This window comes from Neoarius graeffei, chromosome 16 (assembly GCF_027579695.1).
Source record: "Neoarius graeffei isolate fNeoGra1 chromosome 16, fNeoGra1.pri, whole genome shotgun sequence".
Classification (NCBI taxonomy): Eukaryota; Metazoa; Chordata; class Actinopteri; order Siluriformes; family Ariidae; genus Neoarius; species Neoarius graeffei.
This window is the reverse complement of record NC_083584.1, coordinates 43,917,702-43,975,006: the sequence shown is the minus strand read 5'-3', so window position 1 is coordinate 43,975,006 and position 57,305 is coordinate 43,917,702. Positions and strand designations below refer to the sequence as shown.

General features: G+C 41.0%; 2 protein-coding genes across 2 annotated transcripts; both read left to right on the top strand.

The window, feature by feature from the left end:
* The first annotated feature begins 4,529 nt into the window (after positions 1 to 4,529).
* On the top strand, positions 4,530 to 5,732 carry LOC132900236 (uncharacterized). Its single transcript, XM_060942253.1, has one exon. It carries the CDS (start codon positions 4,530 to 4,532, stop codon positions 5,730 to 5,732), a length of 1,203 nt encoding a protein of 400 aa, XP_060798236.1.
* Positions 5,733 to 6,149: 417 nt separating this feature from the next.
* On the top strand, positions 6,150 to 54,732 carry myo15aa (myosin XVAa). Its single transcript, XM_060943022.1, has 64 exons — positions 6,150 to 6,232; positions 6,524 to 6,587; positions 6,758 to 6,867; positions 6,955 to 7,029; positions 7,489 to 7,579; positions 10,728 to 10,831; positions 11,075 to 11,138; positions 11,251 to 11,364; positions 12,653 to 12,814; positions 12,944 to 13,057; positions 15,065 to 15,123; positions 15,203 to 15,326; positions 15,428 to 15,523; positions 15,612 to 15,743; positions 15,824 to 15,949; positions 16,026 to 16,103; positions 16,181 to 16,335; positions 16,424 to 16,469; positions 16,544 to 16,668; positions 20,382 to 20,499; positions 20,607 to 20,782; positions 20,872 to 20,956; positions 21,053 to 21,106; positions 21,183 to 21,264; positions 23,298 to 23,428; positions 23,563 to 23,658; positions 23,755 to 23,990; positions 24,076 to 24,254; positions 24,842 to 24,914; positions 27,695 to 27,886; positions 30,178 to 30,281; positions 31,001 to 31,089; positions 31,863 to 31,995; positions 32,486 to 32,737; positions 32,876 to 32,934; positions 33,060 to 33,188; positions 35,065 to 35,143; positions 36,946 to 37,084; positions 37,249 to 37,339; positions 38,617 to 38,755; positions 44,477 to 44,592; positions 44,694 to 44,753; positions 44,859 to 44,934; positions 45,027 to 45,142; positions 45,239 to 45,357; positions 45,450 to 45,591; positions 45,675 to 45,786; positions 46,209 to 46,283; positions 46,906 to 47,111; positions 47,449 to 47,591; positions 47,713 to 47,779; positions 48,759 to 48,831; positions 49,153 to 49,226; positions 49,319 to 49,401; positions 49,499 to 49,629; positions 49,715 to 49,809; positions 49,897 to 49,974; positions 50,052 to 50,148; positions 50,259 to 50,419; positions 50,521 to 50,654; positions 53,647 to 53,780; positions 53,931 to 54,064; positions 54,269 to 54,409; positions 54,547 to 54,732. The coding sequence occupies exons 1-64, from the start codon at positions 6,150 to 6,152 to the stop codon at positions 54,646 to 54,648; spliced, it is 7,227 nt and encodes a 2,408-aa protein (XP_060799005.1). The 3' UTR covers positions 54,649 to 54,732.
* Positions 54,733 to 57,305: the final 2,573 nt, after the last annotated feature.

Sequence of the window (57,305 nt, the reverse complement as noted above, 5' to 3'; positions counted from 1 at the left end):
GCACCCTTGAGGAAAACATGCTTCTGATTTGCAGCATTGAAGAAAACCTGCTTCTGATTTTGGACTGTAATAAATAAAACTAGATTACATTAGATAAGAAACAGACTTTTGTCATTTGGAGGTGATTTTTTTTTCCGTCTTTGCCATTGAGAGTGATTTTTCTTGTGATGGATTTGTGCTCCAAATGCACCAGTTTTGTTAATATTTAAGTTTTCTGTCATTATTTTTGACATAGTGACATAAAGTAGCATAAGATGCCTCCAAAGAAAGGTGATAAAACAGCAGCTGCACAAGGAGCAAAAAATGGACAAAGAGCGGCTAAGGCAGGACCTCCTGGAAAAGGCAAAGTAAAAGAAGATCCTAAGAAGGCAAAAGGAAAAGGAAAGCAAGCTGTTACCAGTGAATCTGAAGAAGGCTCAGATGCAGAGTTATTAAAGGCAGGAGCAAAGGCCCAAACACCAGCACCAAAGCCTAAAAGAGGTCTTAAAACTACATCGAGGCTTTTTATGCGACTATCGAAGAAAAAAAAAGATACCACTTTTAAGGCTTTCCAAAATCCAACAAAGTTGCTTGCAGGACTTGGCAAGTCTAAACCTGAAGATCTAAAGAATGCATCTAAATTCATGTCAGGTTTTCTAAGTGGTGGAAAAAATAAAACTGAGAAGAAAGAAGGTGAAAAATCTCTTTTATTGATCAATATTGGTGGAAATGCAAAAAAGACTGCAGCTGCGACTTCTGGGCTAGGGGGCAAATTGAAAGGGTTTATGGGCAAAAAGACTACTCCACCTGCAAGATTCAAGAGTAAAGGATGGGCTTTGGGAAAGATGTCAGGAGCTACCAATTGGCTCATTAGTAAATTCATAGCATCTAAAACTTCTCGGGGAAGAAAAGCTCGTTCGACTCGTCGCCGCAGGTCAAGCATGGATAGATATGATTATGAGAATGGAGGATATGAGTATGATGAGGCAGAATTTAGCTATGGGGAAGATGAGTATGACTTCAGAAGCTATGGAAGAAACAGCCTCCGGGGGAGATATTTGGACCAAAATGAATATGGTCATGGACGATTCAGAAGACCATATCTCTATGACTGTCTTGATGAAGAGTATTATTCTTATCCTGAAGATGAATTTGGTTTCTATGGTGAAGAGAGTGATTACTATGATCCTCTTTATGCAGATGAATATGGCTATTATGTTGACGACTACCTTGACCAGTGCCAGGAAAGACCATATGACTATTATGATACTGGAATAGATTACTATGATCCTAGACAGCAAAGAATGGATGAATATGGTTATTTTGATAGTGGCATTGAGTATTATAATGAAGCTGGGTATCCAGTTGAAGATACATATGACTACTATGGAAATGATGTGGAATACTACAATTATGGTGGTTACCCAGAGCAGTTTGATTATTATGGTGATCAGCAAAATTTTTATGGGAGCCAAGACTGGCTTCCAGATGCTTACACGATGTACACAAGTTACCCAAATCCATACCCAAATCCATACAACCAAAATCCATACAGCTATAGTGGAGAACCTACACCAATTTATCTAGAGCCTCTTTTAGGGGTTAATCAGCCATACACTTACCTATTGGGAGATATAATAGAACAAACTGAGCCATCTGAACTTGGTAATGAAAATGTACATCTAGCAATGGAAAATGCAATGATTGAAGATCAGTTTCGGCTCCCAAGACCACAAATCAAACTGTTTGGAAAAGAGAAACTTGATATTGTAAATCCACTATCTCCTCATATTGCTCTCAATGATTTAGAAGTGATGCCTGATATGCAACATGAAAACCTTCAAATATTTCCTCAACAGTCTTCCACAGCATCTATTATGCTAAACCAGCAAACACCAACAGCATTTCTTGCAGCAACAGGTGGCAGTCCTATTTTGGTCCAGCAAACACCAACAGCATTTCCTGCAGCAACAGTTGGCAGTCCTGTTTTGGTCCAGCAAACACCAACAGCATTTCCTGCAGCAACAGCTGGCAGTCCTGTTTTGGTCCAGCAAACACCAACAGCATTTCCTGCAGCAACAGCTGGCAGTCCTGTTTTGGTCCAGCAAACACCAACAGCATTTCCTGCAGCAAGAGCTGGCAGTCCTGTTTTGGTCCAGCAAACACCAACAGCATTTCCTGCAGCCACAGCTGGCAGCCCTGTTTTGGTCCAGCAAACACCAACAGCATTTCCTGCAGCAACAGTAGGCAGTCCTGTTTTGGTCCAGCAAACACCAACAGCATTTCCTTCATTACCTGGTGGGAGTCCTATTTTGGTCCAGTCATCGCAACTGCCATCCTCCCCAGTACTTCAAGCAAGGCCTCCTTTTCCTCCTCCTATGCCAGTATCACCCAGTCCAAGTAGACACTCTTTTGGACTTGTGGGGCACATGCCACTCTCAACACCAACGTCACCTGTTTTATCTGCAGGGAGGTTTGACCCAAGCTTTGTTGATAAAGGAAACCTCCCTTTCATCTATCCAGATCACATGTTTCAGAGACCTGAATTTCCATTTGAGACTATGCAACAAACACCACTAAGACGAAGAAGTCCCCATCTCTCACCTCAGCTTTCTATCAGGCGGGGTAGGATTTTACCAGGTAGAAGTAGCCCTCTGTCCCACCAAAGGTTTGATATCCAACCACAGGGAATAAGTCCAGGATTTTCACCAAGACAACAAAGAGCATTTGGTCAAGCATCGTGGAATACCAATATACAAAGACCACTATCACCTCTTCAAAAAAGAAGCTTTACACCCCCATCTTCCCCACAATTTTCAAGACGAGGACCATCTCCGACATTCACTTTGAAGGGAAAGTCTCCAGTCCCCCAGAGAAGACCTTTCTCTTCTAGAGGACACTCACCTAATGTTGTAGAAAGAAGGAGTCCACTAACTTCATTGCAAGGCTCATTAAGAAGGAAAAGCCCTCCTTTATCTCCAAGAGCAAATCTACGGCAAAGTCTCCATTCAGGCCCCCCTCCTAGTCCTTTCAGGCCAATTGGTGGAAAAAGGCATGACTCATTTATATCATCAAGATCAATTGCTTGTTCATCACAACCATCTTTAAGAAGAATGAGCCCTCCTTTATCTCCAAAAATTGATCACCAAACTGAATATTATCCACCAGGCTCACCTCCTACACAAAGAACAGGATCACCTAGACCAATATCCCCTTCTCCCACTGGATCTCAACGACCTCTCTCCCCTACACCATCAAGATTTTCTGCTAGACTCCAGCACGATACACAAAGTCTGTCTACGCATCCGTCCACACGCAGATTTAGAGGATTTGGTCGAAATAAAGTACCAATGGGTACTGTTAAACCATCCCCGGTCAATCCAGTTTTGCAACGAAGAAGCCACCAGGAACGTCCTCTAACACAAAATGTATCTCCATTCAGATCTTCCATTCATAATGGAGCAATAGGTTCAGGACCTATACATCAAAGTATAACCTCATCACCTGTTATGTCAACAAGACAAAGTTCTAGACCTACAGCAAAAAGATTTTTCCCACCAGGAACTCCAAATCCCCAGAGAAGTTTTCATAGGCCTGTTGGGAGAGGCCGTCCTGTTGTAAGAGTCCCAATAAATCCTGTTCCACTAAGGCAGCCAGTAAGGGGGACAAGCCAACCTATTTTAATGAATGGTGAAGCACATTTTCCTCAGCAAGTTTCAATGAATGGGCCAGGATTATCATTACCACAACTGCCCCTGAGGCATATACCAAATCAGGTATCAATGAGACCAGGTTCACCTCACCTAACAGCCAGACCTGGATCACCTCAGTTTCCAATGAGACCAGGCTCACCTTATTCCCCATTGAGACCTGGCTCACCTCATGTCCCAGTAATACCTGCCTCACTTCATATTCCACTACAGCCAGCCTCACCTCATCCTCTAGTGAGTCCTGGGACACCAGTGCTTGTGCACTCCCCACCACTTGGGAATCTTTCTTCTCCTGTAATAACAAATCCTTTGCATAATCAAGCCATCAACCTTACTTCCCTCACAGGTACACCTGGTAGTCAGCCTCAAGAGATAATATCAGTTGACCAGACAGTTGAGCAAGGCCCTTCTCTTCTTGTAACAAATGGTTTACAGAATCCAAATCTCTCTACTGCTTCATATAATTCACCACTTAAAAGCTTCAATCCTGCACAGTCTGCACTAATGGCACACATAAATCAGAGCGCAATTCAGTCTTCTTATAATTCAATAATACAGCAAGCTGCATCGCCTCATTCAATAGTGATACCTCCAAATGTTCAAGCTACTTATCAAGGGTCGCCAATGCTGAGTAATGCACTCCAAAATCCGTATCTTCATAATTCTTCATTCAGCTCCTCTTTACAAAGAGTTGCATCCTCACATCCGATGCTCACACAGCAAGTCTCACTGCATACTTCCCCAGGTCTAGCAAATGCATTGCAAAATTCTCATAAAAAAATTTCATCATCTTCACTGTCCAGTGCCCTACAGAACACTAATTTGCGCAATGCTTCATACATGTCTCCACTACAAAGAAGCCCTACACCCACCCCTCAGGTGCAAGGACATTCTTTTCTTTTATCAAGTGCATTAAAGAATCCAAACCTTCAGGGTGCTTCTTTTCAATTACCTAATGGAGCAATATTATTGAGAAATGTAGAGAACCAAAAAGAGGACACAACACCATCAGTATTGGCAAATGCTTTACAAAACCCAAGTCTCCGTAAAGCAACTTACAGGTTGCCAGATGGAACAATCATATCAAGAAATGAGGTAGAACAACCAACTTCACAACCTTCCCTCTTAACAAAAGCCTTTCAGAATGCCAATGTCAAAAACGCTTCTTACAGATTTCCTGAATCTCTTTTGATTCGGGGCTCTGATCAAGAAACTGAAACAAAACAATTTTCACCATACCTAGGAAATGCTCTACAGAATTCCAATCTTCGTGCAGCTTCTTATAAATTGCCAGGTGGAACTCTTCTTTCTCGGGACCAGAAGACTGAACAGTCCACCTCCCCTGTTCTTTCAAATGCACTTCAGAATGCTAACCTTCGTATGGCTTCCTACAGGCTCCCCGATGGAACACTTTTAAACAAGAGCTCAGGACAGGATTCAAAACAAAATATTTCTTCCCATCTGTCAAGTGCTTTGCAAAACACAAATATTCGTAATGTTAGACTCCCAAGTACCTCTGGCCTATTCAGAAATCCCAAAAAAGAACAAACTTCAGTGCTGTCCAGCGCACTTCAGAACCAAAATCTCCGTAAAGCTTCCTACAGACTGCCTGATGGAACAATTACTACCAGGCATAAAACAGCTGAAAGTGCTCAACCTACATCACCCTTTCTGGGAAATGCCCTGAAGAATGTGAATTTACACAAAGCCTCCTATAGGTTGCCCACAACTTTGAGGAGATCTCCAGAGGATCCAAGGTATGCAGTGGTGACACCTCAGGTTGAGGGTCAACCTGGTGAACATTGGGCTCAAGCCCACACAATAGATGGTCATGAGCCAGATGATGTTTGGGCCTCAGAAAGAGTCCTTCCACACCATACTGTACAGAACCTCATAAAATGGTCCATGTATAGGGATGAAGAACTGGTGGATTTTGCCATCCCAGTGTATCCTGGGCAAGATGCTGATGTTTCTGAGCCTGAGTGGTTACCAGACAGGGAAGGTGAACCTCAAGGGCAGTGGTATGATAAGGTACAAAGCTAAAAGTTTGGACATATATCAGTAAATTTTTTCTAGCTGGTAATTAGTCATTTTTAGACTTTTTAATGTACGAGTGTCTTGTAGATTCATGATCTTTTCCTATTTTGGGGCTTGTGTGAGTACAGTAGATACACAGTACACAGTCGTAGATTCAGTCTGTGCCATAAGTTTTCACATAACACTATTAAGTCAGTCACATTCATAGGATGTGATATAATGTCATACAATTTCTGGAGTAATATTCTTTTTCATGTCCTGAAGGGCCACAGCACTGGATAGTTTGGTGTTTCTCTGCAGTTTTGCATTTGCCCAGGACAAGAAATGAGCAGTGTATCATAGCTATTACATCTTTTACTACATTTAGCTGCAGTTCTTATTTCTCTGATTTATTTGAGGATGTGTATTTGCTTTGGCATGTAGATGTACTCTATCCGAAGTCTGCCCACAATGTTGTACCGAGAGCAAGCTGAAGAAGACGGGATTGAGGACATGATACAACTTGAGTACAAACTTTTTGAACTTATTTACCAGATCAGATAAGAATTACTTTATTAATCCCCAGAGGGAAATTCAAATTTGCTACAAAGCTCCTGAATCAGAGAAGAGGCAAACATGTCTGAAAATAGAAGATGAAATCGTCTGAGAAAATAAAATAAAATATATTTAAATAAGTTTAAATAAGGCAAAAAATATGTTTATATTTATGTTAAATAGTTTGGCGATTCACATCTACAACAAGTGGTTCTTACACAGGCAACCCCATAATGCATTGAAACTAAAACTCCTTTTTCCAGGGAACTTCATGAAGCTGCTGTTTTACTCAACCTTAAAAAAAGGTTTGAACGAGAACTGATTTACGTAAGTCTATTTTCAAACCTTTCCCAGGAATTTTCAACAATAGCATCCATTTAACAAACATTATTGAATATATTTTCATTTGTGATTATCATTTTGGTTTGTCATTTATGCATGGACAGTGCCTTGCTTGAATGATATGTGAGTTAGGCAAAAGTGTGTTTCCTCCCTAGACATACATTGGAAGTATTCTGGTAGCTGTGAATCCATACAAGATGTACAATATTTATGGGACGGACATGGTGCTTCAACACAAAGGACATGCCCTTGGTGAAAATCCTCCGTAAGCACTTAGTGTCTCCTTTCTTTTTTCTATCTAGTAGAAAGACTAGAGGAAGCTAGATTAACATCTCAAACATTTTCTTTTCAGGCATTTATTTGCTATAGCAAATGCTGCTTATGCAAAAATGATGGATGCCAAACAGAACCAATGCATTATTATCAGGTACTGTTGATTTACATAAAAGGAGATATTATAGAATCATCTATTATAGTAACTTTTTATACTTTTAATTTAGTATTAAACTACTTAAGCCTGTATTTTAATCAATTTATAAAGGAATCAGAGTCAATTGTGTTTGACACAACTGATCATCTGGAACATTTTAAACCTCCCTCAAAAGAAGATACTTGTAAGGAAAGACTGCTAGTGTCTGGGCTAGGACTGAAACTCCGGATCATGTCTCTGAAATGTACCCAGTGTCTTCTCAAGGAAGCTGGCATGACACATGCATTTTAGCATTTGATTTCACGTGTGTCTAACCAGACACCACACTCATTACTTAAATGCAAACTAAATGAAGTGGAAATCACTTCATTACATGCCAAGTGTCTGTGCCAGTTTACCTAACTGTGGTGTTAAATGGATAAGTAGGGATTTAGGAATGTGATTATTATCTTTCAGTGGGGAAAGTGGCTCTGGTAAGACTGAGGCCACAAAATTGGTCCTGCGCTATTTGGCTGCTATACAACACAAGCGCAACATTACACAGCAGGTATGACTAAACATGTGAGACTACTTTGCAGAAGATATATATATACGTACAGGGTGTTTCAAAAAATTTTTTATATCATTTTACAATCTAATAACTGCCAATTCCTGTTCAATTAACTTCAAATTTTAACATCATGTGTGGAAACAGGTCAAAATTTTATGTTTAATGTTTTTTTTTTATTTTTATCTTTTTAAGTATAGAAATGCCATTCACTGGAAGAGAAAACGTGTTTTGTGTGTTAGAGTACACTCAAACACAGTTGAACAAGACTGTGCAGCATGCATTTATGAGGGAATTCTCTAAAAATGCACCAAATACAATGCAGATTTGGACACGGCACAAAAGTTCAAAGAGGAAGGCTGGGTTAGGGTTAGGTGCGCATATTGAAAATTTGTGAAATCATTCATGGAATCCACGTACCTTTGAATTTCTCACTCAAATTTTGAGGAATAAATCTTATATTGCTCAACATTAAGCCTGTTCAGTTTCATTTGCCTAGACTATGTAGTTTCTGGGATATTTACATCTCAAATAATATTAAATTTTTTGAAACACCCTATATATATATATATATATATATATATATATATATATATATATATATATATATACACACACACACACACACACAGCATATTAGATCTAACAAATCTGCTTTATTTGTGTGTTTTCCTTCCACATGCTCTGAGACAGATTGAGGTATTGTTTGTATGTGTGCCTTGTTTGTATGTGTGCATCCTGAAAAAGAAAAAAATCTATTATGTGTGCAGTTATGTGCTTTATGGAGCATTATTTTAATTTATACCACAGCACTGCTCAAGTCTCCTTTCTATTGCCCAGTAGTTGGTGATAAATTTTCTATAACAGCAGCTTTAAAAGAAGAGCCAGCTACAAGATTTATATTAATGACTTTGTTCTAATGTGTTATCATTTCTGTAGTAACAAACTCTACAGGGACTTATATGGCAGATGCTCCACATGATGGATTTAACTGTGTGTGTAATTGTTGTTGGAGAGCTTTCTGTGAGGAGAATTTTATTTAGTATTTTTGGAGTTTCCAGTGTCAGTACTTTGTAACAGAGATAAAGTTTTCTGATGCTGGAAAAACTTTGCGCTTTTCATGTAAAATGATGAGCTGCATTTAAAAAAACCAACAACTTAAGGATGGAGTCCTGCAGTACTACAGTAAATGTGACAACAAATGAATAAAGAAGTATGTTTCTTTCTTTAATTAATAAAAATGTAAATGTTGCCAAATTGCGGTGGTGTAGTGGTTAGCACTGTCACCACACAGCAAGAAGGTTTTGGGTTTGAGCCCCATGGCCGGCAAGGGCCTTTCTGTGTGGAGTTTGCATGTTCTCCCCGTGTCTGCGTGGGTTTCCTCTGGGTGCTCCGGTTTCCCCCACAGTCCAAAGACATGCAGGTTAGGCTAATTGGTGGCGCTAAATTGACCGTAGGTGTGAATAGTTGTTTGTCTCTGTGAGGCTGTCCACACGGCAACAGATTCAGGTGAATCTGATAAAATTGTTTATTGTTTTGGCCTGGCGTCCACACGGCACCGGCGTTTTGGGTACCCTAAAACGATATTTTTTGAGAATGGGTTCCAGAGTGGAAAAATCTGGCAACGGCGCCGTTGCGAAGTCATCTGGATGAGTAGAACGGATTTGTTTACGATGACGTCACAACCACATGACTAGAACAAGCAGCACTCTCGCTGTTTTGTATGAACCACTGCATTGCATTCACTTTTGTATACAGCTTTTCTTTTAAATAAACAAGTAACTGAACCATTTCTTGAATTTCTTTTTTTATTGGATAAGACTGCTTTTCAAAATGTTCACACAATATAAAAAGTTATATAAATTATATAAAAATGCTTTTCAAAATGTTCACACACAATAAGAAAATTAAGTTATATAAAACTATGCACACTAATAAAACTAATTTGTACACACAGAAGGCACGATTTCCTCGTGTAGTCGCAGCCATCTTCTTCTTGTTGTTGTGTGTTTGTTTCTGAGTGCTTCACGTCGGGTAGAAGAAGGGGTTTATGCGCATGCGTCCTACTTCTTCTATTGTTCTGGTGTCTCCGATGGGACCGTCTTACAGCACACGTAGAGGTGTGGCATGTGTATTGCATCGTTTTCAGCAAGCGTTGCATTGCCATATGTACCTGATATTTTACTGATCCGTTGCCCATGTGGACGCGATATTTTTTTAAATAAAATCTCGTTGCCATTGTCGTGTGGATGTAGCCTGTGTCAGCCCTGCGATAACCTGGCGACTTGTCCAGGGTGTACCCCGCCTCTCGCCCATAGTCAGCTGGGATAGGCTCCAGCTTGCCTGCGACCCTGTAGAACAGGATAAGCGGCTACAGATAATGGATGGATGGATGTTGCCAAATTGCTGTGGTAGCAGAGGAATAAAACACTTCAGGATGTGTTGTTACTAGAAAATAGTCAATTCGGAAATGGAGCCATACCACCCCAGAAGGTCATGAATGATGATGGTTTAGAAACATTGTCTGTCACCTTTTTTGCTAATGGGCAGTAACAGAATTATATATGGATTTTCTTGTTGATGTGACCAACACTATATGACCAAAGGTTTGTGGACACCTGACCATCACACCCATATGTAGGCCATTCTCAAACTGTTGCCACAAAGCAAAGATTTTATAGAATGTCTTTGTATGCTGTAACATTACAGTTTCCCTTCACTGGAACTAAGAGGCCCAAACCTGTTCCAGCATTGCAGTGTCTCTGTGCACAAAGTGAGCGACACAAACACATGGTTTGGCAAGTTTGGACTGGAAGCACACAAGTATCCTGCACAGAGCCCTGACCTCAACCTCACTGAACACTTTTGGGATGAACTGGAATGCTGATTGTATCAAAAACTGCACCAGCAATGCTCCAGAATCTAGTGGAAAGTATTCCCAGGGGAGTGGAGGCAATTATAAAAGCGAAGGGGGAATAAATCTTGAGTGGGATGTCCAAAAACACATATAAAAGTGATAGGTGTCCACATACTTTTGACCATATAGTGTGTTTACAAAGGGTTACTGATGAAGAGATGTTTGACATAAATATTTAGTTAAACTGTTTTTTTTAATGGTCTACATAACTTTCTATGTTTAAATTTACAGATTCTTGAAGCTGCTCCACTCCTAGAGTCATTTGGAAATGCCAAAACTGTCAGGAATGATAACTCGAGTCGATTTGGGAAATACATCGAGATATTTTTGGAGGAGTGAGTGTGATATTTAAAAAGCATCCTTAAATGTCTGCAAGTTTGAACTGATACAAAGCCTCATATTATCCATCAGCTGATATTATTTTTATTAGGAATTCTCTCTTTATTGGAGTATTGTCTGTAATGATAATACTTTTATATTTTCTCTTTTTAATGAATGCAATAATTCAAAAATATTTAAAGTTTTTTTAACACAATATTTAAGACTAAACTATAATTCTCTCTTTTTTTTTTAATCAGGGGTGTGATTAGTGGTGCCATAACCTCACAGTATCTACTTGAAAAGTCAAGGATTGTGTTTCAGGTGATCTTCGCAGTTCTGTTATTCTAAATTTGCAGTTTTGGTTTAATTCTTTGTTTGCAAACTTAGCTGACATATTAGATTTTTTTTGTGCTATGTGTATTGTTCTTTCTAGGCCAAAGATGAAAGAAACTATCACATTTTTTACGAGATGCTTGCAGGCCTTCCTTCACAGCAAAAACACTCACTGTACCTCCAAGAGGCAGAGACCTATTATTACCTCAATCAGGTGAGTTTAGATGAAGACGATCATAAACAATGTGCAGTCTGAATCTGAACGTTTAATTTATAAAAACAAATATTATACTGGCTTACCTTTTGCTGGCTTTCATATAAATATGTGAATTTACATATAAACATAAATACTTGCCTTTAGTGCACAATAGTTTGCTTTGGATCATCACTGTTACATATTTATTTCTGTCTTTAATTGTCTTTCATGTGGTGTGATTTACTATTTTAATAATGTCATTAATAGTATATTTTCTTTTAATGAATTAATTCATCAGTCAGTCTTTCAGTGGGTGGCCTGGTGATTCAGTCGTTAGCACTGTTGCCTCACAGCAAGAAGTTTCTGGGTTTGAACCTTGTGGCCTACTGGGGCCTTTGTGTGTGTGGAGTTTGTATGTTCTCCTCGTCAAGTTTATTTCTATAGCTCTTTTAACAATAGACATTGTCGCAAAACAGCGTTACAGAATTTGTATGACTTTAAACATGAGCTAATTTTATCCCTAATCTATCCCCAATGAGCACGCCTGTGGCGCCGGTGGCAAGGAAAAACTCCCTCAGATGACATGAGGAAGAAACCTCAAGAGGAACCAGACTCAAAAGGGAACCCATCCTCATTTGGGTGGCTGCATGGGTTTCCTCCAAGTGCTCTGGTTTCTTCCCACAGTCCAAAAACATGCGGATTAGGTCAACTGGCTACTCTAAATTGCTCACAGGGTATGAGTGTGAATGGTTGTTCGTCTCTGGGTGAGGCATAGTGCCACCAAGTTTCGTTAAGGTACGCCAAAGGGCGGCCGAGATATGAGCACACTTCCTGTTTCGCGTCTGCGCAGCCAATTTTGATTGGCTGCCACGGCCAAACGGGCAAGTGTCCTGTGCAGCTCAGTCCAAAGAAGCCATATACCAAGTTTGGGAGAAATTGGTGGAAAATTGAGGGAGGAGAAGCATTATGATTGATTTTCACAAAACTCGAAATGGCGGGAAAACTTTCAGGGTTGAAAACGACGTCATAGGGTGCGCTGGATTTGTCATGGGCCAAGGATTCCAGGGATACCAAGTTTTTGAAAATCGGACCAACGATAGATTGGTAACCTGCCCAGGATGTACCCCGCCTCTCACCTGAAGTCAGCTGGGATTGACTCCAGGTTCCCCCTTAACCCTGATGAATAAGACTATAGATGATGGATGGATGGAAACTCTCTCAGATTGAAATCTAAGTTGTAAACAAATCTGACCTAATATTTACCTTAATCACACAAAAAGTTATCGTATCTTATTTTATTGGTCAGGGTGGGAATTGTGAGATCACTGGTAAGAATGATGGGGAGGACTTCCGCAGGCTTCTCAGTGCCATGGAAATCCTTCATTTCAACCCTGAAGATCAAAATGGCATCTTCAGGATTCTGTCATCTATTCTCCATCTGGGAAATGTCTTTTTTGAGAGATATGAGGTATGCAGACAGTACATCAATCCCTCATGTGTCACATGTTGACCTGCCATCACGAATTTCACACTTTTCTGTGCCAGTTATACAAATACTGTGACTTAATAGGAATGTTATATGTCCTTTGACATATAGACAGACTCTCGGGAGATGGTGTCAGTGGTGAGTGCTCAGGAGATCAGAGTGGTGGCAGAAATTTTACAAATTTCTCCTGAGGCCCTGCAGAAATCAATCACTTATAAAGTGACGGTAGGACATATGTGTGTAGAGAAAAATTCCAGGCATTAGTTTTGGATTTATTTATTTATTTGGTAATCAAAAAGTAGTATTGTTCATTATCATGGGGTTATTTTGTACACTTTATTATATGTTACACATCACGTTACAATTAAAATCCTTCTGCCGTAATCTGACTTTATTTTGCGCTGACCTCTTCCATTTCGCAGTCTTGGGCAGCACTGGATCATTACACACTCATCATCCAGTTTAATAGGAACACCTGTGCATCTGAACATTCATGCTGTTATCTAATCATTGAATCATGTGCGGGCGGCACGATTGTGTAGTGGTTAGCACTGTTGCCTCACAGCAAGAAGGTTCTGGGTTCAAGCCCAGTGGCTGACGAGGGCCTTTCTGTGCAGAGTTTGCATGTTCTCCCCGTGTCTGCGTGGGTTTCCTCCGGGTGCTCCAGTTTCCCCCACATGCAGGTTAGGTTAACTGGTGACTCTAAATTGAGCGTAGGTGTGAATGTGAGTGTGAATGGTTGTCTGTGTCTATGTGTCAGCCCTGTGATGACCTGGCGACTTGTCCAGGGTGTACCCCGCCTTTCGCCCGTAGTCAGCAGGGACAGGCTCCAGCTTGCCTGTGACCCTGTAGAACAGGATAAGCGGCTACAGATAATGGATGGATGGATGGATGGATGGATTAATCATGTGCAGCACAATGCATAAAATCATACAGATACAGGTTAAGAGCTTCGGGTAATGTTCACATCAAACATCAGAATGGGAAAAATTGTGATCTCTGTGACTTTCACTGTGGCATGGGTGTTGGTGCCAGATGGACTGGTTTGAGTATTTCAGAAACTGCTGATCTCCTGGGGTTTTCACACACAATAGTCTCTAGAGTTTACACAGAATGGTGCGAAAAACAGAAAACATCCTATGAGTGGAGGGTCTCCAGGCTGAAACACTTTGCTGATTTGGAGAAATCAGAGGAGAATGACCAGACTGATTTGAGCTGACAGGAAGTCTATGGTAACTCAAATAATCACTCTTTGTAACCGTGGTGAGCAGAAAAGCATCTCAGAATGCATAACACATGAAACCTTGAGGTGGATGAGCTACAACAGCAGAAGATGACATCACTGCATAAATCAGCAGGTGTACAGGTGTTCCTATTAAAGTGACCAGTGAGTGTATATAGTCGATGTAATAAAAGTTAAGCAAAGTACACAAAGTTTCTAGAGAAATAGGACGTTTTCAGACAATATTTCATCAGCTCTGTCAGCAAAAGTGCTTCTAAAAGTGTAGGTGGGACCAGAGTGGCACATTGGAGCAGCGGGTAGTGTTGCTGGCTCACAACTTCAGGGCCCCCAGTTTGATCCTGAGCTCGGGTTACTGTTTGCATGTTCTACCTGTGTCCATTTGGGTTTTCTCCCCCCAAAAATAAAAAATTGGCTATGCTAGTATGCTCCAGGTGTGAATTGATGTGTATGTACATGCATGCATGGTGCACTGCAATAGACTGGCATCCGATCTAGGGTGTATTCCCACCATATTATAACTGGTGTCATGTTTCTCGGTAGTCCTAGTCTACCTTGCTCAGAGCTCAGTTTAGTCAGTGATCACAGTGTCTGGACTATGTCTAAATGAAAAGATCCATTTGGATCACAATTTATCATTGCATAATGTTAGGCTTGTCCAGTTATAATTAAAATATAGCTTGCCGACGACAAACAAAGTGATTTAAAAAACTTAAGTTGTCACGATCTACGTATATCCTGCTATCACCGTGGATTATTTTTCTTAACAACTACAATATTATTGATAGAGTGTTTCCAGAATGTTTAGTTTGCTCTTTATGACCCCTTCTCTGAACTAATAACTGCTTGATTTTGAAAGAATTAGCTAACCCAAGTCAGTTTTCCATAATTCAGAAAATTAGCAGGGTAATGTGTGACATGTGCATGCAGAATTTGCATTTCTGCAGAATACCATTATTAGTTCTTAATACAGAAATTGTCTGTTACTATAGGAGACATTGAGGGAGAAGATCTTTACCCCTCTATCAGTGGAAAGTGCAGTTGATGCCAGGTAAGTCATAAAAATGGCTTTCTGGATCAGAAAAGAAGTTTACAATAATTAAAATGCAATTTCTGTCCTAAAAATCCAGAGATGCAGTTGCCAAGATCCTGTACTCCCTCCTTTTCAACTGGTTAACAGCAAGAATCAATACTTTGGTTTACCCAATGAACGACGCACTGTCTATCTCCATCCTTGATATCTATGGATTTGAGGTATTGTAATGAAGTTAGCTTGTTTTTTCTATATTTAAAGGTTCTCTACATGGTGCTTAAAAGACAACTGCTTGGTAAATCAAATCCTTTGTGCCTTACAGGACCTCTTTTTCAACAGCTTTGAACAGCTTTGCATAAACTATGCAAATGAGTACCTACAGTTCTTTTTCAACAGGGTCATTTTCAGGGAGGAGCAAGTAAGTCTTTTCAGTTCGTTCTAATCCTCAGAGCACAGTCTATACAGACTTCAAAATACATCTGAATAAATTACTTTCGTTATCTAAGGAGGAATACAGCAGAGAGGAAATTCCCTGGGAGGAAGTGTATTATAATGACAATCAGGCCTGCATTGACCTCATTTCAGCAAAGCCCCATGGAATACTTCGGATTTTGGATGACCAGAGTGGTTTTCCACAGGTGTGTTGGTCGTGATTTATCTTCCTCTAAGTTTCTGTGCTTGTGTTCTTCAGACTGTGATTGACCCGTTTTATCTTTAGGCTACAGATCACACCTTCCTTCAGAAATGTCACTATCATCATGGCCACAATCCATTGTATTTCAAGCCAAAAATGCCTCTTCCTGAATTTGCCATTAAACACTTTGCTGGAAAAGTCACCTATCAGGTACCGTTAATAGTTTATCCACATTTATTTGATCAGATACATATTTGAAAGACTGGACTGAGTATCTTTTTTACAGGTCCATAAATTTTTGGACAAAAATTATGATCAGGTTCGCCAGGAGGTGCTCGATCTTTTCATGCAAAGCAAAAACAAGGTAACACTGTCCAGGCATTACTGAGCACCCTCTTTGGATTTAACCTGAGGTTTAAGTTTATGTTTCTTTTGTTATAGATGGTTGCACATCTGTTCACAAACTATTCAGAAATTGTTAATCAACAGAAGAGTCATGTCAGAAAGAGCAGCACGGTTACACGCAGATACCAGCCATCTACAGTTGCTGCCAAGTTCCAGCTATCTCTTATGGAGCTTGTGGAAAAGATGGAGAGGTAGAGCATGTTTGGAATGTACTTTATTCCTAAAATAAAAATGCCTGTTCCTTTATCTAAACCTGTGATTTCTTTCATTTGATGCCAGATGCAACCCATTCTTTGTGCGCTGCATAAAGCCAAACAATAACAAGGTGAGGTACAAGGACATAGTAAAAGAAGCTCAAGTGTGTCAAGGTGTTGTGCTAAGAGGATGTAATACCTGTAGGAGCCTGGAGTGTTTGACATGGACCTGGTCAGCACTCAGCTTCGTTACTCTGGGATATTGGATACCATTCGTATCAGGAGACAGGGATATCCGATCAGAATACTCTTTGATGTCTTCCTTTTTAGGTAAAGCCCTGGGTGACTGTGGTTAAGCACTATCACACTGAACATATTTTCATCTCTCTCAGCAGTGACTTGTGACCATATATTTAGGTGGGGAAGGACAACATTAATAAAAAATGAAGTTAAGAGACTATCACATTCGACGTATGCTATATACACTACACTACAAAAAACTGAAAACTGAATTTGAGGAGAAAATTCCTTAATACTAGTGAAATTATCTTGCTGCATGGACAGATAATTTTACTTGCCAAGACATCTTGGAATAAATTGGTTACAATCTAGAACTAGTTTTAATAATCTCAGAGTTGGTGTCTTATATTCTTCTAATAGAAAACATCAGATTGTTTCAACTATATTCAAGATATTCTAACTTGTTAAGATATCATTTTTGCAGTGTAGAAGAATACAAGACACCAACTCTGAGATTATTAAAACTAGTTCTAGATTGTAACCAACTTATTCCAAGATGTCTTGTCAAGTAAAATTATCTGTACATGCAGCAAGATAATTTCACTAGTATTAAGGAATTTTCTCCTCAAATTCAGTTTTCGGGTTTTTTGCAGTGTACTATCTAGTGAATTAGATAAGATTAGATTAATAGAGTAATCTATTGAGGTATTTCACCTGACGTCACAGGGTCACGTGACGCCCCGGTGTCCGCCATTTTGAAGGTCAAGCTAGCTAATGTCAACAACATAGTAGCTAGTATGTTACTGTAGCAATGTTTACGTTCAGTCATTTAGATGACTGTTAAAACCTTTCAGTCTCAAGTTTTTCCTTTACTGTATTTACTAGTTTACTGTAATTATGATCCGGCAGCTATTTACACTGGATCCAGTGTAAATAGCTGCCGGAGCGCGCTCCGGCTTGCTCCCCCTCAAATTAAGCAGCACGCTCCGGCTTGCTCCCGGAGTGCTCCGGCCGAGGTTCCGGAGCGCGCTCCGGCTTGCTCCCCCTCAAATTAAGCAGCGCGCTCCGGCTTGCTCCCGGAGTGCTCCGGCCGAGGTTCAGGAGCGCGCTCCGGCTTGCTCCCCCTCAAATTAAGCAGCGCGCCCACCTGCTTAATTTGAGGGGGAGCAAGCCGGAGCGCGCTCCGGAACCTCGGCCGGAGCACTCCGGGAGCAAGCCGGAGCGCGCTGCTTAATTTGAGGGGGAGCAAGCCGGAGCGCGCTCCAGAACCTCGGCCGGAGCACTCCGGGAGCAGGCCGGAGCACGCTGCTTAATTTGAGGGGGAGCAAGCCAGAGCGCGCTCCGGAACCTCGGCCGGAGCACTCCGGGAGCAAGCCGGAGCGTGCTGCTTAATTTGAGGGGGAGCAAGCCGGAGCGCGCTCCGGCAGCTATTTACACTGGATCCGGTGTAAATAGCTGCCGGATCATAATTACAGTAAACTAGTAAATACAGTAAAGGAAAAACTTGAGACTGAAAGGTTTTAACAGTCATCCAAATGACTGAACGTAAACATTGCTACAGTAACATACTAGCTACTATGTTGTTGACATTAGCTAGTGCTAACAGCTAGCTGCTAGTACACTGCTACAACACAGACACCGACCCTAATAATACAGTTCTTGGTCATTGCCTGGTAACAGCAAATTTATAACGGGCCATGTCTCAACAGACTAAGAAGTTATTTCAATGACATTTAATAACATTTTGTTTATCCTGAGGACCAAAAGTAAATGAAAATGTGAACAAACCTTATCTGTAATAAGATGGCGACCACCGGCTCTAGGGACGACCCGCTGATGTGGGCATGTTACCCAGCCTGACACAAAATATTTGTAGGCATCCAAACTCTTATACGCTTTCAGATCAATACCTGTGTATGGCGATGGGTTTTTAACGACATAGGTATACAGATCATATGGGCCGAAGTCAGGTAAAGACAAGGGCTTCGTGTACTTCCGTACGTCAGTGAACAATCCTGGTGGAAGCAGGTAAACGTCGTTCTCTAAGCCTGCTAACCTCAATTTTTGCAAATACCTCTCCCTCTGCTCGCCCTGTAAATGCCCTACGTCGCTGGATAGTGAAGGTGTTTTCTGCATCTCGCTCCTTTTTCTTTTATGTTTTTCGTTTGTCGCCTTCCTCGCATTCAAACTGATTCGAGCCGTGACGTCCAAAATGGCAGCCTAATGATGCATCACATGACTTGGTCACGTGGGTGAAAAACCTCAATAGTAACCCATAATGGGCAGTTGAGAGTCAACAGCAGAAAGTCATGCATTGTACAGTCCAGCAGCTCATATTGGGTGGTTTTAGGCCTACCTTTGCTCTACAGCCTTTGAGGTGATATCATTAACCAGAGTTTCCAGCTTTCAGTAAAATTTCCATCCCAACTACATCTCAAAAAGTATACAATAGACCCAAAATTAGCCTCCCAAAAATATTGTAAAAGGGATGCATTGTTCTTCTTTTTTGTCAGCCTTTCTGTGAGGAAAAAAAATCTCTCATGTATTTCACACATATCTCTGATGTACGTACACTACCGTTCAAAAGTTTGGGGTCACCCAGACAATTTTGTGTTTCCCATGAAAAGTCACACTTTTATTTACCACCATAAGTTGTAAAATGAATAGAAAATATAGTCAAGACATTTTTCTGGCCATTTTGAGCATTTAATCGACCCCACAAATGTGATGCTCCAGAAACTCAATCTGCTCAAAGGAAGGTCAGTTTTATAGCTTCTCTAAAGAGCTCAACTGTTTTCAGCTGTGCTAACATGATTGTACAAGGGTTTTCTAATCATCCATTAGCCTTCTGAGGCAATGAGCAAACACATTGTACCATTAGAACACTGGAGTGAGAGTTGCTGGAAATGGGCCTCTATACACCTATGGAGATATTGCACCAAAAACCAGACATTTACAGCTAGAATAGTCATTCACCACATTAGCAATGTATAGAGTGGATTTCTGATTAGTTTAAAGTGATCTTCATTGAAAAGAACAGTGCTTTTCTTTCAAAAATAAGGACATTTCAAAGTGACCCCAAACTTTTGAACGGTAGTGTATGTCACTCAGTGTGGTTCCTTGAACAAGGAACAAATTGTTTCCCTTGAACCAATCCCTGTTTCCTTCTCCCAATCTTTGTAATATATCTTATAGTAAAATGGTATGTCACAAATACACCATGTAAACTTACACTTTGCCATTTTTGCAGAAATGCATTCATTTTACTTCCAATGATTTGCTCTAAAACAAGATCTTGGTGGCAGTGGAGTATCTTTAAAGCAACCTAATTTAACAACCCTTTCATTAATTGTTTTGTCTACTGCTCCTCCATTAAGCATGAAGAAGATTCTTGCTCCAATGGGCCTCTGCTTGTTAGTGCTTGTTGTAGTTCCCATTATTGACCACTAGGTGCAATAATAACCCCATGTCAGCTAAAATTGCACATCTTGAAAGGTGCACAAATCAATGGAACATCACCATATGTATATCAGTCAAATAGGGAAAAAAATGAAATCACTGGTCACTCAGAAGAAGTCATTAGTATTTATGAATACTACATACAGTACTATATTAGGACTTTATGAAGATTATCATTTGTTAAACATGCCCTAATGGACAAGTCATCACTGTATAAACGCTGCTAATTAATGCTATACCTTCAACTAAACTGAACATGAAACTTAACCACAGTAACCAAAATATAGCCTTTTGGCTCTTTCTTTCTTACTTTGAAATGTGTGTTTGTTACTCATCTCTTTCAGATACAAATCCTTGCTTGGCCTAAAGCAGGCTCCTCCTGCCACTGGGGAAAACTGTGTAATCATGCTTAGGAAGCTTTGCCCTGTAAGACCAGGAGCTTTTGAAGTGGGCCTCACCAAGGTGGGATTGTCTGGTCCAGATTTTTATTATCATCAATAACACAATACTCATGGCTTGAGTAAACTTGTTTGCCATGGTTAATTTCTCTTTATGTATATGTACATTAGCTATTCTTAAAAGAAGACATATATTACATGCTGGAGAGTAAGAGAGACAGAGTGAGGCATGTAGCTGCTCTGACCCTGCAACGCTACATTCGAATGTTCTTTGTGCGGAAACGCTATGTAGCCTTTCGCATGAAAATCATTCGATTGCAGGCGCACTGCCGAGGTTACATCATACGGTACAGATTCTCATTCCATTGTCATCAATCCATAGTCTTGTCTCTGGTTTAATTCTAATATGCATACATTCCTGTATGGGTTTTCACAGGAAACACTATGTAAAAATGCGAGCAAGTCTGGTCAGATTCCGCTCAGTGGTCCACATGTATGTAAATCAAAAGAGATACATTAAGGTACAGATGGTATGGCTTTTACTATGAATGTCAAGATGTTCATACTGTGTGTTAAATTCTGGTACCACATTGTGGCTATTATACATCTCTTTGCAGATGATATTAGATGCCAAGAGGAAGGCAGAAGAGGAGCGAATCCGAACAGAAATGGTTAGAATTAAAACTTAGCCTGTTTGGTCTGCCTAAAGTGTATCTTCATTTTAAAACATCTATCTTGAACTTGCAGGAGTTAGCAAAACGGGAAGTCGTCAATGTCACGCACTTGGTCATTCCAGCAGAACTTGGAGGGTTATTGCAAGCTGTTGCAGGTACAGCTATTGTAAACAGTTGCAGTTGCGGCTATTACCCTGAAACAACAACTGTAGAAAACATGGACAGCGTATCATCTCTAAAAAGTAAAGCTTTTCAAAGACAAAATGGCCTCCCCCCACCCCCAAGTCACTTTTCTCATCTAGTGTCTGATTCAAACAGTTATAGTTTCCCCTCTGCTGATATCTGTACTTTTTTGTTTTACCCCAGAAATTAGTTTTTTAAATGTCGTTCTAATATATCATAAGAAGGCATGGATATTTTGCAGGTAAAATTCGTTCTCAGGGTAAACCTGTGTTCAACCTAGGTTGAATTGGTGAACCACATTTTACCTAGGTTAAATATATAGACAGCATTCAATCTAGGTTAAATTTATAAATTTTGTATGTTTTGAGACAGTTAGCTTTTTGTTCAGGTTTGGGTTAGTTTTATTTTAGGGTTTGGGTTAGGGTTCAGGTCTGGTTTAGGGTCAAGGTTAACGATAGGGTTAGGTTTACCATTAGGTTTAGAGTTATGGTTAAGGTTATGATTAGGGTTAAGCTTAAGGTTCGGGTTAAGGTTAGGGTTAGGTTTAACGTTAGGGTTAGGCTTAGGGTTTAGGATAGGTTAAGGTTATGGTTAAGGTTAGGGTTTGCTTGCACAACACATGCGCAAAATAGTAACGGTAGAGTGGGGCCTGGTACCCTCTAAAGATATTGGTTGAGGTGAATCTGGGACCAAATGTTAGTAATAATACAAAGAAGTATGGGAGAATTTGCAACATTAACCTGTGTAGTGTAGTGGTAAACACTGTGGACTACCAATCTGGAGGGTGTAAGTTCAAATCCTGGTCAGTACAATAAAAATTCTTTATTTCATTGTGATTTGTTGAGTGTTTGTAGAGAAGTAGTTGAGAAGGTACGACATCAAGGGAAGGGAATCCAGGTGATGGGGACTAGAGAGGGGAAATTAGTGGGTAGAAAGAGGAGTGAGCGAAGATGACAATTTCCATTTTCTTCCTTTTTTTATTATTTCAACCCCCCCCCCCCCCCCCCCCCCCAAAAAAAAAAATCACACCCATATTTTTTTAATGACACCCCATAAAAAAATCCCTTTTCAGACAGTGGAACCTAGGTTGAATACACGTTTTACCTAGGTAAAATGTGGTTCACCAATTCTACCTAGGTTGAATACAGGTTTAACCTAAGACCGGATTTAACCTGCAAGAGATACACCTGGGAATGAAGTGACTGACAGCCTTGGCTGGAAGAGACCTGCTGTAGCACCTGCAACACATCCTATCTGTTCATTACATATTTGAACTTTTCTGGACACATGCACTAAGACAAACCGTTAACCATTTCTATTAAAACATTTGAAACATCAAGATGTTTAATAGGAAAAGGTTAGTTTAATCACACTAGCTACCTAGCCATACAGTATAACCACCTTGATAGCTATATTATTTCAGTATTAATGACATCCAGCCAGCCAGCTAGCTACTGAAATTTGTACAGAAGCCATTAGTTCCTCAGTGAACAGATACACTACCAATAACATTAGGATAGATTTTATAAGTAGGCTAATTAGCTTAGAGTGCGCTCAGAATAGCCCTGTGTCCCAAATAATGATTTATTAACTCATTGGTGATAATAAAGAGAATTTAAGAATGTGCTTGTATTCATTTGATTATTTCTATCACTGTACATTGGGAGAAGGGGGTGGAACTACCGAAGGAGTAGGTGTACTTGACTTCAGCTCTTGTCTCTACTGCACAGACTCTAGCAGGAGAAAGTCCCTACTGTGCAGACCTTGGCTCCAAATTTGACAACATGGCAGAGGTATTTTGGCTTCATTTCTATAGAACGGGAGGCAGTGGAGCCACGCTGTCCATGTTTTCTACAGTCGATGCCCCTAAGCAAAAGACAATGAGAAATCACAGCTTTATAGAATGTCATCAAAGGCAGTATCACTCTGGTGCTTCTTACAGATGAAGGATTTATTGCACATAATTATTTATACACTTTGTCTGTCTGTCTTTTGTGTTTTGCAGGAGGTAGAGAGCTTCATTCTGATTGCTTGGCTCTTGTACAGGCACCAACCATTCAGGTGGAATCTCAGCTCACACTACCCCTTGACATCAACAACTACCCCATTTCTAAATTCATCCAGCTTCATTTCAGAGTATGTTGTGCTTTCAGATTCATTCCTACATTACCATTAAAAGCTCGCAAACACCACTAAGAACATTGTAGCAGCACGTATTGGGAAATTTTATCGTATTATTTTTCAGAGACGGATTCCATTTTGCTTTACAGGAACCAATGTTTGGAATGTTGATGACACCTTTGAAAACGCCCTTGACTCATTTAGATGATGACCTCACACAAGAAGCTCTAGATGTCTTCATCATGGTAGAAATGTCATAAATATACCTTATACTGTTGTAGATATCAGGTCTGATAAATTCTGTCTGGTAAAATTATTAAAAATACTCAACGCCTTTGCAGATTTTGAGATTTATGGGTGACCCACATTTGAACGGTGCCCAAGAGAATTTACTTGGAAACTACATCATCCAGAAAGGGCTTTCCAGTCCTAGCTTACGAGACGAAATTTTGTGTCAAATTGCCAATCAAGTGTGGAGGAACAGCAACCCAGATAATGCCGAAAGGGGCTGGCTGCTGCTGCTCGGCTGCCTCAGTGCTTTTGCGCCTTCAGCCAAAATAGAGAAATACCTTCTGAAGTGAGATATGAACTACTTATGTGTTTGATTGTGCACATCATATTATATTACATTGGTCTACATTGTGGTATTCTGCATGCTACAGGTTTGTATCAGACAATGCCTATAATAACTATAAGGCAGTTTGCCAACATAAGCTGATCCAGGGCATGCAGAAGTCCATTTATGGACCAGAGACAGCAAGGACATACCCACTGTCCCTGCTGGAGTGGACTGCCAACAGAAAGAAAGCCAATATGGTGCTACAGGTGCACTGTTTTGATGGTGAGAGTAACATATCTTCATTTTTCAGAAGATTCTTGAAAGAGTAATATTGCTTGTCAAATTTATCTAGCTTTGGCCAGACTCTATTTGCAATACCGAGTCTTATCCCTCCATATTATCTTTCTTTTCTAATTTAGAACAGATATCACTGCTGTGTTTTTCATATGAAACCTAAGTGTGAAATAAGAGGAGGCCTGAGATGGCTTCTAAAGAAATGGAGAAACTAGGGTGTCAGTCTCCTTTAAGATTACCATCTGCAGTTTCTTACTGTTTTGGCATGGCTGGGATGTATAGGCACATTTCTATAACACAAACACACATAAGACAAGTGCGCACACAGAGCACACAAACAGCCTTGCCCATGTTTCTCCTCTCTTTGCCCATGTTTCTCACTCTCTTCTGTCTCAATTAGCCTAGCAGAATTTTTCCATCTCAGTAAACATTTTTAGGCAGTTATGTAGTGCTCAGCAAAATGAAGAGACACCTGATCTGTAGTGCTATACTGCATGGAAAAAAAGCACCAGAGGTGTTGTCTTACCTCTTCACCATCTCTCTCACTGTGGTTGTGAACATGGTTCTTTCCACAGGAACCTCCTTTCTGTGTCCTGTAAACTCATGGACCAGTGGAGAGGATCTGGCTGGGGACATCCTTCAGCACAGGTACATGCCAGAGAGAACATGTTGGTAAAACACTGGCTCCTGTCAAGCTTTGTAACAGTAGGGTCACTTTTGCCGCTTTTCCACTACAAACGCGGCTGAGCCGTGCCGTGCTGAGTCGGGCTGAGTCGAGCTGAGCGGGGCTGTTGGAGTTGCATTTCGACTACAACCGCGCTGAACCGTGCTGGCTGGAAGTGGGTGGACACATTGGGTGGAGTTAGCGAAAGTGGGTGGACGTCACGTGATGTCGTTAAGCAGCGCAAACAGTGACATCAGTGACAGTGGCGGAACAAGTCAGAGCCGGGCCGGGGGCGGGGCAAATGACCGGGCCCTTTATTAAAGCTTATCATAACATCATTTTAGGCTACAAAATGTCCGCAACTGCGGTGTTTACCAATTTCAACACTACCGGGTGCAACTATGTTATTTAGTACATCAAGTCCTTCAAACGAACATGTAACTCAGAAACAAAAAACATTAGGATACTGTACATGGCTCATAATAAAACATCAATAGCCTATACTGCGCACATTATTTGAAGGGCATACGAATGAGCGCTCAGAGGTTGCAACGGTGACAGGAAGAGTCAGAAATAAAAGGAGGGCGGTGCAAACCTCACTGAATGCACTGTGTTTACCAATTTCAACACTCCGGGGTGCAACTATGTTATTTTGTACATTAAGTCCTTCAAACGAACATGTAACTCAGAAACAAAAAAACATTAGGCGACATACTGTACATGGCTCATAATAAAACATCAATAGCCTACTGCGCGCATTATTTGAAGGGCATACGACGAGCCTTGCGCTCCGCAAACTCGTCCACGATGCTCTGTATGTCACTGATTCAGTGAGCTTTTAAGCGGTAGTCTCACGACCCGAATAGTAAACAATAAACATGGAGGACATGGAGTCGTTAGTGTTGCTGGTCTTGGTGCTGTGGCTTGTTGTCACTGACAACGCGGACAGATACTGGCAAGAGCGTATAGATGAGGCGAGGCGCATAAGGCTTCAGAAATTCTCGTAATTCGTAATTCTTCTCCTTCCGGGTTTGCGGTGTTTACAGATCCCAGCGCGCTCGCGGGGCGTGTGTGGGCATGTGAGGACACTCCTCCTCACCAATCAGTGCACAGGGGAGTGTCTGCTCACGCCCCCAGCCTCACTCGGCACGGTTTGGCTCGCTTCAGCCCCACTCCAAAACGGTGCGAGTTTTAGGGGCTAAGCAGGGCTGAAACGAGCCGAGTCGTGCTGGTTTTTGGTAGTCGAAACGCGAGCCGTGTCGGGCTGAAGTGAGCTGAAGCGAGCTGAAAAAGGGTAGTGGAAAAGGGCCAATAGAGCTCAGGTTCCCAACCCCTTGTCTTTGAGTACCTCCCGTCCTGCACCTTTTAGTATTTTCCCTGCTTTAAGACACCCACTTCAGCTCAACTCAACTGTCTGTCTGCTGCCGTCCTCATAGTTGAGGGTCGGCGATCCAGAAAGCCGTCAGCTGGCTTCCATGAATTCTCTTGGGTGATTGTAACATATCAGAGCGACCCAAACCCTCATCTGGTGGCTTGGGTACACATATGGCCCTTTTCCACTACCCTTTTTCAGCTCACTTCAGCTCACTTCAGCCCGACACAGCTCGCGTTTCGACTACCTCAGAGCAGCACGACTCAGCTCGCTTCAGCCCTACTCAGCACCCAAAACTCGCACGGTTTTGGAGTGGGGCTGAAGCGAGCCAAACCGAGCCGAGTGGGGCTAGGGGCGTGAGGAGACACTCCCCTGTGCACTGATTGGTGAGGAGGAGTGTCCTCACATGCCCACACACGCCCCGCGAACACGCTGGGATCTGTCAACACCGTAAACCCGGAAGAAGAAGAATTACGAATTACGAGAATTATGAAGCCTTATGCGCCTCGCCTCATCTATACGCTCTTGCCAGTATCTGTTGGCATTGTCACCGACAACAAGCCACAGCACCAAGACCGGCAACACTAACGACTCCATGTCCTCCATGTTTATTGTTTACTATCCGGGTCGTGAGACTACCGCTTAAAAGATCACTGATGTCACTGTTTGCGCCGCCTAACGACATCACGTGACGTCCACCCACTTTCGCTAACTCCACCCAATGTGTCCACCCACTTCCAGCCAGCACGGTTCAGCGCGGTTGTAGTCGAAATGCAACCCCAACAGCCCCACTCAGCCCAACTCAGCACGGCACGGCTCAGCCCAACTCAGCCGCATTGGTAGTGGAAAAGCGGCAATACAGAACTATGGGCAATTTAGAGTAGCCAATTGAACTAATTTGCACGTTTTTGGACTGTGGGAGGAAACCAGAGCACCCAGAGAAAACCCAAGCAAGCATGAGGAAAACATGCAAATTTCACACAAAAAGGCCCCAATTGGCCGCTGGGTGCAAACCCAGAACCTTCTTGCTGTGAGGCAACAGTGCTTACCACTGTGCTGCCCCTCAGCTCAACAAGGGCTGTTAATTTGCTGAATAGTCAAATTAAGCGTATTAGGAGCAGCGAACCCACTTAATTGTGCAGGACACAGGGTACTCCAGGACCAGAAATAGTGACATACTGTAGAGAATTCAATTCCTCTATTGTCCTGAACCAGTTATGGTTTTATCACTCTTTTTTCAGCTTTTATTAAGAATGTACACTGTGATCTCTAACTTTACTGAGCTGCATTTGCTTAAAGCATCGTAGCACAACAAATATACCGTAGTTCATTAGTAGCTTTTTAAAAAATCTCACACAGTGGACTGAAGTGTCTCTGTATTCGGTTTTGTAGGGGTGTTACAGAGTCTTGGAAGGGTTGTTCTGTCATCATGAAGGAGCATGGGCAATGGGCTGAGCTTGCAGGGCATGATTATGTGATGGACTTGATTGCAGACCTGGAGCTAATGCGAGATTTCCCAAAGCAAAAGTCCTATTTCATCATCTCAGCTGAGAGTCCCACCAGAACGAGACCCAATGCCAGCCTGTTAGTAATATTAATAGTAAAGATATTAGATTTTTTTTTCTTTTTTAAAATACTATGTCCACTTTAGAATCCAATATGTTGCATACACTACCGTTCAAAAGTTTGGGGTCACTTTGAAATTTCCTTATTTTTGAAAGAAAAGCACTGTTCTTTTCAATGAAGATCACTTTAAACTAATCAGAAATACACTCTATACATTGCTAATGTGGTAAATGACTATTCTAGCTAAATTCTACTAAATGTCTGGTTTTTGGTGCAATATCTCCATAGGTGTATAGAGGCCCATTTCCAGCAACTATCACTCCAGTGTTCTAATGGTACAATGTGTTTGCTCATTGCCTCAGAAGGCTAATGGATGATTAGAAAACCCTTGTACAATCATGTTAGCACAGCTGAAAACAGTTTAGCTCTTTAGAGAAGCTATAAAACTGACGTTCCTTTGAGCAGATTGAGTTTCTGGAGCATCACATTTGTGGGGTCAATTAAATGCTCAAAATGGCCAGAAAAATGTCTTGACTATATTTTCTATTCATTTTACAACTTATGGTGGTAAATAAAAGTGTGACTTTTCATGGAAAACACAAAATTGCCTGGGTGACCCCAAACTTTTGAATGGTAGTGTACAAGTAAGTTGATATATTTGAAATCATATTGTAATATACTGTACCACATTTGAATGAGTACAGTGGTGCTTAAAGGTTTGTGAACCCTTTAGAATTTTCTATATTTCTGCATAAATATGATCTAAAACATCATCAGATTTTCACACAAGTATTAAAAGTAGATAAAGAGAACCCAGTTTAAAAAATGAGACAAAAGTATTATACTTGGTCATTTATTTACTGAGGAAAATGATTCAATATTACATATCTGTGAGTGGCAAAAGTATGTGAACCTTTGCTTTCAGTATCTGGTGTGACCCTCTTGTGCAGCAATAACTGCAACTAAACGTTTCCAGTAACTGTTGATCAGTCCTGCACACCGGCTTGGAGGAATTTTAGCCCATTCCTCCGTACAGAACAGCTTCAGCTCTGGGATGTTGGTGGGTTTTCTCACATGAACTGCCCGCTTCAGGTCCTTCTACAACATTTCGATTGGATTAAGGTCAGGACTTTGACTTGGCCATTCCAAAACATTAACTTTATTCTTCTTTAACCATTCTTTGGTAGAATGACTTGTGTGCTTAGGGTCATTGTCTTGCTGCATGACCCACCTTCTCTTGAGATTCAGTTCATGGGCAGATGTCCTGACATTTTCCTTTAGAATTTGCTGGTATAATTCAGAATTCATTGTTCCATCAATGATGGCAAGCCATCCTGGCCCAGATGCAGCAAAACAGGCCCAAACCATGATACTACCACCACCACCATGTTTCACAGATGGGATAAGGTTCTTATGCTGGAATGCAGTGTTTTCCTTTCTCCAAACATAATGCAGCAATGTTCTTTTTGGAGAGCAGTAGCTTTCTCCTTGCAACCCTGCCATGCACACCATTATTGTTCAGTGTTCTCCTGATGGTGGACTCATGAATATTAACATTAGCCAATGTGAGAGAGGCCTTCAGTTGCTTAGAAGTTACCCTGGGGTCCTTTGTGACCTCGCCAACTATTACACGCCTTGCTCTTGGACTGATCTTTGTTGGTCGACCACTCCTGGGGAGGGTAACAATGGTCTTGAATTTGTACACAATCTGTCTGACTGTGGATTGGTGGAGTCCAAACTCTTTAGAGATGGTTTTGTAACCTTTTCCAGCCTGATGAGCATCAACAGCACTTTTTCTGAAGTCCTCAGAAATCTACTTTGTTCGTGCCATGATACACTTCCACAAACATGTGTTGTGAAGATCAGACTTTGATAGATCCCTGTTCTTTAAATAAAACAGGGGGCCCACTCACACCTGATTGTCATCCCATTGATTGAAAACACCTGACTCTAATTTCACCTTCAAATTAACTGCTAATCCTAGATGTTCGCATACTTTTGCCACTCACAGATATGTAATATTGGATCATTTTCCTCAATAAATAAATGACCAAGTATAATATTTTCATCTCATTTGTTTAACTGGGTTCTCTTTATCTACTTTTAGGACTTGTGTGAAAATCTGATGATGTTTTAGGTCATATTTATGCAGAAATATAGAAAATTCTAAAGGGTTCACAAACTTTCAAGCACCACTGTACATTTGGGCATAAGTGTTCTGTTTAAATGCATGTATGAGCAGCTTATAGAGTATTACTATTGAATAGAGATATACACAGACACTGATGCTTTGCTTTATCGTACCACAGTACTCTGTTTGGAAGTGGATTTGAGTCCGATGATGAAAGCCCACTCCTTAACCCACCAATGGCCAGCACTAGTCTACCAGAGTCTGATGGATACTACAGTCATGGTCAGATGCTTTATTTATTTATTTATTTATTTATTTATTTATTTTGCCTATTGTGTTCTTTCTAACATTGGATAGTCAGCTTTAAATGGTGATATTTTGTTACTGATAACTTAGTGGTTTAGAACTGAAGTTAGAATTGAGGTTTGATAAGTTGCCAAAGGTCAAAAGGCTTAATATAAGCTGTATACTCTATGACCAACAGTTTATGCACACATGATTATCACACTCCGGTGTTCTTGTTGAGCATCCCATCCCAGATTTAGTCACACCTTTGCTGTTATAATAACCCCCACTCTTCTAGGAAGTCTTTGCACTAGATTTTGGAACGTGGCTGTGGGGACTTTTGTTCATTCAGCCACAAGAGCATTTGTGAGATCAGGCAGTGATGTTGGGTGAGGAGATCTGGGGTGAAATTCAGTGTTCTAGTTCATCCCAAAGGGGTTCAGTGGGTTTGAGGTCAGGACTCTGTGCAGGACACTCTGAGTTCTTCCAGTCCAATCTTAGCAAACCATATCTTCATGGTACTCACTTTGTGCACAGGGGCATTGTCATGCTGGAACAGGTTTGGGCCCTTGGGCCTTTCAGTGAAGGAAAATTGTAATGCTACAGCATACAAAGACATTATGTAAAATTGTGTGATTCAAACTTTGTGCCAAAGTTTGGGGGTGGTTTTCATGTGCCCACATTTTAAAAAAAAATCATTTCCACGCTATTAACAGAATCCGATTTCAGTGAGGCTCCACCTCAGAGAGGTATGGACCGATATCTGGACAGCTTATTTGACCCCGTACTGTCTGATGGTAGTGGGGTAAGTCCCTTTAGCTTCTTCCCTCGAACTTGATTTTCCACTGTTGTATCAACATGATATTTGTCTTGACAATTCAAGTAACGAGTGAAAAGGTGTTTTTTAAATATAATTCACTAAACGTTATACTGACTTTATTTAACACACTGCTCATTGGAATTGCTCTTTGGTAAGCTATGAAATCAATTTATAGTATCCTGTATACATTTACAAATAGTATGAATACACCAGGTCAATTGTTATTTCTACTGGTTTCTGTGGATCATTTGAATCTAGTTGCGTGTAATTGATCGAGCATCAAATGTCCATTTGGCACCAGGTCCTCAGCATCAAAGGCAATCAAGTTACTGGATTACCGTATTTCTTACGGCATTAAGCGCAGTGTAATTTCTTAGCCAACTGCCATTAAACCATTATACCCTTAAAAGGTGTTTTCAAACTCTCTTAATGTAATGGTGGTCATCCAGAAACTCCCTTGCTGTCAGGTATTTATTTGCCAAAAAGATTGCCTAAGCCAAAAGGTTAATTTAAAACATCATTAACATTGTTGCCATAATTTTAAAAGTAGCATACTACACATAAATGGTCGATTTCTCCAGGTTGAAATGCTTCAATGTGGTAAATGGGAGCCAGATATTTGTGGTAATAGTTAATGGACTAAGCTGCTCTTAGAGAGTATAAGGTACTCCCTGGGGGAAGATTGATTTCTCGTGTGAGTGAACACAGAAGGGGCCCTGGCTGAGTTAAAGCCTGTTCCTCTCTGCTTTATCTCTGAGAATCAGGATCTGGAGAAGCCAGCCAGCATGTCAAGTCGGATGAAGGGAGCAGGTGGGATTGGAGGTGAGGATGGAGGAGAGGAAGAAAAAATGCAGGCCAGCAGGCCTTATCCCCCAGGACTGCAGCCTGGTGGTGAGTCATTCAGCTGCCTCCCTTCCTGCTCTTACTTCACCATTCATTAATTATGCATGGAAGCCATTGTGCCAATTGGTTCCTAAATGCAATCATCAGTCTGCAGGATCAAATTTAGACTTCCAGTCTGGCTGAATTTTTTTGGTGTGTTTTTCAGTAGGTTTTGCGAGGATCATGAGCAGCTTTTGCTAGGCTCTGTGTGATTGCACTGAATATAGTTGTCGCTGTTAAGGAAGTCCATGCTGATTTTTGTTACTAAGCAGTTTTTGCCTGCTGCCCGGTTGCCTGTGTGAAATATATTTCCGAGTTAGTTTGTTACCAAAATTAAGATATTTGGTTGCACATCATCTGACCTCCATTAAATATTTTAACATGATAGTTTACAATATAGTGCCAAAGTTTATTTTTGGTGAATACACTGGAGAATACATTCTTTGTCACCCTGGTCTGAAACAAAGTAGTAGCTTTTTTTTTTCTTAAATCTTTTCAGCGGTTCCTGTTCTACCTGTTATGGGGACTATGATGCCACCTATACCTATGCCAGCTATGCACTCTGTGCCTTCAACTCTTGCCCCAACATCTACAGCCTCTGTTCCCTCAGTAACCCCTGTTTCTCCAAAGCCATCAATGCCATCAGTACCATCAATGCCAGCTATGTCATCTATACCTTCTATGCCTGCCTTGCCTCCTTTACCACCTTTCTCAGTTTTACCTAATGTGCCACTGATGACTGATGGGGCAGGTATGAATGCAACAGATGACTCATGATATTACCTATATGGCAAAACTTTTTTTCCTGTGGATACTGTTAGAACATGAAAAGTAATTTTATATGAGATTTTTATGTATTGTACTCTTTCTAATATTCCAAATATAGCAGATCCCAATGTCCTTGCACAGCAGCAGCAAGCCCTCATCAGCCAGCAAGCGATCATACTTGTGAGTATTTTGAGCTCTAACATAAAGCCATCAGTCCACCAATGAGTCACAGTCTGTTGTGTAGATTTGATTTGAGGTTTGCACCGTTATATATCTAAATGCTGGTTTGTTATGCTGATTAATAGGCTCAGCAAATGACAATGCAAGCAATGGCCCTTCAACAGCAGATGTATAATTCAGCAGGCAGACCATACACTGGTCCATCTTATAACAATGAACATGTATCAGTGCCCCATTCTGGCCAATCAAGCCCAGTGAGTACCTCAAGACACATCAAATGTGCTTTTTATAAAGCTTTTTATTATAAATTACATACAGTACCAGTCAAAACATTTGGACGCACCCTGTATTTGCTGGATTTGCTTTATTTTTATTAATTAAAAGTCACTTCATGTCTTAAAGTAATGATGGATGTTGTTTCTTTTTACTTAGTTGAGCGGTTCTTGACATAATATGGATTAATACAGTTGTGGAATAGGGCTACTGTAATTTTATTATTTATTATTTACTGTTTGATCTAAAACGCATTAAAAAGGCAAGAAATTGCACTAATTAACTTTTGACGAAGCACCTGTTAATTGAAAAGCATTCCAGGTGACTAGTTCATAAAGCTGGTTAAAGTGCCATTCCACCATTGGATGTATTCTTTGGCATAAAATACAATATATTTTATGACAACATGACTAGACAGAGAAATCTTTTAGCTTCAAAATGATATATTAAACATAATTTTTTGACAACGACAAGTATATTAATTTTGCGACCAAAGTCACCTACCCTTTTAATTTCCGCGCGGTAGTGAAACGTGATGTCATCGGCAGGTTCCCCTTCTTGTGTACCACGTCACGTGTGACGTGGCACAGATTATCAGCAATGGCGGATAGAACGCGATTTCCACTTGTCGATTGCTGTGCCGATATTCACCATCGACCGTCTCCTTTGGGCATCACTTGCTATTTTCCTTTGCTTCTTTTCCGAAGCTGACAATCGCGTTCTATCCGCCATTGCTGATAATCTGTGCCACGTCACACGTGACGTGGTACACAAGAAGGGGAACCTGCCGATGACATCACGTTTCGCTACCGCGTGGAAATTAAAAGGGTAGGTGACTTTGGTCGCAAAATTAATATACTTGTCGTTGTCAAAAAATTGTTTGATATATCATTTTGAAGCTAAAAGATTTCTCTGTCTAGTCATGTTGTCATAAAATATATTGTATTTTATGCCAAAAAAATACATCCAATGGTGGAATGCCACTTTAAGATAGTGCGCAAAGCATCATCAAGGTAAACAATGGCTACGCTGAAGAGTCTAAAGTATCGAACATTTTTTGTTTTCTAACACTTTTTTGTTTACTGCATGATTCCATATATGTTCCAGATGTTATTTCATAGTTTTGATGTCTTCGGTATTGTTCTACAATGTATAAAATACAAAATACAGAAAACGCTGTGAATGAGTAGGGGTATACAAACTTTTGACTGGTACTGTATATTATTATAAATATAATTTAATGCACCATTAAAATTATTTTAATACCTTCATTGTATGTATAATATATAGTATTTATGAAACATTTTTTTATTCAATTTTTTTTCACCCAACCTATAGTTTTGTACTGAAAGACATGCATTATCATTATTTTTTTATTCTTAACACACAGTGCTATGCGGCACCATAGTCTTAAGCATTTTTTAAAGTATAAATATCATTTTTGTCTTAGATGTTTATTTTATGATTTCTGCATTATTGGGTCAGTAAAAAAATGATTTGCATTAAAAAAATTAAATCCTACAGACAAATGTTTGTATGTCAGTAATAAAAGTAACATATTACATCATAGACAGCTTAGCTTTACAGCAATGCTTTATATTTGCCTAAGACTTTTGCACAGTACTGTGTATAAGTAACCTCTCCAAAATAAAATATTAAATTAATCTTTATTTATTTCTAATGGCTAATTAAACTAATACAAGAGCCAATTATAAATGGTCTCTAATGACTTTATATCTTATTAATTATTTTTGTATATTGGCTCCTATTTGGTCTTAGCAGGTGAGTCACTTCCTTGCTCTTTATGTAGTGCTGTTATTAAATGTTTCCAGTAAATGATTAGCTTTATTTTAACAGAACAAATCTGAAACTGGACCTAGTCCACACACTCAAGTAACACCTGCCCCTGCACAGAGACCCTTCCGGCATCATTACAGTAAGGCAGAATCTCTATTCTAGAGTACAAGCTGAATGTTTGAAGTATTGGTAATTTTTGGGATTCAAATTGCCTGTTTATTACTATCTTCATTACATTTTAATGTAACTTGCTTTTTCCATATGTACAGTGGTGCTTGAAAGTTTGTGAACCCTTTGGAATTTTCTATATTTCTGCATAAATATGACCTAAAACATCATCATATTTTCACACAAGTCCTAAAAGTAGATAAAGAGAACCCAGTTAAACAAATGAGACAAAAATATTATACTTGGTCATTTATTTATTGAGGAAAATGATCCAATATTACGTATCTGTGAGTGGCAAAAGTATGTGAACCTTTGCTTTCAGTATCTGGTGTGACCCCCTTGTGCAGCAATAACTGCAACTAAACATTTCCGGTAACTGTTGATCAGTCCTGCACACCGGCTTGGAGGAATTTTAGCCCGTTTCTCCATACAGAACAGCTTCAACTCTGGGATGTTGGTGGGTTTCCTCACATGAACTGCTCGCGTCAGGTCCTTCCACAACATTTCGATTGGATTAAGGTCAGGACTTTGACTTGGCCATTCCAAAACATTAACTTTATTCTTCTTTAACCATTCTTTGGTAGAACGACTTGTGTGCTTAGGGTCGTTGTCTTGCTGCATGACCCACCTTCTCTCGAGATTCAGTTCATGGACAGATGTCCTGACATTTTCCTTTAGAAATCGCTGGTAAAATTCAAAATTCATTGTTCCATCAATGATGGCAAGCCGTCCTGGCCCAGATGCAGCAAAACAGGTCCAAACCATGATACTACCACCACCATGTTTCACAGATGGGATAAGGTTCTTATGCTGGAATGCAGTGTTTTCCTTTCTCCAGACATAACACTTCTCATTTAAACCAAAAAGTTCTATTTTGGTCTCATCCGTCCACAAAACATTTTTCCAATAGCCTCCTGGCTTGTCCGCGTGATCTTTAGCAAACTGCAGACGAGCAGCAATGTTCTTTTGAGAGCAGTGGCTTTCTCCTTGCAACCCTGCCATGCACACCATTGTTGTTCAGTGTTCTCCTGATGGTGGACTCATGAACATTAACATTAGCCAATGTGAGAGAGGCCTTCGGTTGCTTAGAAGTTACCCTGGGGTCCTTTGTGACTTCGCCGACTATTACACGCCTTGCTCTTGGAGTGATCTTTGTTGGTTGACCACTCCTGGGGAGGGTAACAATGGTCTTGAATTTCCTCCATTTGTACACAATCTGTCTGACTGTGGATTGGTGCAGTCCAAACTCTTTAGAGATGGTTTTGTAACCTTTTCCAGCCTGATGAGCATCAACAACACTTTTTCTGAGGTCCTCAGAAATCTCCTTTGTTCGTGCCATGATACACTTCCACAAACACGTGTTGTGAAGATCAGACTTTGACAGATCCCTGTTCTTTAAATAAAACAGGGTGCCCACTCACTCCTGATTGTCATCCCATTGATTGAAAACACCTGACTCTAATTTCTCCTTCAAATTAACTGCTAATCCTAGAGGTTCACATACTTTTGCCACTCACAGATATGTAATATTGGATCATTTTCCTCAATAAATAAATGACCAAGTACAATATTTTTGTCTCATTTGTTTAACTGGGTTCTCTTTATCTACTTTTAGGACTTGTGTGAAAATCTGATGTTTTAGGGCATATTTATGCAGAAATATAGAAAATTCTAAAGGGTTCACAAACTTTCAAGCACCACTGTAACTGAGTAGGTTGTACATATCATACCCAAGCAAGTCAATATAATCAATGCTTGAATATATTTTCTAAGGCCAGCCCAGGACAGTACCACCAGAAGATGTTGTGAGGTCCACCATCTCAAACTCAGAGTATATAGAACCAAGTCACAACATCAAAGACATCATTAAACAGTACCAGCCTGGGATACCCAAACCTGTAGAAGTACCAAGGTCTGTATATTCCTCCAACCAGTTTAACCATTATAACTGCCTTTACCTGACCTGATATTACAACATATAAAATATTCAGTACCTGAAATATCCTTCGAATATACTAAAGCTAAGTATGGCTTCATAAGTTGTGTGTGAAACTTGTTTTTTATCTGTAATCACAGAAGAGATGCTAAAGTATTTGTTAAGAAGCCAGACCCTCATGATGAAGCTATGATGATCCTTAAAGACCAGATGAATGCACCACCTACGCAGGTAGATCACTTAACAACAGCAAGTATTTGACACCTTACTACTATTACTAATAAATAATCTACCAAATTAAACAAATGTCAAGTGGCATGGTGGTGTAGTGGTTAGTGCTGTCGCCTCACAGCAAGAAGGTCCTGGGTTTAAGCCCAGCGGCCGGCGAGGGCCTTTCTCTGTGGAGTTTCTATGTGGGTTTCCTCCGGGTGCTCTGGTTTCCCCCACAGTCCAAAGACATGCAGGTTAGGCTAATTGGTGACTCTAAGGTGGTGTTTACATTAGACCGTATCCGTCTCGTTTTCGTCGCGGATGCACTGTCCGTTCACATTAAAACGCCGGGAAACGACTCCACAGGCGGAACAACTTGAATCCGCCAGGGCCCACGTATTCAACCCAGTTCATATCTGATCCGGTGCTGTGTAAACATTGAGATACGAGGAAACGCAGTGCTGAGCTCTAGCTGACGTCATCATTGGACAACTTCACTGTGACATCCACCTTCCTGATTTGCTGGCGTTGTTCATGCCACGTTGGTCATGTGACGCGACTGCTGAAAAACGGCACGGACTTCACTTCCTGCTATTGTTTCCGCCTTGTATCACCTTTTTGTTTTTCATTAAAGAGTATAAAAGTATGAATATAATGCTTTGCTTTGTCATTTTTAATAATGTTCATGGTAAGATGCAAATACTGCCCATTGTGTAGTTATGATTGTCTTTTGGCTTGCCATCCTTCCACTTGCAAGTGGTGAGTGACTTGCGCATGCCCGATATGCACTGGGATCTCACACACAGCGGCTCAGTCCCGAATCACTGCTCGTGCGCTTCACTCGCGCGCTCTGTGAGCTGCGCAGGGCTGGAGTGCGCACCCTCCAGAGGGCACTAGCTGTTCAGGGCGGAGTGATTTGGAGCGCAGCCGCTGAGGAGGAAGCACTGAGCTGCACTGACACATTTCAACTTACGTGCCGTCTAATTAGTCATGTGATTAGCGTATCCGTGTATTGGCGTTGCTGTGTGCACGCGAATCGTTTTAAAAATGTTAATCTGATGATCCGCTGATACGGTCTAATGTAAACACCACCTAAATTGACCGTGGGTGTGAATGGTTGTTTGTCTCTGTGTCCGCCCTGCAATAACCGGGCGACTTGTCCAGGGTGTACCCCGTCTCTCGCCCATAGTCAGCTGGGATAGGCTCCAGCTTGCCTGTGACCCTGTAGAACAGGATAAGTGGCTACAGATAATGGATGGATGGATGAAATAAATGTCTTCTATGTTTTCAACATACAGCAGAAAAAGACCTATACGCCAGGCCCTTCTACTTCAGGTGTCACAGAAATGGGAAGCCTACAACCATCAAAGAGCATAAAGATGAAAAGATCACCCCCAGTGCCTGTGATCAGTCAAAGGTCCCCAGCCCCACCACCCGGTCAGTACAATTCATTACAATACACAAGACAGACACTGGGCCTCATTTATCATACTTTATCATACCATAAAGCTTAAAACAAGGACAAATCAACAAGAGAAAAGGAATTTCTCAGAGGCAGAAGTGGAAGTTATTTTGACTCACATCTACACCAATAAACAAATAAATAAATTAGCAGCGCAATAGCACCTGCAAGTGCCAAAATTTGGAGATAAATTACAGAAAAGATGAATTAGGTGGGGCGGCACGGTGGTGTAGTGGTTAGCGCTGTCGCCTCACAGCAAGAAGGTCCTGGGTTCAAGCCCAGTGGCTGACGATGGCCTTTCTGTGTGGAGTTTGCATGTTCTCCCCGTGTCTGCATGGGTTTCCTCCGGGTGCTCCGGTTTCCCCCACAGTCCAAAGACATGCAGGTTAGGTTAATTGGTGTCTCTAAATTGACCGTAGGTGTGAATGGTTGTTTGTCTCTATATGTCAGCCCTGTGGTGACCTGGTGACTTGTCCAGGGTGTATCTCGCCCATAGTCAGCTGGGATAGGCTCCAGCTTTCCTGCGACCCTGTAGAACAGGATAAGTGGCTAGAGATAATGAGATGAGATGAATTACAGTGCCTTGAAAAAGTATTCATACCCCTTGAACTTTTTCACATTTTTCCACCTTACAACCACGAACTTAAAAGTTTTTTATTGAGATTTTATGTGATAGACCAACACAGAGTAGCACATAATTGTGAAGTGAAACAAAAATGATAAATGGTCTTCAAAATTTTAAACAAATAAAAATCTGAAAAATGTGGTGTGCATTAGTATTCAGCCCCCTGTACTCTGATACCTCTAAATACAATCCAGTACAATCAATTGCCTTCAGAAGTCATCTAATTACTGTGTGTAATTTACTCACAGCATAAATACACTTGTTCTGTGAAGGCCTCAGTGGTTTGTTAGAGAACACTGAAGAACAAACAGCATCATGAAGACCAAAGAACTCACCAGACAGGTCAGGGATAAAGTTCTGGAGAAGTTTAAAGCAGGGTTAGGTTATAAAAAAAAAATATCCCAAGCTCTGAACATCTCAAGAAGCACTGTTCAATCCATCATTCAAAAATGGAAAAAGTATGGCACAACTGCAAACCTACCAAGACATGGCCGTCCACCTAAACTGACAGAGCGAGCAAGGAGAGCACTGGTCAGAGAAGCAGCCAAGAGGCCCATGATCACTCTGGAGGAGCTGCAGAAATCCACAGCTCAGGTGGGAGAATCTGTACACAGGACAACTATAAGTCGTCCACTCCACAACTCTGGCCTTTTTGGAAGAGTGGCAAGAAGAAAGCCATTGTTGAAAGACAGGCATAAGAAGTCCCGTTTGCAGTTTGCCAGAAGCCATGTAGGGGACACAGCAAACATGTGAAAGAGGGTGCTTTGGTCAGATGAGACCAAAGTTGAACTTTTTGGCCTAAATGCAAAGCGCTATGTGTGGCGGAAAACTAACACTGCTCATCACCCTGCAGACACCATCCCCACTGTGAAACATGGTGGTGGCAGCATCATGCTATGGGGATGCTTTTCTTCAGCAGGGACAGGGAAGCTGGTCAGAGTTGATGGGAAGATGGATGGAGCTAAATACAGGGCAATCCTGGAAGAAAACCTGTTGGAGGCTGCAAAAGACTTGAGACTGGGAAAGAGATTCACCTTCCAGGAAGACAATGACCCTAAACATACAGCCAGAGCTACAATGGAATGGTTTAGATCAAAGAATATTCATGTTAGAATGGCCCAGTCAAAGTCCAGACCTAAATCCCTTTGAGCATCTGTGGCAAGACTTGAAAATTGTTGTTCACAGACGCTCTCCATCCAATCTGGCTGAGCTTGAGCTATTTTGCAAAGAAGAATGGGCAAAAATTTCAGTGTCTAGATGTGCAAAGCTGGTAGAGACGTACCACAAAAGACTTGCAGTTGTAATTGCAGCAAAAGGTGGCTCTACAAAGTATTGACGCAGGGGGGCTGAATACTAATGCACACCACATTTTTCAGATTTTTATTTGTTTAAAATTTTGAAGGCCATTTATAATTTTTACTTCACAATTATGTGCTACTCTGTGTTGGTCTATCACATAAAATCTCAATAAAAAACTTTTAAGTTCATGGTTGTAAGGTGGAAAAATGTGAAAAAGTTCAAGGGGTATGAATACTTTTTCAAGGCACTGTAGGTGTGAATTAAGTGAAGTGAAAAGAAAAATGGGGTGATGTAAAAACAAAGAGCAAAAAAGATATCTACACTGTACTCAGTTGTACTCCTGGACACCAAATACATCACACAGGAGAAGTGCTATGTTTAAAATCTCAGCCAGTGTCAGTCAGAAGCCTCTGACGCTGCATTTGAAAAGCAGGAGGCCATGAAGGTGTCATAAGGAAACCTGACATATTCGGGACGCCTGATGATGGCACACCAGCACGCTAGGGGGTATAAGGCTAATTCTGTGTTGAGGCATACCAGATTGGTCATTTATTTCTCTTTGATGTATCAGAAGCAGGAAATCCAAAAACTGACAAAACTTGGACATGCCTAGGAATGGCACAAGATCATTTTGTTCACTGAATTAGTGTTGGCATTGAAGTGTTGCACAGCAACATGCTGAGGATCCCGAGGCAAAGAGAACTAACTTATAAGCCAGCTTTCATCCCCTGAAAAAAATTAAATAAAAAACAAAAACATAATGTTCTTTAAATATCTGTTCCCCTTGGCAAGTGCTAAATCTTAAGCCACAACATGTTCTAAATTTTCCAGGAGCCTAATACCGAAAGCTACTGAATTTGAATCACAGAGTTCCAATTTTATTAGGTTTTTTTTTTTTAAATAGAACAATTAATGAATTTAGGCGGCACGGTGGTGTAGTGGTTAGCGCTGTCGCCTCACAGCAAGAAGGTCCTGGGTTCGAACCCCGGGTCCGGCGAGGGCCTTTCTGTGCGGAGTTTGCATGTTCTCCCCGTGTCTGCGTGGGTTTCCTCCGGGTGCTCCGGTTTCCCCCACAGTCCAAAGACATGCAGGTTAGGCTAACTGGTGACTCTAAATTGACCGTAGGTGTGAATGTGAGTGTGAATGGTTGTCTGTGTCTATGTGTCAGCCCTGTGATGACCTGGCGACTTGTCCAGGGTGTACCCCGCCTTTCGCCCGTAGTCAGCTGGGATAGGCTCCAGCTTGCCTGCGACCCTGTAGAAGGATAAAGCGGCTAGAGATAATGAGATGAGATGAATTAATGAATTTAGGGCCATGTGCTATTTTTTTTCTGCTTCAACATGACCCAATTCAAGATACTACGTCATGCATGATGTGGTGGGTTTTCCCTGTTCACGCAAGGCATTGTGGGATACAAATTTAAAACAGGAAAGGGAAATGGAGGACGCGAGTGTGCGAATGAAACGTGAAAGACCGACTACAGTAACGGAAAGCGAGAAGAAAAGACATTATGTTGCGAAGTAAAGGAAACGCAGGACCAAACTAATAAATATCGGCGGTCAGCGAGCACCTTGGTGTGATCAGCTGTTTGTTTAGCGACAGAATGATGGAACTGTCAGTGCACGGTCAAGGTAAACCTGTAGATGGCAGTAATGCAACACTGTGGATACCAGCTGCCATAAAACCCAGAAGAAGAAGGTGGTAAACCTGCGCATGCGCACACAGACTTTCTTTGTCTGCTTGACTGCGCAAAGCAAGTGATTTCATGCACATTATTTGCTCGTGAATCCCCTCAAATTAAATAACTTCCCAGCCACAGAATGGCCTAATATTTTGTGAGATATTACAGAAATAAACATATATCACAATGACCAAATTTCAGAGGGAACTAAATTTCACTGATTTTATGAAATCGAAAGTCCGTCTAGCTTTAATGTTCACTTCAAACATCAGAACGGGAAAAATTGTGATCTCTGTGACTTTCACTGTGGCATGGGTGTTGGTGCCAGATGGACTGGTTTGAGTATTTCAGAAACTGCTGATCTCCTGGGGTTTTCACACACAACAGTCTCTAGAGTTTACACAGAATGGTGCAAAAAACCAACCAAACAAAAAAACACTGAGTGAGTGACAGTTCTGTGGGTGGAAACGCCTTGTTGATAAAAGAGGTCAAAGGACAATGGGCAGATTGGTTCGAGCTACCAGGAAGGATATAGGAACTCACAGCAACTCTTTACAACCGTGGTGAGTAGAAAAGCATCTCAGCATGCAACAGCAGAAGAACACAATGGTTTCCACTCCTGCAGCCAAGAACAGTATACCTGTATATAAAATTGCAGTAACTCACTGTCAATTATCTGATTTGAAGCCTATAAATTGAGGTTCACACTAGCAATTCTTCTGATACATAAATTTAAAAGACAATCAGGATCTCTTGTAGGATATGAATATTTTTCCCAACTTATGTGATTTTCATGGATACCACATTTCTTGTGTAAATTGAGGTATTTCACCTGACGTCACAGGGTCACGTGATGCCCCGGTGTCCGCCATTTTGAAGGTCAAGCTAGCTAATGTCAACAACATAGTAGCTAGTATGTTACTGTAGCAATGTTTACGTTCAGTCATTTGGATGACTGTTAAAACCTTTCAGTCTCAAGTTTTTCCTTTACTGTATTTACTAGTTTACTGTAATTATGATCCGGCAGCTATTTACACCGGATCCAGTGTAAATAGCTGCTGGAGCGCGCTCCGGCTTGCTCCCCCTCAAATTAAGCAGCGCGCTCCGGCTTGCTCCCGGAGTGCTCCGGCCGAGATCCGGTATAAATAGCTGCCGGATCATAATTACAGTAAACTAGTAAATACAGTAAAGGAAAAACTTGAGACTGAAAGGTTTTAACAGTCATCCAAATGACTGAACGTAAACATTGCTACAGTAACATACTAGCTACTATGTTGTTGACATTAACTAGTGCTAACAGCTAGCTGCTAGTACACTGCTACAACACAGACACCGACCCTAATAATACAGTTCTTGGTCATTGCCTGGTAACAGCAAATTTATAACGGGCCATGTCTCAACAGACTAAGAAGTTATTTCAGTGACCTTTAATAACATTTTGTTTATCCTGAGGACCGAAAGTAAATGAAAATGTGAACAAACCTTAGCTGTAATAAGATGGCGACCACCGGCTCCAGGGACGACCCGCTGATGTAGGCATGTTACCCAGCCTGACACAAAATATTTGTAGGCATCCAAACTCTTATACGCTTTCAGATCAATACCTGTGTATGGCGATGGGTTTTTAACGACATAGGTATACAGATCATGTGGGCCGAAGTCAGGTAAAGACGAGGGCTTCGTGTACTTCCGTACGTCAGTGAACAATCCTGGTGGAAGCAGGTAAACGTCGTTCTCTAAGCCTGCTAACCTCAATTTTTGCAAATACCTCTCCCTCTGCTCGCCCTGTAAATGCCCTACGTCGCTGGATAGTGAAGGTGTTTTCTGCATCTCGCTCCTTTTTCTTTTATGTTTTTCGTTTGTCGCCTTCCTTGCATTCAAACTGATTCGAGCCGTGACGTCCAAAATGGCAGCCTAACGATGCATCACATGACTTGGTCACGTGGGTGAAAAACCTCAATACTCCTGCAAATGATTTCCAAAGCATCGTAAATGAGGCCCTTTTTATTATACGTATGTGGTTGGCGATCAAGAACAATGTTTACGGAACTTTATTACACTGTTGCAACTAACTACGAGTGGGTGGTCCAGTATCTCGAGACCTTCCAGTTGAAGAGGAGACCATTCAGACCCAGCTCCACAGAAGAAGCAGTGAGGAGCACTATACCTACACAAATGTACCTTGGAAGATCTACCTGAGAAAAGAGGTAAGGTCTTTGTGTGTGTGTGTGTGTGTGTGTGTGTGTAAGAGAGTAATATTCCAAATACTCTGTTCAGTAGTGTAGTGTCATGTTGTTTGGCTTGTTAGGTTTTCTATCCCAAGGACAGCTTTAACCATCCACTGGTGTTAGATCTCCTGTTCAAGCAGGTCTGTGCTTTTATTTCATGTATGTGTCTTATTTTTCCAAATCACCTAGATGGATAATTTTTCCTGCTGATGTACTTTCCATTTTAACAGTAGATTCTATTTCAGATCGTCCACGACACGTTCTCAGAGGCTTGCATTCGGATCACAAAGGAGGAGAGACAGAAAATGAAATCCCTTTTTGGTATGCCGCAGAAATCAAATACGGATTATAATAAGGAACCTAGTCTTTACGTTATTAATTCTACACCCTGGTGTATTTTTATACTTTAATAGCTGAGCACAACATTGATGCGGGTGCTACAACACAAGACGAGAATGTGAAAAAAAAGGTTGTTATTGCAGCAAGGGACACCTGGGAGATCTACTTCTCTCGTCTTTTCCCAGCATCTGTAAGGAACTCCTGTCACCTCTCCATCTCTTATTTCCTATTCAAAATCTTGGATTTCTCTAAATGGAGAGCTTTTGTCTGTGTGTGTGTGTTACAGGGCAGTGTGGGCACTGGTGTCCAGGTGCTTTCTGTATCGCACAGGGGAATTAAACTGCTAAAGATGGTGAGGAGCAGCGCTTTGGCCCCAGATTACTTCAGAGTTTTAAGACCTTACAGGTACGTTGCAGAAGAAGATAATATTTACCGGCCATCAAAAAATATTCTGGTTACACCGATGTGTGATTGTGTATGTTTGCTTCCACATACAGCTATACAGATATCATGTTTGTCACCATTCCTTCGAAGAACATGCTGGAGTTCAACCTCACCAATGAGAAACTGATTCTCTTCTCAGCCAAAGCTCCCCATGTCAAGACCATGATTGACTACTTCATCACAGAGTTGAAGAAGGTAAGCTTTCTCTTCTCACCTGCACTGGGTTCAGGGCAGAAAATGGTAGCTTTGTGGAGTAATCATATTCTTTTTTGCTCTAGGACTCAGACTATGTGGTTGCTGTGCGTAATTACGTTACAGATGACAGAACAGTGCTGAGTTTCCACAAAGGGGACATTATACGCTTGCAGAAAATGGAGGGGCTGGAGGAAGGTGAGGCAGTTTATGATCCAGTCTTTCACACATCATATGGAAAACACAGTTTTGCTGTGTGTGAGGTCTATGCAGCATCTAAACACTTCAAAGGTCTTAAGATTGCTTCATGGGGGCGTCGTGGCTCAGGTGGATAAGGCGCCATACCATAAATCCGGGGACCCGGGTTCGATTCTGATCCGAGGTCATTTCCCGATCCCTCCCCGTCTCTCTCTCTCTCCCACTCATTTCCTGTCTCTACACTGTCCTATCCAATAAAGGTGAAAAAAGCCCCCCCCCCCGCCCCCCCCCCCCAAAAAAAAAGATTGCTTCATAAATGAGATGTTGCCCAGTTGTTGCCTGGTAAACTGACTAACAGTGATGCTGTTTGGATGTTTATTTGAGACATTGTTTCACATCAAATCACTTTGGCTGTTCTGTAGGTCACTGCTATGGTTGCATAGTGAAAAAGAAGGTCATGCTTCTTGAGGAGATAAAACGAGACACATCTGACTTTGGTGGGTCGGTGTACACTGTGTGCATGGAGTGCAGCTGTTCAGCTTCTAGTTTTCCACTTTGCCATCTTTCTGTCTCTTCTTTTGTAGATAACTCCGTAATTACATGACTGAAATACTATTTTTGTTCCTTTGGCATGGTGCGGCATGGTGGTGTTAGCACTGTCGCCTCACAGCAAGAAGGTTCTGGGTTCAAGTCCAGTGGCCGACGGGTCTTTCTGTGTGGAGTTTGCATGTTCTCCCCGTGTCTGCGTGAGTTTCCTCCGGGTGCTCTGGTTTTACCCACAGTTCAAAGACATGTGGTTAGGTTAACATGGGGCAGCCTTGGGCTGAAGTGCCCTTGAGCAAGGCACCTAACCCCCAGCTGCTCCCTGGGTGCTGTAGCATAGCTGCCCACTGCTCTGGGTATATATATATGTGTGTGTGTGTGTGCGCGCGCGCATGTGCTCACTGCTTAAGATGGGTCAAATGCAGAGGAAGAATTTCACAGTGCTTGAGTGTGCATGTGACAAATAAAGGCTTCCTCTTCTTCTTCTTAGGAATCATAATGGGTCTCTCAGTGTATTTTCCCAGTAGTTGATTATATAATACACATTTCTATACAATTCCTTTGTATTACCTCAAGGCTGGAAATTTGGAGCGGTACACGGTCGTGCAGGGGTTTTCCCTGTGGAGTACGTCCAGCCAGTGGCTGCGCCAGACTTTATCAACCTCCCTGTGGACAAGAAAGATGAGCCCAAGAATAAGCAGGGTCACGTGGCAGTTTCTGGCACCGTAGCCGTAGCTGTAGGTTCCACCGTTGCAGCCCATGAGCTCGACCGCTCCATTGAAGTATGTTTTGCTGACATGAAAACATCTCATCTAGCAATACTGTATTTGGCAGCATTTTCTGCTTACTCTAGTCTACACCAATTCTATATACAGTATAACCTCTCACTGTTTAACATTTCATGAAGATATAGATCTTATAAACCGAATAAATATTGAAGTGTTGGACTCGTGTAGCAGGACTGTACATGTACATAAACCAGAAAAGTACTAAATATTGTATGGAACAATTGAAAAGCAGTATTCCTGCTTCTATGAAACTTTGGGTCGAGTTATATCAAACAATCTCCCTCCATCTATACTGATCCTGTTAAAAAATATTACTCTGTCTCCCCTCTAGGTGGCTTCACTGGTCAGTGATTATACTGAGGCCCATACAGACTACAATAACATGGAGATTGATGAGAGGATTCTGCAGGATAGCCAATACAACATGGTGGAGTTTGCCAAGAAATATTTCAGAGAGGCCCATAGGAAGACCAGGTCAGTGTTTTCCTTTAACTTTGGAACATATGTGTGAATGTAGACAGAAGAAACGGTATAGTAGACTCTCATGGCTTGTGAAAAAAGTATTTTTTTTTACTTAAATAAGTTACTTTTCCAGTGATTCCCAAAGGTCAAAGAAGGGGAAGGAAACCAAGGAATCATCAGATATGGTGAAATTTTCCAAGGTATAATCATACAGCTGGTGTACTATATAGAAATGCTTCCTTAGTTATTGTGTTAAAGACTCTGACTGAAAAGTTGGATTCTGGGCAAAATGTTCTATTTCTATTGCTGTTGGAGTTTTGAGATGTTTCGCTGCTGCACACACCGTGTAAATGTTTTGCCGAGATAAAAAGTGTCCTGCATTTTACGATTCTGGAGATTGCCGACGCAAGTGAGCAACAGTATTACATGACCACCATGGAGCATGTTTGACCTACTTTTAACCAAAACAAGTCGGTGTGGGCAAACATGGCAGACTCCGCTCTGCTGCCAGCAAAAAGCCAGCGGCAAAGCAAAGCCTGCCTAGTGAGTGCAACTGCAAGATAGAGCAAGGTTAGATGGCGTGCCATTTTTCTGGACAGATAACTAAATCATTCTAGTTAATGCTTAGTTATCTTAGCCTTAGGATGCATGGGCTCAACTCCACGGAAGCAAGTATGGAGTTATAGACCTAATGTTTTGATCTTACAGAGAAAGAAACAAGAACACAAAAGCAGTAACAGAGGAAAGATATATTTGTCTTTTATTTCACAGATCTACTTGTGAATGTCAACCACAAATTACATCCCTGCGACTCAAAACTCTCCGAGGTCGATGCAGAGTCATGATGTTTTCCGTGCGTCGCCATGTTAGTGTGACCCGGTTCCATAGTTATGCTAATTAGTTAAAGCGTCTCGCTTTCGGCCACACTGTTTACCTCAAAAGGGAGGAAAAAGGTCCCAAAATGGAGGAACGTTACCCTCGGCACATCAAAATTATCACATCTCATCCGCGTAATATTGTTCTTGTAAGACATAGGAGATTATCTTGCACAATAAAATAATTTGAAAATTTCAGATGACTTTGCAGTCAGCAGCTTTAAATATATTTATGTTAGAAGAACATTTTCATTTATGATTATTTGTACTCCCCATCAGTTATTGTATTTGGTGTGTTAAACAGTCTCCTATCCAAGAGTCCTTGATTGAGTTTACTGATGAAAACATGAACAAGATTGCTGCAGACATTTTCTTGGGTAAGCGAGAGACTTTCATATTTTTAATCTTCGTCATTATGAAAGTGCCTGCATTTATAAATTAACTTTCTGTGCATGGAGTCATTAAGAGGTCATCACTTGCAAATTAAATTGGATTGAATAAAATGTTTCTTAATCATTATGAAAGGTGTTCATCAAGTTTTGCATTTTAATGTTTGTGCATTTAGACAAACTCTGACACTGTATTCTAAATCGTAATTAAAAGCTAAATTACACTATAATTCTTTGTTTAACATATCAGGAAAAATATTTGGATCAGACACATATATGCCTTTCTATGTGTAACTGTGCTTTTTCCAGCTATAATGAAGTTCATGGGAGACTACCCAATCAAAGGCCAAACTGAGCAAGATATCATCAGCACCATCCTAAGGGTACTCAAGTAATCCTATTAGAATTTTTGTTAATAACCTATAAATAAAGAGACACAATGTCTCATTTAATATAAGTTACATTTCTGTTGTAGCTTACTGGCGAGTATGGTTTACTGAGGGATGAAGCGTACTGCCAGGTCCTCAAGCAGATCACTGAAAACACCAGTTCCAAAACGTATCATCTTACATTTCCCTGTTTTATAATATATAATGAATGTAATGCGCCTGGTAATACTGACATTAGAAATCTTCTGTTTTGCTGTGTTGCTCAGAGACAGTTGTCAAAGAGGCTGGAGGATCCTATACATCCTTACAGCATACTACCGATGTTCAGAAGTACTGAAGCCCTACCTACTGAAATACCTTCAAGATGCCTGTGCAGGTCCAGGGGTGCAATACCAAGGTCCAGTACTCTTATAGCCTAAGCATGAGCATGTACAGATCTTAGAAAATTGCATTAATTTGATTAAAGTCCTTGATTTTTCCAGGCATTGCCAAAGCATGCGAACAGAACTTAAGGAAGACGTTCCAATATGGTGGCCGCATTAAATACCCTAACACCATGGAACTAAAGGCTATGATGGTAAGTATTTTATACATTTAATAATTAATAAGCATTGGTGTTGTAGCTTTCCTTACTTAGATCCTTTCATGTTCTTGATCACTCTAGGCCAGCAGGAGCTCCAAACGGCAGCTATTCCTTCTCCCTGGTGGAATTGAGCGTCATCTGAAAATTAAGACCTGCTCAGTGAGTTGTCCTTTTCACATTATTTGAAATTTCCATTGTAATCAAGTTGCTTGGTTGAGAAGGACTGTCATATGTAGGTTGTTCTGGATGCCATTGAAGAGCTATGCTATGAGATGGGTCTGCACAGCATGGAGGGAATGGATGAATATGCCATATTTGTTGTCACAAACAGAGGTGAGAATGTATTCACCAGTGGACATCACTGGAACAATGGATTTTACTGACCAAATGGGTGAAGACAGTGTGGGCCATTTGATTGATAACAGTAACCTGTCAATCTATAGGCCAGAATGTTCAGCCACTGAGCAAAAGAGAGTACATTTTGGATGTGACTACAGAAGCAGAGCCTATTGATAGCAATTACAGCCTGTGGTTTAGAAGAGTGATCTGGAATCAGCCACTAAAATTCGATAATGAGCTTGGAGTCACCATGCATTATAATCAGGTACTGGATATGTCAAACCGCACTGGTTTTCATAAATAAAGCAACATTGGTATTTTTTTATTAATGTTTGTCTGTTTCACATCTTTAAATTTGTTCTGCAGGTTACCCCAGATTACTTAAAAGCCCTTCTGAATATTGTGCCACAGGGCAAGCTTAGTGAACAGCAGCTTCAGCAGGTGTCAAAACTAGCTGCCCTGCAACATCGCGCCAAGGACACCCTCTCTCTTCCTAACCTGTAATCCTACACCCACTAACACTAATCTGTACAACACATTACAGCGTCCTGTCAGTGCAAAACAAACCGAAACCGCAACCACAGCAGCAAAACCAAAACCACAAATTCAAAAACACATTAATATTAAGTCAAACTGTAAAGATTGAACATTACGTTTATTGGTAATTGTACTCAGTGTATAAATATCACAAAAGAAATTAGTCTATTACCTAGTTACCCGGTCAACACAATTTCATATGAAGGTACTGTTGTCATTAAAGCGAGGAGTGATTTCTTTCTTCTAAACCCCAGCTTCATTTAGGCGAGGTTTTTTTTTTTAGCATTATTAAAGCAGTAGACAGCATATCTAAAATAATCACATCAATGCCCTTGATAAAAATAAACACAAATAAAAAGCATTAGGAGACTCATTGTACTATTTCCCCATCGCAGTAAACATCCTCCATGATCCTTCAGGTTGACATGAGCTGTTTGCTGATGTGTTTTTGGTTTTGAAGTTGTGCTTTGCATTTATGGGCCATCATAACACTTCACACTTTTATAGATAGTCAGTCTCTCTCTCTCTCTCTCTCTCTCTCTCTCTCTCTCTCTCTCTCTGTGTGTGTGCAGTTATAATGAAATATATTAATTTACTCTATCCACATTCACTGGATATGAGCAATCGTGCGCTCTGATTGGCGACTCTACTACTAGGCTATCAGCTCATATACTGTGAGTAGAGAAAAAACAAAATGGCAGCGCATATTGCTGAACCAAACAAGAAATAACTAAAAGAATATAACCCCCCTGCTCCTGTTCCACACTTCAGCCCAGTCAGTGGCAGTAATGCACCTTTAAGTTGATTTGCCAATCGCCAAAAAAAAAACCTAAAGAAGAAGAAGAAAACCCCCAAAAATACAAACAAAGCAACAAAAATATGGAATAAAAGTATTTGATGGTAAAAACATATCTTTTTTATTTTTCAGTAATTATTATTATAGCATTTTCCACAAAATGATACTGTCATTTCACCGGTTTGTTTACATTCTAAGGCTACGTTCACACTGCAGGCTGAAGTGACTCAAATCCGATCTTTTCGCCCACATGTGACCTGTATCCGATCTTTTATTGACAATATGAACGACACAGATCCGATTTTTTTCAAATCCGACCCAGGCCGTTTGGATATGTGGTCCTAATTCCGATTCCTATCTGCTCTTTTCATATGCGACTTCAGTCTGAACCGCCAGGTCGCATTCATCCGACTTACACGTCATCAACAAGCCACAAACGTCACTATTCTGCGCTGAAGTAGGCGGCGGGTCTCTCAAAAAAAGTTACAACATGGCGCATATGACATCAATGCGAGGGACGCTTCGGGCTGTGAAGGTTCTGAATCTTCTCAATGGAAGGACGCAGAGGTTAGGGAGCTGATTTCCATTTGGGGGGATGCAGCTATTCAAGCTAGATTGGATGGGTCATACCGCAACCGGGCGGTTTTACTTCCGTAAACACTGGCCATGCTCACTGCGTGTGACGTCGTCGTATCCTGCAATGCGCATGCGGAACACTTTTAGGTCGCTTTTCGTTCATACTGAGGATCACATACAAGTCGCATATATTTGTGAATGTGAACGACCTCACAAAAAAAATCGGATTTCACAAAAAAATCGGAATTGAGCATTAAGCCTTGCAGTGTGAATGTAGCGTAAGTGTAAAGGATTTTGTTGGACGTTTTGTATGGAGTTTTTATTTATTGAGTTTGCAAAAAATAAAAAATGCTCTGTTTCTCAAAATCCAGTGAATCTGAATATAATAAAACAGTTATTCCACTCAATCTCGTTATACATGGCTTATAGCCAACTTGGCGCTACGTGCTTCGTCAGCTATCAGCTCATGTACGACTCGATTTCATGGAATAACTGTTAAATATTACATAGACATGAGTGTTTTACTGGGAAATATACCACTCGTATTTTTCATACAAACTACACCCGGGACATTGAGAACTACAATCGTGACATATTTTTCAATATCCTCACTCGTGAGGAAATTGATTAATTGTTTTGATAAATTTGCATAGTTTTTGTTTGTGAATGTGTCGATATAATAAAAAGAAAATCACATGTTGGCGTGGATATGGCATTTATCTCCTTGTGTTGAAAAACTTGTATTTTTCGTATGAAATACATCGCGGGTCTGATCTGAGTGACATATTTAAATAATATTGGCTGGCTTTGAGTGGTCTATCAGATATATTCCATTCAGCTAGCATGACATTGAACAAGTCGAAGACAAAAGTGTCCTGTATGTATAATAATTCCTGATATTTCACTCCAGTGATGTCCCTCCCAGTGTTTTCCTGCTGACTAGACACGCGTTGTCAAAATGGAGAACTGGTTCAAAATTAAAATTTATTGATTAACTTGTGTATTTTTTGTGGAGGGGCGGCACGGTGGTGTAGTGGTTAGCGCTGTCGCCTCACAGCAAGAAGGTCCGGGTTTGAGCCCCGTGGCCGGTGAGGGCCTTTCTGTGCGGAGTTTGCATGTTCTCCCCGTGTCCGCGTGGGTTTCCTCCGGGTGCTCCGGTTTCCCCCACAGTCCAAAGACATGCAGGTTAGGTTAACTGGTGACTCTAAATTGAGCGTAGGTGTGAATGTGAGTGTGAATGGTTGTCTGTGTCTGTGTCAGCCCTGCGATGACCTGGTGACTTGTCCAGGGTGTACCCCGCCTTTCGCCCGTAGTCAGCTGGGATAGGCTCCAGCTTGCCTGCGACCCTGTAGAACAGGATAAAGCGGCTACAGATAATGAGATGAGATTTTTTGTGGATGTGTCCATAGAATATAAAGAACATTACACAGTAGCATGAAGATATGAAGTTTTTCTCGTGTTGAAAAATATTTCACAAGTGAGTGACCCCTCGAAGATAAACTTCATATCTGCGCACCACTGTATAATATCCTATATATATTACACTGAGAAACAATGTCTATCATCTCTCTATGCTGTTAAAGCCGTGAGGTCCAGGACTGCATCCCTGTCCTTCTGTATGGACTACAGTTTTCCCAGCAATGGCTGAACATGGTGACCCAGAACATGCAGCAAGTCCAAGCACTGAGCCCACATCAGGCCAGAGCCCAATTCCTGGGTGAGGAGCTTACTTAACCGAATATTCATATACAGAATTACTACAGCATTTGCCATCGAGAGCATTAACTAGTGTATGTAGATAAGAGATCATGAATGAGTGTTCAACATGTACAGTACTGATAAACACTTTGTGACTTTGTGACTGTAGGGCTTGTAAGCGTTTTCCCCATGTTTGGTTCCTCATTCTTCTACATACAAAGCAGCAGTAACAGCTCTGTAGACTGCCCTTGCATATTAGCTGTCAATCAAAATGGCCTAAACTTTCTAAACAAAGACACACATGTAAGTAAATGTACAAGATTTTGATTTATAAACAAATAGACCTATTAGTGTAAAATCGATAGATAGATAGATAGATAGATAGATAGATAGATAGATAGATAGATAGATAGATAGATAGATAGATAGATAGATAGATAGATAGATAGATAGATAGATAGATAGATAGATATAAAATTCAGAAATGAATGCTCTCCTGTTTTCCAGGAGCTGATGGTGAAGTTTCCACTGAAAGAGGTGCAGTCCACACGGACACAGAGGCCTGTAGCTGGTTCCAGTTACCCTTATGTAGAGATAATGCTGGGGGATCTAACATCTCAGCGCATCACACAACTACAAGTAGACCAGGTATGACATGTTGACTTTTGAAAGTTACTACATGAGAAAACATAAATCGGGGAATGGATTCTATGGAAATGAATAAGCATTTTTTCCCCAGATGGTTTACTGAGTACTGAAAGATGCTTGTACGTGTGACCTTGTAGAGTCTGGAGCTGTGCCGTGTTATCGCCATGCACATGGACAACATGCTGTCCGTGCGAGAGAAGAGACTGACTCTGCCTCCCAGCGAGATCACGCTTCTTTAATATGCCTTCAAACAGCATGTCAATCTATTCCCTGTCTCATCAAAGTGTCATACAAGCTTTTCTTTCATATAACATCCTAATATGTTTTGTTAGCATACTACATCCAACTGGAATTCGACCAAAGTTAACCTCATCATTACAATGTTCAAGGTTCATTAACTAAAACCTCCTAGGAAAAAAATCCACAAAGCTTTGTTTCATGCTACTTGGAAACGAGAACATTTGTCGTAGAACCTACCTAGCACCTTTTTTTGTTCTAAGTGTATACTTTGTGGCTGAACATGATTCCATGGTTTTAAATATCAAGACTACCTCTCAAGATGTTGAAGAAATTCATTTCAAGGACTGTGATGTAACTTTGTCAAGGTCTAAAGGCTAGCACAAACTGAATATGAATGTAATTTTCTTAAGTATGCCATTTTTCTACTGCTGGATTGTGTTCAACATTATTTGCACTTTACTGTGCGGTTAACATGTACATAAAGTAATGCATGCATTCGTGTGCGTTTTAAAAAGACTGTTTCTAAAAAAAAATCCAGAGGTGTATAGGACCATTCTAGTATTAAAATGTTTACAAGCAGGGGTAAAACTGGGCAGGAACTCTCAGGAGCAGAGCTCAGGTACCTTTAGTTTATGTGAATGACAAGTGGAGCTCAGCTTCTGTGTTATGATTTATAATTTCCATCAAATTAAATCATGGCATATTAGTGATATTAATGATCATGTAATACATTTTCAAACTGCTTTATATTATAGAGAAATGCTTTCATTTCAAACTTCCATCCATCCAGCCATTATCTGTAGCCGTTTATCCTGTACAGGGTCGCAGGCAAGCTGGAGCCTATCCCAGCAGACTATGGGCGAGAGGTGGGGTACACCCTGGACAAGTCACCAGGTCATCACAGGGCTGGCACAGAGACAAACAACCATTCACACCTACGGTCAATTTAGAGCCACCAATTAACCTAACCTGCATGTCTTTGGACTGTGGGGGAAACTGGAGCACCCGGAGGAAACCCACACAGACACGGGGAGAACATGCAAACTCCGCACAGAAAGGCCCCTGTTGGCCACTGGGCTCAAACCCAGAACCTTCTTGCTGTGAAGCGACAGTGCTAACCACGACACAACCGTGCGACCCATTTCAAACTTGCCGAAAGCAATTATTAACTGCTTTTGATTATTTGATATTTGATTTTTAAAGAAAGTGTTAATTTTGTTAATTTTGCCTCAATTTATCATTTATCAAAACGATAAATGATTTAACTTCTGATTACAAGCCATCAAACTCTAAATTAATTTCTGTGATATTGTAAATTTATATTGAAAATTAAAGAATTTTGATGGGCGGCACGGTGGTGTAGTGGTTAGCGCTGTCGCCTCACAGCAAGAAGGTCCTGGGTTCGAGCCCCGGGGCCGGCGAGGGCCTTTCTGTGCGGAGTTTGCATGTTCTCCCCGTGTCCGCGTGGGTTTCCTCCGGGTGCTCCGGTTTCCCCCACAGTCCAAAGACAGGCAGGTTAGGTTAACTGGTGACTCTAAATTGACCGTAGGTGTGAGTGTGAATGGTTGTCTGTGTCTATGTGTCAGCCCTGTGATGACCTGGCGACTTGTCCAGGGTGTACCCTGCCTTTTGCCCATAGTCAGCTGGGATAGGCTCCAGCTTGCCTGCGACCCTGTAGAAGGATAAAGCGGCTAGAGATAATGAGATGAGATGAGAATTTTGATGCCACCAGGTTTAGAGGAAAGATGTTATTAAAGCAGTGGTTCTCAATGTGTGGTCCAAGGATTCCCCAGGGATCTATGATTTAAAAAAAAAAAATTAGAGTGGTGGAACTCACAATTATCGAAGTTATATTACATTATAACTATTATTGATTTCTTAGCTTCATTAGCCTGTTTGACTGTTCATGTGAATAAAATGGGATTTTTCCAAACCTCAGCGATGGACTTTTGTCCCATCCATGGTCTATTCACCTTATGCTCAGTATTCCTGGGATAAACTTCAGATCCACTGTGACCCTGATCGGAATCAATGGGTAACTGAAAGTTAGTAAGTCAGTAATCCAAATTTCAATAACTCAAACACAAGTAGACCTATAAATAATTTCAACTTGAATGGTGGAAAATTCAACAATAAAACGTTCTTTTCCTCCAATAACTAGTTCCTACAACTGTTTTTTGTTCGTTTGTTTTTTCCCCACAGCAAATCCAAAGACCAAAGCTGGCTTATACCTGGTATGGTTTTCACCCTAACAAACAAAAATCTCACATCATTAAAACATTATTTAATACTTCAGAGTATGAGCACTGCTATGACACTCATCTAAAAACAAAGCACATTTATGTTTATGGTGTTTTGCAGATGCCTTTATCCAGAGCGACTTACAGAATTGCTTTGAAGTCTCTATCAGTAAATTCATCCTGATACAGGTTCACTAGGTCAGGGACTAAGAATACCGTCAGTCGAAAACCTCTGTTGTGGAGGTAATATAGTAAGAAAAGCACACAGACAACATGCAATACTTTATCCAGCTGTGGCTTCTTAGGGAACTATTTTCACTGGTAGAGCAAAAATAAAAATAATATTTGGTCATACTGTGTCTAAAATGTGAGTTAAAATTCCACTTCCTAGTCTGAAACAGTTACTACAGTAGTGT

Excerpts from the sequence above, each read along its gene's own strand:
- LOC132900236 (XM_060942253.1), top strand. The coding sequence starts at position 4,530 with ATGTCTCCACTACAAAGAAGCCCTACACCCACCCCTCAGGTGCAAGGA.
- myo15aa (XM_060943022.1), top strand. The coding sequence starts at position 6,150 with ATGTACTCTATCCGAAGTCTGCCCACAATGTTGTACCGAGAGCAAGCT. Across the intron at positions 50,149-50,258 it reads ATTTGTTGTCACAAACAGAG|GCCAGAATGTTCAGCCACTG; the intron begins GTGAGAATGTAT and ends GTCAATCTATAG. Across the intron at positions 50,655-53,646 it reads ACCCTCTCTCTTCCTAACCT|CCGTGAGGTCCAGGACTGCA; the intron begins GTAATCCTACAC and ends ATGCTGTTAAAG.